The following is a 72,089-nucleotide window of genomic DNA, read 5'->3' on the forward strand; positions in this document are numbered from 1 at the left end:
TAAAAAATTCAATCTTTAAATAATTATAATAAATACAAAAATAATATAAATTTATATTCATTTTTAATATATCAATCCTATATTCAATTTTATATTATTTTTTCAAATACATTTAAATCTTTGGAAAATATTAAGTTCACACATAGACTATGTCATTCTTGCTCAAAAAAACAAAAAGCCATCTAACCATAACACTGCACAAACTTAAAAATGGGGCCATGCTACTCAAATGTCGCTGGAGCCTAAATATTTTGTATGCATAAAACCATCCCATTCCAAATGATTTAGCTAAACCCTTACTCTTACAAGCCTAGTTCATTTAAACCCTAGCAATAACAAGACCCTGACCCCTATTCTTTTGATTTTGATTCCGTTTGAGTCATTCGTAAAGAGTACAACGCGGAGAACTCTCGAGCAGGCCATGGCTTCTCTGCGCCGTCCAGTAGTGGCCTCTATCAGAAGAGTATTGTCAACAACCCAGCTGCGCCCTCGACATTGCAGTTCCGCATCCCCGCAATGGCCCGAAAATTTGGACTTCACGGTTCTCAAAACCTTCCAAAACGGTAAGAGCTTTCCTTGTTCTCCAGAAATTTTGACCCGTAAATTTTATACAACGGATGCAGCGTTGAGTGAAGACACAGAGGAAGAAGACACCTTGCCTGAATTGAGCAGCACTGACAAAATCCCAGCAAAAAATAAACGGGAGCCGGGGGATGTTGCAAGACAAATATGTCAAGTCATTGCAAAGGGCGATAAAGAAATGGAAGAAGCCCTAACCCAATTGGGTGTTCGGTTAACTCCAAGACTCGTAAATACGGTATTCGATAAAATAAGTTGCCCAAGTTTGGCTCTCAGGTTTTTCCAATGGGCGAAACTACAACCAGGGTTCAAACACGCCCCTTCAAATTATGACAGGCTTGCCAATATTCACGGCCGCTCTAAAGACTTTGAAGCCCTGAAGAGGGTTTTGTTAGAGATATCAGCTGTGTACAGCACTTATTCTGCCAAAACATTTTCTTTCGCCACTGCCTGGCATGATGATCCGGATATGCTGAATGAAGTTATGGAAATGCTTGAGAAGCTGGAGCATCGTCCCAGAAGAGACGCTTATGAAATGTTTATTGCGGTTCTCTGTCAAAAGAATCATGCCAATGCAGCCTTAGTGGTATTGGAAAAGATGGGGAGTAGAGGTTGTGTTCCGAGAATGCAGACTTATTGCCCACTTATCCAGGTGTACTGTCAGAACAACCAGATGGATAAGGTACAGGAGATTTTTGTTATGTTGAAAGACTGTCCTCCTGATCCCATTTGCTTTCATATTGTTTTGAGTGCACTTTGTAATAGGAAACAATTTGCAGAAGCAGTCGAATTTCTTACGAGAATGGTTAATATGGGCTGCAAACAAGATGCAATTACATATGATATAATGATTCGTGCTGCCTGCAATTTAGGGAAAATCGAAGGTGCGCTTAAGCTCTTTGATAGATTGAAAGAAGAAGGGCTTACGCCTTTGCATCATACTTACCTGTATATTCTTGAGGGACTCTACCAGATCAGAGGTTTTGACCGAGCACATTCGTTCCTGATTCAGCACAGTGGAAGGAATCGGACACTGGATTCGATGAACTATATACATTTAATTGGACTTTCTCGCAAATCAGGTCAAGGGCAAATAGCAGGCAATCTCATGAAGGAAATGAAAGCTAAGGGCTTTGATTGATGCAGCTTAAATGAAACAAACACGATCATAAGGATAGTGTAGAATGTGTTATATAGTGTAGAACGTTTTCATGGGCTGTACATTAATCCAGTGAAGCTAAGGAAATTTTATCTTCGGGTCCGCTTTTCATGGATGGATAAGTTATTCCACAGTGGTTAAATACAACAAAATAGTGCTGTATTATTAACTTAGTGTTTGTTGTTCATGGTATTTTTGGAACAAAACTGTGTTTTATTTTCCTATGTTCATGGCTTAAAGAAACATGATAATATTTTTGTGTTTTTCCAGTTTCATAGGTGGAGTGTGCACTCTGAATGTAAGTTTCAAAATATGATACTCAGTTGTATTCCAAACACACAATGCCTTAATTAGTAGTTTTGTGTGAACAAATCGAGTGACTGAGTATTGTCTTATTAAAAACTAAGTAGTTTTTTGTGAACAAATCCAGTGATTGAGTATAAAAAATTACCATGTATGATCACTGCTTTTGCAACAAAGCAATCTTCAATATATCCATGTGCTATTTGGTTTTGTTTCATATGACAAAATATAAAATCTGCAGGTTCCCTCTTTGCGTTTGCTGCTCTGCAGACAAAATGTAAATTAAGTTGTTAGTATAGCTTCTGCAGGGCTTTGTTTCCATTTGCTGGATTTGTATCTGGAGGTTTTTAAAGAACAGTAAGATGTATCTGGTAATCTTTTCACAAATTTTGTTGGTTATGTGTTGAGGCCTGAAATTTTCACTATTCAGGGGGATGTTCACCTTTCTTCATTCAAAATTTTCCAAATCAATATACAAATACATACTATTTTCTAAATATTAGATTTGACTTATCCATTACAATAAAAAGGCTAATCTGAAATAGCTTATATGCAAATGGCAATGTTACTAGAAAATGACTATTTACCTAAGTCAATGACACGGTGACATGAAGGACACATGAATTCGAGTGTCCAACACAGACACGTTGACCTCCCAAAATAGGACACATAGGACATGTTATATATCTATATATCTATATATATATATATATATATATATATATAAAAATTAAATATTTCTTACACAAATTCTTATTCATGATACAAATTCATTGATTCAAACATAGATCTTCATCTAAATTTAAGTTTTACAAACTAACATTATGCATACAAATACAAGTGTGACATAAATGATAAATCATAATATATATTCATCAATGATCCAATAGGAGAAAGACAAGACATTGTAGTTTTCTCATTAAGTCATCAAAATCAAAATGTCTACAATGTTACATAGGTAGTAGCAATGCCAATGGCAAATACAAAACAACTACAAGCTTGAAGGCAGTAGGTAGTTCATGAGTCATCAACTCTCATAATCAAAATCAGCATCATTGTACTCATCATCATGGTCAACACTGCTCTTCTCTACTGCATCCTCCTCCTTTGTATCCAATGTTATCTTGGCATCTGCTGGTGTGGAAGATGACCCCTCTATAGTATCACCATCATCAAAAGTGACAAGCTCTAACACTGGCTCATTAAGATTCATGTTGGCCAATGCCAATTCAACACTGTTGTCCAAACCCATATCATCAGGAAAGATAGCCCACATCTTTGTTTTTCCCTTCAACCACTCATTCCTTTGCCTATAAATGGAGTTAGTCTACCTAGGCCGAGGAATGGCCCGGTTTCCGTTTCCGCCCGGAAAAACCTCCATTTCCGGCCGCCGGCAATTCCTCCACCCAACTCCGCGAGCTCCGCGAGCTCCGCCCAACTCCACCACCCTCCGCGAGCCCTGCCCAGCTCCGCCACCCTCTGCATTTAATGACATCTGACAGGAGTTCCATCGCCGTCCTGCCGCCATTCACACCTCAATTCGAATTTGGGAATACTGTGGACTGCATTCGACCCGGCATTCCCCTGCAGCTCACGAGGTCACCAGAACAAGAGGAAATTGGACTCCCGGGCTCGACTCCTACTCCTCGGAGCTTGATCCTGATGATGCTTAGATTGGGTTTTTGGATCAGCCCCCCATTCAGTTGAGAAGATGGGCCTGTTACCAAATGTTGTTCGGTAAGGTCAGGCATAAGTTTAAACATGTTCTTTTGACAGAAGTTAAGGGGGTTTTGGTTTTAGGTGATGCTATGGCCGTAGTTAGGAAGAAGAATGGGCTTTATGTGACTATACAGGACAGGACCTGGAGTGATCTTATGCTTGAGAATGGCACATGGAGCGATCCTATGCTTGCGAATGGCATAGACATTGGATTGAACAGTAAAGGAAGTAATGGTGTAAGGATGCAGGGCATATTTGAGAGCGTTTATGGGAACCAGCTGTGGACTTCGCTGGACAAAAGGGAGAAGGAGATGAAATTGGTGAACAGTGAGGTAATATTTGGCGGGATCCAGCCCGTTAGGGGTTTGGCCAACGCTATGATGACGGAGATTGTGAGAGTTGCATTGCAGAGAAAGAGTAGGAATCCATTCCCAGACAGTGTACTGCTTACATATCTTATTCAGAAGAGCTATGTGCTTGGGAAGAAGGTAATGGAGAATGTTCACACGGTTGAGAATTCGGATTCTGTTGTGCATTCCTTGGAACAGACTAAGCAGAAAGATTTGTTTTTCAGAAAGAAAGCTTCTCGTTACATAATACTTCAAGGGTATGTAAATTTGGTTGGAAGAGCCAATATGACCGCTATGCTTTTGGATGACATTTGCTCATCACAGGCAGATGCAGTGGCTTATGAGGACTGTGTTTTGGCATATGCCAGATATCAGAAAACCAGATAAAACAATCGTTCGGTCAGCATTGATTTTATGGTGGAGCATGTTATCAGTTTCGTATTGGGATTTTTTCAAGATTAAGTTGGCTTTGCCATTGTGCAGTGTATAGTGCAAATGACAGAATCTCCATGTATGTAGAACCAATTCCATTTCCTCTATCTTGTCTTTTTTTGAACCCATGAACAAGATTGGATGATTGTATCACTAGAAAGAATAATAATACTGTTCCCCAGAGTTGTTGGGAACCTTCCGTCAGAAGATTACACTGGCAATGTAGAACGCCCAAATCTTATGTAAATTTTGCAGACTACACTGGCTGAATTTGAGCAGTGTGGAAGCTGTCAGCTATGAAATCAGATGGTTCAATTTTTAAGAAACTTTGCTTCTGAAGGTTTTCCGTGTTGCAAATGTCAGGGTATCACTTTTCTTGCTCAGAGTATGCAAACTGTTAATGGGTTTGGAGAGCTTTAACGCTCGACTTCGAAGTGAGCTGCCTCTTAATCTTAGCAGGAGTGTATTATGTTAGGAGGGACTGTTGAAGCCCAGTTATTTTAGTAGCCTGAAAACCAAATGGGTACATGCAAGAAGCTGCAGATATGAACTTTGGGATGTATGCTTTGTTTTGCAGCTGAGTAGTTTTAATTAATCATGGCTATTGGTGGTTTTTATCCATTAAAAAAAATGACGGGCACAGGCGTAAAAGAAAATGTGAAACAACTATGTAGCTTTTTTCTGAAATAGCAAAGTCTTTACCTTCTTTACCTTCTAATGTTTCTTTTGGTATAGTCTATCCTTGTGGAATTAAGGGAGCTGTTCGAGTCACACTTTAGGATATCATATAGGTCTTAATTTATAAATCATGTAGTACACTTGACTGAGGAAAAGTACATATTCAGAAAATGCCATTTGAACCAAGAATTTCAGTGTGGCAGAGTTTACGTAGGGCCTATGGAATATATGGAAATATCAACTATAATATCTTCTCGAGTTGAAACCTCGTGACTTTGCTATATATGTATCACTTTCAAACATCTATGTTGCAGCTAACATGCCTAAAGATGTAGCAAGGGTCAGAAAAATGATGACAGAGTATGTGTAAAGTTTTGTAGATGTTCTATGCTAAGAGCAATTTCACTTTTCTCACAGCAATCATACAAGTAGATAAGAAAAATGCAGATAGAACATATAAGCAGATCTTACAGAAGACAAATCAGAAACAAGAAAAATGTATGTGTTTGTTTCGGCGGTCAACAGGATGCTTCAACCATCAAAGTCTCCTTTGGTCAGCCAGCCCAACATGTGTCACAACAACCCTCCAACCAGTAGATGAGTCAACCCAAGTCAGTTCTACAAAAGTCAACGCTGTCCTGAAAAGTCAACGCAGGGGCAGCAAGCTATAAGTCAACGCAGCAGCAAAACGGTCAACCCTTTGACCTCGATTTTTGTGCCAGGTAGTATGGCCTTCAAAAATCGAACCTCCCACAAGTTTTCAGCTTGTTTGGACCAAGCGTTGACCAAAGTCAACGCTGGTCAAACTTCTGCGAAACCCTAGCAGCAGAAACCCTAGTAGCAGAAAAATCCTCTTCGTCCTTCCCACGTGTGGCTGAAATTCGTCCTCCAGGTAGCTCGTACTTTTTAGGATGAGAGAGGAAGATGTGAGTTGTTTTTTTTTTATCAAATTCTCTCCAACTTTTCCTGTATATATATATCCATCAATGAGGGTGTGTGACACATCTGTTGGGCATGTGAGCCTACATTACAAAACTGGCTGACCTTAGCACATATAATTTATTAAGAATAATAAATTCAAAATATAAGTTCTGCTCATCGGATTAAGACTATTTTTATATGGATTTTACACCTCTCAGAAAGAGGAATCCAACAAAAATATTAGCCTCTTAATCTGAGCATCAGAACATGGAGTTTGGACCTAGTTGTCCAAATTTAACACTTCTTCTCAACTAGGGAGAACTCCATCTATTAGTGCAATTAACATCGTGAGTCATCCCGCCGAAACTTGCTTTGCTGGCTTCTTTATTTCAGAACAGAAGTGGGTCAGTCACAAAGACATCATTCCCCGACTGACATAATCAGTTCAGAGGTCCCAGACCTCACAAATCTTGATCCCAGATCAAGTGGTTGGACCATGCCATCCTAGATAGAGAGTACGGCAATCTTTGATGCGTCCATCAGTCTTTGCTAATAGTCTCTAGCTTTTCCACACCTCATTGGCCAAATGAGAGGTACTTCCCATGAGCCCTGAACTCAATGGGTAGGATGCATACGGGGCACAGATTAAATGAGTGGCGAACCAGCTCAATAATCACAAGGGTGGGGCAGAAGCATTATGAGTGCTTACAGCTCCGAGAAGCTATCCCCAAAGCCCCCCAGAGCTCCCAGAGCTCATTGTCCAACAGGACCCACATCATAGGGTCTTTCCACGACACCAAGACTCTCACGGAAGGTTAGGAACTTGACCTTCCCCAGGGGCTTAGTGAGAATATCCGCGACCTGCTCATCAGTTCCTATATGATCGAGCCTTACGGCGCCTCGCTGTACCATATCCCGGATAAAGTGGTACCTGATATCAATATGCTTGGATCGGTCGTGGAACACAGGATTCTCAGTCATACGAATCCCACTCTGATTATCACAGAGTATTACAGTGGTATCTAGCACATGTTGGAACAGCTCACTAAAGAGCTTCCTCAACCAAACTGCTTCACAACAGGCCATACTAGCAGCAATGTATTCGGCCTCCGCGGTGCTCTAAGCCACCGACTTCTGCTTCCTGCTCATCCATGAGATCGAAGCAGAACCAAGATTGAAACAGCATCCAGATGTGCTCTTACGATCCACCACACTGCTAGCCCAATCGGCATCAGTATATCCCCGGAGTATCACACTCCCGGCAGTGTATCTCAGCCCATGGTTTATCGTGCCCCGAAGATATCTCAAAAGATTCTTGGCACCAACCCAGTGAAAATGATGAGGCTCAACCATCTGTTGACTCAAAGTATTCACTGCAAAACATATGTCCGGACGGGTGTTCACTAAGAACATCAAAGCTCCTATGAGTTGACGATACTCAGTAGGATTGGCCAAGATAGGCCCTGCAGCGCTGCCACTCAACTTCTTAAAGTTGAGTTCCATTGGTGTCGACACGGACTTACAGTCCACCATCCCAAATCTTTCCAGAAGCTTCACAATATACTTTCCTTGAGAAAGGAAAATCTCTCCAGGTCTCTGCCAGACCTCCAGGCCTAGGAAATAGTGCATCAGTCCTAGGTCTTTCATCTCGAACTCAGCAGCAAGCTCCCTCTTACATTGATGAATGAGAGGGTCATCACCTGTCAGGAAGAGGTCGTCCACATACAGCACTAGAATGAGAGGCTTTCCTTCCTCAACCTTAAAGTAAAGGTTTGGATCAGCATTGCTTCGAGTGAAGCCCAGCTTCATCAAGTAACTATCCATCCTCTCATACCAAGCTCTGGGTGCTTGCTTTAACCCATAGAGGGCTTTCTTCAACCTGCAGACATAAGTGTCTCGATTTTGAACTTCAAATCCCAGAGGTTGTTCTACATACACCTCTTCCTTTATTGCACCATGCAGAAAAGCAGTCTTGACATCCATCTGATGAAGACTCCATCCTTGCGTAGCAGCAAGGGCTATGATGGATCGGATGGTGGTATATCGAGCCACAGGTGCAAATATATCGTCATAGTCAATTCCTTCCTTTTGAGAGAAGCCACGGGCAACAAATCTTGCCTTAAACTTTTCAGCACTCCCATCAGATCCATGTTTAATCTTGTAGAGCCATTTAGCGGTGACAACAGATTTGTCCTTCGGTCTCGGGACCACATCCCAGACATCATTCTTCATAATAGCCTCATATTCTTCATGCATAGCATCCTTCCAGACTTGATGCTTGATGGCTTCTTCAAAAGATCCAGGTTCAGATTGTATAATAGTACTCATGGCAGCTAGATACCCTTGGTATCTACACGGCTTCTTGCTTTCTCGGAATGTACCCCTTGGGGCAGCATGACCCTCAGCATCTTCGAGGGTGTCCCTGAGCCATGATGGCCTCTTTCCTAGAGAAGGGGAAGGATCAATAGGGTCCGTTGGCTCTTCAACATCAGGCATAGTCTCATCCTGGGGTTCTTCCAGATTTCCAGGTCTTTCTTCATGGTTTTCTTCAGATCTAGGAAGATCTACTACTTTCTTCAGGGAAGCATCTTCGTCAAAAGTGACATCATGGCTTATCTCTACTTCCCTTTGACCAGGTACATAGACTCTATATGCCTTAGAAGTCTCACTGTAGCCCACAAACATTCCTTTCTTCCCAGTAGCGTCCAGCTTACTTCTCTTTTCTTTCGGCACATGAAAATAGACAGGACATCCAAAAATTCTAAAATGTGAGACATCAGGTTTCTTACCAGAGAAAACCTCTTCGGGAGTTTTGGAGTCCAAAGCGGAATGAGGGCATCGGTTTTGAATGTACACAGCAGTATTTGCAGCTTCTCCCCACAGAAACTTTGGAAGACCCTGGTCACATAGCATGGCACGGGCAGCTTCCACAATAGTCCTATTCTTGCGTTCAGCAACACCATTCTGCTCAGGAGTATATGCAGTGGTAGTCTCCCTCTTAATGCCAGCTTCTCTGCAAAAGTCTTTGAACTCATTTGACTCATATTCAGTGCCATTGTCAGTCCTCAAAATCTTGATCTTCTTTCCGGTCATATTTTCCACCAAGGCTTTGAAGGTACGGAACCACATGAAAGCCTCATCCTTCTTCTTCAAGAAGTATATCCAGGTTTTGCGAGAGAAGTCATCAGTAAACGTCATATAGTAAGAACATCCCCCCAGGGATGTTACAGGCAACATATCGGAAAGATCAGAATGGACCAGTTGCAATATCTCAGATGTCTTTGTGACACTTGAGGGGAAAGGTCCCCTTGTATGTTTTCCTTCAGCACAGCCCTTACATACACCTTTATGATTATTTCCAAAATCAGGCATCCCTGTCACCACCTTCCTTGCTTCGGGAAGAGCCTTGTAATGAAGGTGTCCAAATCTTCGGTGCCATAGTTCGGTTTGACGGATAGTATCACAAGTCATAGCTCCCAACGGACTCCCTCCAACCTGGTAGAGTGTACCAACTCTAAAACCAATTGAGATAGCTTCCTTGAAGCTCTTCTTCCACATGAGTACCTTTCCATCAGAGAAAGTTACATTGAATCCTTTGTCTTCCATGCCAGATACAGACACAAGGTTCTTCTTCAATTTGGGTACATAGAGTACATCTTGTAGATGGAGGACTTGTCCTTGAGACAAGTGGAGGGTCACAGTCCCGGTCCCTTTCACAGGATAAGTGGCATTATCCCCAAGGGTAATTTCTAGATTAGTATCCCTTTCAACCATGTCAGAAAGTGCTTCCTTGAATCCGGTGATGTGCCTTGAGGCACCACTATCGATTAGCCAGACATCCATAGTGTCGGGCGGAGATGCAGCTGAGAGAGCAGATATTAGAATATACTCATTTCTTTTATCAACAACATTAGACTCCTCATACCTGGTATTTCTGGTCCTTTTAGAAGGTGGATGGTTTCCTTCAAAGTGAGCCTTCCTCTTTCCTTTGGATTTGTCATTTCTTTGATTCCCATTCCTTCGGTTGTTGTTGTTGTCGTCACTATCGGGAGAATTATTCTGGAAGGGGCATTCTCTAGCATAGTGTCCAGTCCTATGGCAGGTGAAACATTTACCCTTCTTCTTTTGAGTCTTAGTCCTTCCTTTGTCCTTGGAACCACCAGAGTTCTTCTTTCGGGAATGAGCAACATAGGCAGCATTTCTTTCATTATCAAATTCCTTCATCCTTGTTTCTTCTTGCATACATCTAGACAGAAGCTCATCAAAGTTAGGGTTGGTATTATTGTTGAGAATGGTAGTTGTGAATACTTGCCATTCATATGGAAGTCCTCCAAGTGCGGTGAGAACCATCTCACGATCAGCTATTGTCTCCCCAATAGCTAGCAGATTGTTCCTGGTTTCGGTCAACTTCATAAAGAAAGTTTGAATAGACTCGTCTCGGCCCTTCTTCATATTCTTCAACTTGTTCTTGAGGAATAGCACTTGGTTCACATTGTTTACTCGGAACATAAGTATCAGTTTGTCATACATCTCCTTGGATGTGCCTAGTTCAGATATGTAGGCAACCAGACTCTTATTTATGGATTCCCTGATCAGCAGTTTTGCTCTGATTTCTCCCTTCTTATACTTGTGTTTAACAACAGCAGAGGCATTTGATGGAGGTTCTTGAATCTTCCCTGTCACATGATCTAGGAGATCATGATCTTCTAATTTGAGATCTAATAACATCTTCCAGGCATGGAAGTCATCACTTCCAGTCAGCTTGTCATTCTCCCTGAATTCAAGCTTAGAGGAATCCATTTCCTTCGATGATGATTGCTATAGATAGAGTTTGTCTTCACCTCAGCTCTGATACCATGTAAAGTTTTGTAGATGTTCTATGCTAAGAGCAATTTCACTTTTCTCACAGCAATCATACAAGTAGATAAGCAGAATGCAGATAGAACATATAAGCAGATCTTACAGAAGACAAATCAGAAACAAGAAAAATGTATGTGTTTGTTTCGGCGGTCAACAGGATGCTTCAACCAGCAAAGTCTCCTTTGGTCAGCCAGCCCAGCATGTGTCACAACAACCCTCCAACCAGTAGATGAGTCAACCCAAGTCAGTTCTACAAAAGTCAACGTTGTCCTGAAAAGTCAACGCAGGGGCAGCAAGCTAAAAGTCAACGCAGCAGCAAAACGGTCAACCCTTTGACCTCGATTTTTGTGCCAGGTAGTATGGCCTTCAAAAATCGAACCTCCCACAAGTTTTCAGCTTGTTTGGACCAAGCGTTGACCAAAGTCAACGCTGGTCAAACTTCTGCGAAACCCTAGCAGCAGAAACCCTAGCAGCAGAAAAATCCTCTTCGTCCTTCCCACGTGTGGCTGAAATTCGTCCTCCAGGTAGCTCGTACTTTTTAGGATGAGAGAGGAAGATGTGAGTTGTTTTTTTTTGATCAAATTCTCTCCAACTTTTCCTGTATATATATATCCATCAATGAGGGTGTGTGACACATCTGTTGGGCATGTGAGCCTACATTACAAAACTGGCTGACCTTAGCACATATAATTTATTAAGAATAATAAATTCAAAATATAAGTTCTGCTCATCGGATTAAGACTATTTTTATATGGATTTTACACCTCTCAGAAAGAGGAATCCAACAAAAATATTAGCCTCTTAATCTGAGCATCAGAACATGGAGTTTGGACCTAGTTGTCCAAATTTAACAGTATGGCTTAAAAAAGGAGCTTGGGAAAAACTGGACTGATGTAAATAACATTGTGCATGAATTGATTTTAGATAAATCACACTCCCAGGCAGAAGAAATATATAAAATGTTGGAGAGGTTGTCTAACCAAACGAGGGATGCAGGATATGTACCCAATAGAGGTTTTGTTCTACATGAAATTGAAAATGAATAGAAAGAAAACTCTCATAGCCACTACAGTGAGGTGTTGGGTATTGCTTTTGGGTTCATTAAAACAACTTCGGGAGCATGTATCTAGATCTTGAAAAAATCTTCGCATGTGTGGGGACTGCCACATTGATACTAAGTTTATCTCCAAGATTGTTAGCCATGGAATTATAGTGAAAGATGCTACCCACTTTCATCATTTCAAGAATGGACTCTACTCCTGTGGTGATTATTGGTGATATTGATTGAGGCATGAAATAGGCCATATGATGTTTAGGCAAAAAAATGGTTATGGATAATTTTTTTTGTGCAATGTGAAGTCTGCATGGAGGACGTATTATGAATAGATCAGTGCTTCAAAATATTAATGATATGCAGGAACAAATTATTTAATGCTTGACATGTCTCATTTGAAGATGAGTCCAATACAATATTTTCGAGGTATTCTATGCAACAAAAGAAATATGTTTTAAGAGCAAGTTCCAACAGTGTGGATATATATATATATATATATATATATATATATATATATATATATATATATATATATATATATCAAAAAAGGGAAATAAAATAAATGCAATAATCAGGGATCAAGGTATAGGAGTCCTTAAAACAGATTACTACATTTTTTTTATGTCTGAATGTAGTTATATCCAAAATTCAGTGTGTCAGCGGGAACCCCAAAGGAGCAAATTATTAGTCTCTCTTAATAAGTTTTCTAAAATTGAGGCTCTAATCCTGCCAGTAAACAAAATGAAGAAAAGCCTTGAGTATCTTCATCCATCTCACATATCATGAAACCTCATCAGATTGCTAGAATTCAATTTATGTGTGAGAGTATAGATGGATCAGGTTGGTAGCGTTATTGGCCAGTTGATGTACTAGAAGCTCAATTGAGCCGTTTTGGAGTTGCAATGCATAACATGGACTTCCTTTAGCTTAAGTGCTAATTTGGAGAGTTATCTATCCAAGTTTGTCCGCCCCTTTTCTTCAACATGCATATCAAGAACAATTAGCACCCATATATAATAGTGTTCCATGGGGATGCCTCCCTAATGATGCCCCTCACCCTCTCCCCTCCCATGCTCATATGATAGGGGTATGCTTGGGGAATGTTTCCCCATGACCCCTTGTTAGATATATGTTGGGAAATACAAAGGAAAAATTTCCCAGTGTGGGGGTGTGTTCCCCTAGGAAAGGGTTGACTGTTCCCCAAAGATTTGGTTGCTTCTAGGCATTCCCCAAATTTTTTCCTATGAAGGCTTAAGAACTGAAAAAAAAAAAAAGGCAAAACAAAAAACACAAACAATATGTAAAATTACCCTATCTCACTTTCGCTTTTATTTTCCTTTTATTCACTTTCATTCCTTGATGCTCATTTTATATACAATGTTCATTGTCCATTGTTGATTTTCAGTGTTAACTTTTGAGTCTTGACTCTAGACATTGATGACCTTAGACCGAATCTTTGATTTTTCACTCTTTTCTATTTTTGAGTTTGAGTAATTTCAATTTACTATTTTAGATTTCAGTATCTGCTATTTTTTAAGTACATTTACTATAATAACATCACTATTTATCTTTCATTTATTGTTTATGAATCAATGTATTTCATTGTTGAACCTTAATCTGAATCATGTTTATATCATTTACAAATTTGAATTTAGTACTATTTTACTATTTACTGTTTAGTATTTGCGTTGCACAATGATGAATTTGCATAGGATGAATTGTTATTGTTGGGATTTGGGGACCCTTATGCTAGGTCCTTGACCTCCCCCCACCCCCCTGAGTTCCCCAAAAATTTGTGGGTGCTTCCACACGTACCCCATGTGTCTCCTCGCTTTTGCACTCCCCCATCTGGAAACTTACTGGAACATTGATATATAGCATTACAAGGGAACCATTAGCACCATTCAATTTGGATATCTTTGGGTGAGCAGCTGTGACTAAGGGATGTCTATTTTGCCAAATTTTCCCAAGATTTGCATTACAAGGGAACTATTAGCACCATTCAATTTGGATATCTTTGGGTAAGCAATTGTGACCAAGGGGTGTCTATTCTGCCAAAGTTGTGCAAGATTTGCATTTGGCAACAATCATTGTCGTGGACATTGGCACACATCCAAAAGCATAATCACTAGCTTTAGCATGTCACTTAGTAGATTTGAACCTTGGTGGTGGCTATATTAGCTACCTGCTTACATTGACCAGGGAAGCCACCATTGATAGATCAATGAGTGTTTTATACTTGGTTTATTGCCTTTTTAATTTCTTGCTCTCCTTCAAAGTCTCATTCTTTAAATTTTATGTTTATTCAATTCCTAAATGTGGTACACTAGTAAGGGCACGTGAAGTTCAGGATTGGCATACAGCCCTTTTAGATGTCATGGTGAACACCTGATATTTTTTGGTTTACTTCATAGTCACCAAACATGCCAAGGCATCCATGAAGAAACTGATTTTCCTCATATGGTTCCCTAACATTGTGACAGAGTTAGGCATGTAGTTAAACAAATTTACTTATGTGTCTGTCAATCTGTAAAAATACTTTTTAGAGTAGTACTAGCCTATCAAAAGTGAAAACACTTGTGATGTTATATGATAAATGGCATTTTTGTCACACATAAGGCATATACATGAATCATGCTTTGCTTAGACAATGCTCTGTTAGTCTAGGGTTATGTTGGTTTTTGGTGCATGGACAGTCGATAAGGATAAATATTTTTAGAGTTTGCAAGCAATTCCAATAAAGTGGTGATTGCTAGATGTGTTTTTTGCAGAATAGTTGCCAGTATTGAAAGTGTTGCAGTGTAAATGAACACAAATTATCTGCTTTTTTGAATTATATATGATTGAAAAACATGTTGAGTATTAGGAAATAGATAATTGTCTACTTGTTTAACATGAATTTATTGTTATTTTATTTTTCAGGTTTTTTAAGTGTAAAAAATGGTGCAAAAATGGCGTTTATGCATTGAAGTGGCCTGCATTTCAAATCCAGGTCGAGCAGTTATTAAATTCGTCCTTTACAATATGGCAACAAATCATTTATTTCATGGAAAGAGAGAAGTGCCTAGAATTACGACAAACAATGAGGCATATTTCATTGCCCTTGTTGAAGGGCTAAAAGAGGCAAAACGACATGATGTCAATGATATTGAAGTCTTCACCAACTCGGAGTTGATATGTAATCAGATGAAAGGCATCTATCGGGTTCGAAAGGACAATTTAAAACCTCTTCATAAGGAATCAATAAATTTGAATTGTCAATTTCAACATTTTACCATCAATCGCTCTACAGATACTGAAAACATGTCGAGAATAGAAATGAGTTTAGATCCTTTGCATTATTTTATAAAATGTGGATAAATATAGGGTAGTTTTGGTATTTTGACATCGCTGTAAATTATGTTTGAGCCTAAAGAACTTAAATTTTCAAAAATTATAAGGATCTTAGAGGCATCTTCATAAGCATCACTCTGTTTGTGTGATAAAATAAGCTCTCACATCACAAACACCAAAGAGTGCACGTGATTACATTCAATGATACAACTGGTCCTTTCCAAAAAATGTCCAAGCCATGTAGTTTCGAAGATCGTAAATGTTTAAACAAGATGGCAAAAAGTTTATTAAAGAACTTCAAAAATATAATTCTGACTTTGTTATTGTCAAATTAGATTTTCCATTCAAAATAAAAAATTCAGGTATTGTTGAAAGTAATCAAATCCTTTCTACAATCTTTAGAAACCTGAAAATCAATTTGTCTAACGCTGTCCATATTGTTAACAATTTGAATATGATGTGATAGTCATCAGATCTTGTGTTTTACAATGTACCAAAAGTTTCATGCCAGGATTAAGAAAGTGCATCATATATGGCTTCTATTTATATTTCAACCATTCTTCTCATAATAAGGAATGAAAACAATTAAGAAAGAGCAAAGCAAGAAGAAACACTAATTTTGTTGTTCATTCTCAAACTATTTGTGAGAAAGTGAAACTAATGGTGAACAAAAACCATAATCATTATGGGTAACACAAATTCTTCCATCATGATCTAAGCAATATAAATATCAACACCACAAGCATTATTAATGATAAAACTGTTTCAATGATAGTCCAAGCCATAGAAAGTTAATTACTATTTCAGAGAGACATCACCAGGTACGTCATTCATGCAATGATTGCATAGCAAACACTATCTTACCAGCTTATTACACATGCAAGATTGTATTGCAATCATTAAATATTACAAACTAGTAAACCATCTTATTTCAGATGCTTAGAGATCATTCTAACCTCTTTCAAAATTCAGTTTATAGCCAAAAACTTACCTTTAAGAAATATGACAGATATGACAAACATATACATTATGATTGCAGAACATGATGACGATATTCAGCTAGAGCCCATATGGGGAATATATTATGATAGGCAGCATAAACCATCACAAAGCAGCATAAAGGAAGGCTTAGCAGACCTAAAGACCCATAAAGAGAGGTCTTAAGATATGAAATGGTACAAAATCTGAATAAACTTGTCAATAAAGGGGAGTGCTCAATACAATGCAAACTATCAATATAAGTTAATGATGTGATACTTTTATACAAATGAGATAAGGCAATAATATTTCCCCAGGTAAACACTAAGGGGTGATGTTAGAATTACTTGTACGTTCACTAAGGGGTGATGTTAGAATTACTTGTACGTACATACCTCTCTACTTGCAATTGGTAAATGGAAAATCAGGTAATTGACAACACATAAGATTGAAAATAGGTTAGGTTTTACTAATAGGGGAATAATTTTCTTTGTTACCAGTTCAACACGAAATGAACTAAAGATAGCAAAATGTTCAAAAACATCTAAAAATAGCACAGGTTCATGGCTCTGCAATTATTAACCTGCTGAATCTTCACTCTTTCTTCACAAGTACTCGATTAAACTTCCAAACTAACTACAGCTACAATTCAAGTTTAGTTAGCAGTATATTCATGGCCAGAAGTTTTCAGTATAAACAAAGGCTATATTCCAAAGCTGTAAATATACAAAACTGAATGTAACAATTTTGAAGTTCCTGGTAACAGGCATTCTAATTGCAAGGCTATTGCCGCTCAATAGCCACATCACAAGCCATGCTAGAATGAATTAAAGTGACATTTATACTCTTTGCTGGCAAAACGGGCTGTAATTTTCCCAATTCCTTGGTTATCCATTTAATGACTTCTTCTGGCACATGAAAGTGCTTACATAAGCTACTCCCGTGACTTTGAAAATAAAGTGGATGCTAAGGAAGATGATGAAGAAGAAGATGTAGGTGACTCCCCTCCATATGTTTTGACAGACTTTGGGAATTCACTTCCTGATGAGAAACATGTGAACTTGTTTCTCTGTTGTGTAGATTTCACTGGAGACCCTGCTGGCGAGCTCTCTTCCGTATGAGAGTAGGTATGCATTGTTAAATGTCCATCCAAATAATCTACAATTGGTGAATCTGGTACGTTCACTTTATATAGATCAGAAGCAGCAAGGCCAGATTCACTAGTCCACTCACTAGCACGTCCTCTGCCATTTGCTGTGCTGATATTCTCAGGTTCTGATGCCCATGAAGCACTTTGGCTACGAGGACTCCAAGGAGCATCCAGTTCATATCTTTGGTCCCTTTCAGCTCTCTGCCATAGAAAAATTGACAATTTGTCAGGCTCTCCTCAGCATGCTTTGAATCTCTAGTCTCAACTGGTTCTTATTAGCAAAACAGATCTCACCCTAGAGTGAAAGATGTACCTTTTCCTGACTATACCTTTTCTGCCTCGCATGGTAATTCCATGGAGTCCACTGGGCAAGCAAGGGCCTTCAACTGCTTACTAAGAACGAGTATGGTTCCCTGGCACTCTGCAAGCTTCCCTGCAGCCGCAGCTATGTCCTTTTCCTGAAATTACAGTTAAGGACAAGTTACTCCACTGCTATAGGACTTTAACGAACATTATTGCAAGTGTCTAGGCGGAACAGACTGACAAGGGAAGGCTGTTAAACCAACACCTCTTAATAGTTTATGTTAGGAACTGAAAACAGTGCCAGAACTATTATACATTAGTATAACCATAAACTTTCCTTCTGTAGAAAATCAGAACACTAGATGATATTGAAGATTTATGAAAAAGTAGAGAATGCTCTCTATTGCATGAAAGGGTTCCTCATTTTCAGATTAAGTTTATCATCTGCACTAAAGAAATATGGTCACCTCTCCACTGACCTATAAATGAATGAACCTCGTTAGCCTGTATAAGATCAATGAAAATTTTCATTGGCATCACTGATTTCCATTTTCCGATGTGTTAAATTTAGAATGATAATCCCTTTTAGAGATTGAACCAAGTCTCAAGGTTGTTAGGGATGTTTGTATGAGAATCAGTATCAGGTTACTGTCTAATTTTATCATTTATTTAGATAGTTTCCACTGGATGAAGGGAAGTATCATTTGCGGTTGTGCACTTAATGGTCCAAAGTTAAACTATATTGTGTTTTCAAACCTTTTCAGATATATATATATATATATATATATATAACTGAGTTGGAGAAACAAAACATCCATCCAGCAGATATTCACACAATATATTTTCCTTAAAAATTTCCTTAAAATCTCATAGGAAAGATGGAATGCTGAGTATCAATGTAACTCTGAATGAGCAGTGCTGTCAGAAGCTTTCCATGTGACTGTACTGGTATCCACTCCTCATAGCTCAATAAATTGTGAAACAAAAGGGTAAAATGTGTAATGAAAAATTTCAATGCGCATCTGAAGTAAGAAAATAAGAAAAGAAATTGCTCAGAGTGAACAATGATTTCTTCAGCACTTATAGGTGGTTAATATTAAATAGTAAATACCTGTCTCTTCCTTATATCCTCCTCCAGAATTGCATGTTTGGAATATTCAAAATCGCGTTCCTTTCTGTGTGATCATGGAGAAATACAACTAGGATTAGAACAGATACTCCAGAAGAAAAACCACCTAAGGACATACTAAACATGTGGGAAGGATCCTTATAGTGCTTCACATATCTTTCCAAATAAACATAAGCCTGCAATGAAAATGAGTTTACAGCAGTGCAGTATTTAAGAGAATAACCATAGCCAGTAATGTCTTTCCAAAACTTTCGTATCGGATACATTTCTCACACATAAATTGAATGCTAGCAATCTGATGAGGTTTCATGATATGTGAGATGGATGAAGATACTCAAGGCTTTTCTTCATTTTGTTTTCTGGCAGGATTAGAGCCTCAATTTTAGAAAACTTATTAATAATTTGCTCCTTTTGGATTCCCGCTGATACACTGAATTTTGGATATAACTACATTCAGACATTAAAAAAATGTAGTAATCTGTATTAAAGACTTAGAAAACTTATTAATAATTTGCTCCTTTTGGATTCCCGCTGATACACTGAATTTTGGATATAACTACATTCAGACATTAAAAAAAATGTAGTAATCTGTATTAAAGACTCCTATACCTTGACCCTGATTATTGCATTTATTTTATTTTATATATATATATATATATATATATATACACACACGGTTGGAACTTGCTCTTAAAACATATTTCTTTTGTTGCATAGAATACCTCGAATTGTTCTCCAATGTAATAAAATATATCGCAAAATATTGTATTGGACTCATTTTCAAATGAGACACGTCCAGAATGTTAAATAATTTGTTCCTGCATATCACTAATATTCTGAGGCAGTGATCTATTCATAATACGTCCTCCATGCAGACTTCACATTGCACAAAAAATTATCCATAACCATTTTTTTGCCTAAACATCATATGGTCTATTTCATGCCTCAATCAATATCACCAATAATCACCACAGGAGTAGAGTCCATTCTTGAAATGATGAAAGTGGGTAGCATCTTTCACTATGATTCCATGGCTAACAATCTTGGAGATAAACTTAGTATCAATGTGGCAGTCCCCACACACATGCGAAGATTTTTTCAAGATCTAGATACATGCTCCCGAAGTTGTTTTAATGAACCCAAAAGCAATACCCAATACCTCACTGTTGTGGCTAAGAGAGTTTTCTTTCTATTCATTTTCAATATCATGTAGAACAAAACCTCTATTGGGTACATATCCTGCATCCCTCGTCTGGTTAGACAACCTCTCCAACATTTTATATATTTCTTCTGCCTGGGAGTGTGAGTTATCTAAAATCAATTCATGCACAGTGTTATTTACATCAGTCCAGTTTTGCCCAAGCTCCTTTTTTAAACCATAGTCTGTCATCATTTTTCTGACCCTTGCTACATCTTCAGGCATGTTAGCTGCAACATAGATGTTTGAAAGTGATACATATATAGCAACGTCACGAGGTTTCAACTCAAGAAGTTATTATACTTGATATTTCCATATATTCCATAGGCCCCAAGTAAACTCTGCCACACTGAAATTCTTGGTTTAAATGGTATTTTCTGAATATGTACTTTTCCTCAGTCATGTGTACTGCATGATTTATAAATTAAGACCTATATGATACCCTAAAGTGTGACTCGAACAGCTCCCTTAATTCCACAAGGACAGACTATACCAAAAGAAACATTAGAAGGTAAAGAAGGTAAAGACTTTGATGTTTCAGAAAAAAGCTGCATAGTTGTTTCACATTTGCTTTTACGCCTGTGCCCATCATTTTTTTTAATGGATAAAAACCACCAAAAGCCATGATTAATTAAAACTACTCAGCTGCAAAACAAAGCATACCTCCCAAAGTTCATATCTGCAGCTTCTTGCTTGTACCCAGTTGGTTTTCAGGCTACTGAAATAACTGGGCTTCAACAGTCCCTCCTAACATAATACACTCCTGCTAAGATTAACAGGAAGCTCACTTTGAAGTCGAGCGTTAAAGCTCTCCAAACCCATTAACATATTGAAATAAGAGCAGAGAAAGAAAGAATAGCAAGAACAAAATGAGAGAAGACCAAGAAATAGAAACTGAATGTGTATCTCTTTATTCCAGAATGATTTTTCATCTACATGAACTTTCGATATATTCATGTCATTACCGTTACATAACTAAAAACTAAATTGGTTACAAAAAACTGTTTGACTTTGTTAGTTTAACCAAGTTCGTTGTCAAACCAACAAACTCCACCTTGACAACAACTTTCCCATTCATCATCTTTCCTGCAAGCCAAGAGAAGCTAAACACCACCGCAACTTCTCTACTGTAACTGGCTTTGTGAATATGTCTGCACAATTTTCTCGTGTGTGGACCTTTTTAAGAGCTACTTTTCCACCATCGATCACATGTCTCAAAAAATGATATCTCACATCAATGTGCTTGGTTCTGCTGTGATAGGCAGGGTTTGTGGCCAAGTGAATAGCACTTTGACTGTCACAAAGTACACTCACTTTCTCCTGCGTTCTTCTGATTTCATCGAGCAAACCCTTTAACCAGATTGCTTCTTTACTGGCATCTGAAGCAGCTATATATTCAGCTTCGGTAGTGGACAATGCAACCGTGTCTTGAAGCTTTGACATCCAACTAATTGCTCCACCTGCAAGAGTAAAGACATAACCTGTAGTAGATCTTCTTTTGTCCAAATCACCTGCATAGTCAGCATCTACATATCCGCAGATTGATCCTTCACTACCATTAAAGACGATGCAATGATCTCTTGTGCCTCTTAGATATCGAAGCACCCATTTCACTGCTTGCCAATGTTCTTTACCTGGATTTGCCATGAATCTGCTGACAACTCCAACTGCATGTGAAATGTCAGGTCTTGTAGATACCATCGCATACATTAAGTTGCCTACCGCATTTGCATATGGTACATGAGACATATACTGCTTTTCTTCATCAGCTCTAGGACTCAAAACCGAAGAAAGCTTAAAATGGGAAGCTAGGGGAACATTAACAGGTTTCACATTATTCATAGAAAACTTTTCAAGTACCTTCTCCACATACTTCTGCTGTGATAACCAAAGCTTACCATTTTTCCTGTCTCTGTGTATCTCCATGCCCAAGATATGTTTTGCTGCTCCAAGATCCTTCATATCAAACGCCCTAGAGAGTTGAGCCTTTAACCTGTTGATCTCTTCCATGCTTTTGCTTGCAATAAGCATATCGTCAACATACAAAGCTAAGATAATGAATATGCCATTGAAACTTTTGAAGTACACACAATGATCATACTCACTTCTTATAAAGTTCTGGCTCACCATGAAGGAATCAAACTTCTTGTACCATTGTCTGGGAGACTGCCTCAGACCATACAATGATTTCCTGAGCTTGCAAACTAATCTTCTGCTGCGACCTCGTACAAAACCTTCTGGTTGTTCCATATATATCTCCTCGTTCAAATCACCATGTAGAAAAACTGTTTTAACATCTAACTGTTCTAACTCAAGATTAAGCAACGCAGTTAGTGCCAACACAGTACGTATAGAAACAAGTTTTACAACTGGAGAAAAAATCTCATGAAAGTCTATAACTTCAACCTGAGAATACCCTTTTGCTACCATTCTCGCCTTATATCTCTCGATACTACCATCAACTTTCCGTTTCAGCTTGAAGACCCATTTACATCCAACAACACTTCTCCCTTCAGGAAGCTCTACAAGATCCCAGGTATTGTTCTTGGCTAAGGAGTCCATTTCTTCTTCCATAGCCTTTTTCCATTTCTCACTATCTGTATCATCTATCGCTTCCTGATAACAAGACGGTTCCCCATCTTCAGTAACCAAAGCAAAAGATGAAGCAGAATCTTCATACCTTTTGGGAGTTTTCCTTTCCCTTGTTGATCTTCTCAGAGTGACTGGTTGCTGAACTGGTTCAGAAACTCGCTCTAGTTCAGAAGCTTCAACGGCTTCCTTTGTGTCTTCAACACCTTTGTCTCCAGAAGTCTCTCCTTCCTTTCGACTGTCACCGAAAGATCTAGCCTCCAACTGAACTCGTTGACTCGGCGATACCTGTTCCTGTTCCATTCTTTCAACATTCGATTTTAACAAAGAGGATTCATCAAATGTTACATCTCTACTAATGACTATCTTCTGCAATGTAGGATCCCACAACCTATATCCTTTCACTGCATAGTCATACCCAACAAAGACATAACATTTCGACTTTGGATCTAATTTTGAACGCTGATTTTTCGGAATAAGAGAATAAGCATCACAGCCAAATATCCTCAAATGAGAATAGTCACAAGACTGACCTGTCCAAACTTCTTCAGGAATTTTACAATCAATCGCTACTGAAGGTGATCTGTTAACTAAATAACAAGCAGTAGATACTGCTTCTGCCCACAACTCCTTTTGCAAGTTAGCATTGCTGATCATGCTTCTGGCTCTTTCCATAAGAGTCTGATTCATACGCTCAGCAACACCATTTTGCTGAGGAGTATAAACAGCAGTTTTGTGTCTAACAATGCCCTCATCCTTACAGTATTGTTCAAACTCAACAGAAGTGAACTCACCACCATTGTCAGTTCTTAGACATTTAATAGATTTACCTGTTCTTTTCTCTACCATTACTTTAAATTGTTTAAAGACATTGAATACATCAGCTTTCCTTTTTAGCATATAGACCCAAACTCTACGAGAGTAATCATCAATGAACGTTAAAAAATACAAAGCACCTCCATATGACATAACAGGGGAAGGCCCCCACAGATCAGAATGAATGTAGTCTAAAACATCTTTACTATTATGATTGCCAACTTTAAATCTCTGTTTACACTGTTTCCCATACACACAATGTTTACAGAAATCTAAATTCAAGGATTTCAGACCGGGAAGAGATTTACGTTTCATTAGTATGTGAAGACCTTTCTCGCTCATATGACCCAAACGCTGATGCCACAGACGAGTACCTGCTTCTTCCTTTTTTGACGCAACCGCTGCTTCACCGACCTGAGTACTTCCTTTTAACCTGTAAAGATTCCCGACCTTTTCTGCCTTCATAACCACAAGAGCACCTTTGAAGACCTTCAAGATGCCATCCTGACCTGTAAACTTATAACCATCTGAATCCAACACTCCCAAAGAGATTAAATTTTTCTTCAAATCAGGCACATGTCTAACACTAGTTAATGTCCTAACTGTGTTATCATACATCTTAATCCTGATATCTCCCATCCCAACAGTCTGACATGACATATTGTTACCCATAAACACAGAACTACCGTTTACATTTTCATACGAAGTAAACCAGTTTCTATGTGGGCACATATGATGTGAAGCACCAGAGTCTAACAGCCAGCTATCAAAACTATGAGAGACATTACATTCAGGTGAAGTTTCATCTATCATACACAATTCTTCAGCAGATAAAACTTCGTCTACAATACCTGAATCAGCCTGATTCGCTTCGTTCTTCAGGTTTTCGGATTCCTTTCGTTTTCAACAGTCCTTCTTCAAGTGTCCAACTTTACCGCAGTTCCAACATTTTGCCTTACACTTTTTGCCCTTCGATTTCGACCTGGAAGACCCCCTTGGTTTGTCTCCTCTTTCCTTTGAGCGTCCTCTAGCGACCATGGCTTCTGATGCAGTTGTATCAGTGCTGGATTTCCTTCGTACTTCTTCAGACAGAAGAGCTCCCACGACTGATTCAAACTTCAAAGAATCAGCAGAGCTGAAGCTGATTGAGGTTACGAAGTGATCCCATGATTCAGGCAGAGAACACAACAAGGTTATGGCTTTATCTTCTTCCTGTATTTTGACTTCCATATCTGTTAATTGACAAATTAGTGTATTAAAAACATTCAAATGTTCTGCAACGCTTGAACCTTCTTTCATTCGAAGACTGTATAATTGTCGTTTCAGATAAATTCTGTTGGTTAATGATTTTGTCATATAAAGGTTTTCAAGTTTTTCCCACAAACCTGACACCGTAGTCTCTTCAACGATGTTGAAGAGAACTTCATCCGCTAGACATAACCGGATGGTACTGAGAGCTCGGGCATCCAAGTCCTCCCAGTCTGAAGTAGTCATGGTTGTGGGTTTCTTAGTAACCCCATCCAATGCCTTGTGCAACCCTTGTTACACAAGCAGATCCTTAACCTTCAGTTTCCAAAGAGCAAAATTGCTCTTTCCGGTGAATTTCTCCACCTCGAATCTTGCATTCGACATCTTGGCCATTTTCCCTCCTTCCTAGGATTTCAGGCTTTCAAAAAAAAAAAAAATAACTTCCCCAATTCAAACAGAAAGACAAGTTTCAAATCCTTTGATTTCTTGCAAACCCTTTTGTTTTTCTAGTTTCACAACATTCGTGCAAATCCCTTGCAAACTTGTTCTTCTAATATTTAAAAAAAAACTACAACACCCTTTTCAATCTCTGCTGCTATCTTTAAAAAAAATTCTGCAAACTTTAAAAACTGAATCTGAACAACCTTTTTTCTGCAAACTTTAAAATCTGAATCTGAACAACCTTTTTTCTGCAAACTTTAAAATCTGAATCTGAACAACCTTTTTTCTGCAAACCCGTCTTTTTAAAAAAAAAAAAAAAAAATTCTGCCAAAAAAAAAACAATACCCGGATTGCACAAGCAGCCAACTGCCGTCCTCAGGGTTCAACGTTTGGGCAATCGATCTTCCCGTCCGCAGGTTCACCACTTATCTTCAACGTTAGCAAGCAGCCAACTGCCGTCCTCAGGGATCCAGCTTTTCTGCTACCGTCCACAGGAGAATTACCGCCGTCCTCAGCTATCCAACGCGTCCTCAGGGATTCTGCCGCTCAGGGATCCAACGCTTGTGCTACCGTTCGCACTGCAGGGGTTTTGACGCAGGAGAATTACAGCCAATCCAACGATTCTGCTACCGTTTGCACTGCAGGGGTTTTGTCGCAGGAGAATTACAGCCAAATCATGCCGTCACGCTGTCCTCAGGGATCCGGATTCTTCAAGCCAAAAAACACGCCGTCCGTCCACAGGTTTATCACAGGTTCGCACTGCAGAGATTTTGTCCAGGCTCTGATACCACTTATTGAAATAAGAGCAGAGAAAGAAAGAATAGCAAGAACAAAATGAGAGAAGACCAAGAAATAGAAACTGAATGTGTATCTCTTTATTCCAGAATGATTTTTCATCTACATGAACTTTCGATATATTCATGTCATTACCGTTACATAACTAAAAACTAAATTGGTTACAAAAAACTGTTTGACTTTGTTAGTTTAACCAAGTTCGTTGTCAAACCAACATAACAGTTTGCATACTCTGAGCAAGAAAAGTGATACCCTGACATTTGCAATACGGAAAACCTTCAGAAGCGAAGTTTCTTAAAAATTGAACCATCTGATTTCATAGCTGACAGCTTACACACTGCTCAAATTCAGCCAGTGTAGTCTGCAAATTTTACATAAGATTTGGGCGTTCTACATTGCCAGTGTAATCTTCTGACAGTAATAATAAAACTTCAGTGTTTTCAAATGGGGACAAACTTTATTTTGAGGATGCATCTTTAACCTTCAGAAGCGAAGTTTCTTAAAAATTGAACCATCTGATTTCATAGCTGGTAGCTTACACACTGCTAAAATTCAGCCAATGTAGTCTGCAAAATTTACATAAGATTTGGGCGTTCTACATTGTCTGTGTAATCTTCTGACAGTAATAATAAAACTGCATTGTGTTTTCAAATGGGGATAAACTTTATTTTGAGGATGCATCTTTAAGGTAGTACCAATCATTCATTTAAAAAAATGAAACGCGTTCATCAGTCTATCCTCGACCGCACAAACAGAAAAAACAGGGAAAGAAGAGAGCCAGAACAAAATAGAAAAAAGGCAGCGAGAACAGAAGAAAGGCAGTAAGAGCAGACGAAATTGCATCTGGACAGAAGGTTCCCAACAACTCTGGGGAACAGTATTATTATTCTTTATAGTGATACAATCATCCAATCTTGTTCATGGGTTCAAAAAAAGACAAGATAGAGGAAATGGAATTGGTTCTACATACATGGAGATTCTGTCATTTTCACTATACACTACACAATGGCAAAGCCAACTTAATCTTGAAAAAATCCCAATACGAAACTGATAACATGCTCCACCATAAAATCAATGCCGACCGAACGATTGTTTTATTTGGTTTTCTAATATCTGGTATATGCCAAAACACAGTCCTCATAAGCCACTGCATCTGCCTGTGATGAGCAAATGTCATCCAAAAGCATAGCGGTCATATTGGCTCTTCCAACCAAATTTACATACCCTTGAAGTATTATGTAACGAGAAGCTTTCTTTCTGAAAAACAAATCTTTCTACTCAACAACATTTGATAACAGGCCCATCTTCTCAACTGAATGGGGGGCTGATCCAGAAACTCAATCAAAGCATCATCAAGATTAAGCTCCGAGGAGTAGGAGTCGAGCGCGGGATTCCAATTTCCGCTTGTTCTGGTGACCTTGTGAGCTGCAGGGAAATGCCGGGTCGAATGCAGCCCGCGGTATTCCCAAATTCGAATTGAGGTGTGAATGGCGACAGGACGGCGATGGAACTCCTGTCAGATGTCATTAAATGCGGAGGGTGGCGGAGCTGGGCAGGGCTTGCGGAGGGTGGCAGAGTTGGGCGGAGCTCGTGGCGCTGGTGGAGCTGAGTGGAGGAATTGCCGGCGACCGGAGCGGGAGGTTTTTGCGGGCGGCGACGGAATCCGGGCCATTCCTCCGCCTAGGTAGACTACTCTGCCTATAAATAAGACGAAGGTTAGTGTGCACATACACCATTGTCTCTGCCCTAGACTGCTCAAACCTAATTTTCTTGACACTGTACAAATTCCCACATGTGCTCCAATTCCTCTCGCAACAAGAGGATGAAGTCACTTGAGAAAGGAGCCTCATGGCTAATTGTTGTAGAGGAGGGCTTGTTGCCCCATGAATCGCCCACCAAGAATAGGGTTTCTCAGCCCCCCTATCTCTAATCACATTATATCCTGCAAATCGACCAGTGCAAGTGGAAAACTCTACAAAGGCATCTTCCACCTCATCAAGGGATGCTCTATCCTGAAAAATCCGCCTCAATGTAGCTTTCCTCCTTTGTGAAATTTCCCCATCCATGTGAGGAGGGAATCTGTGGGAAGGTCCACCATTCACCCACTCATGGATGTAGTATTTTGGGTTCAATAAATGAACCAAACAATGTAAAGGTGTGCAATTCTTGTCGTATATACTGACAAGAATATCTTGTATGGTGGTGAGTAAGGCCTATGATGATGTCTCATACTCGGGGCACTCGCCTTGTAAAATAATGCTCCTCACAAACTCAATCATGGAATCCCATCCCTCATAAACCTCTCCTATGATGGGTTGTTTTGTATCTGCAAATCAAAGCAAATAAATGATAGGGTCCATGATTTGAATAAGTAGATCTACCCTCTCCCACCAAGCATCATCTAACACTGTGTCCTTCACTCTTTTTGAAACTACTTGATCTGTCTTTCTCCAAAAAGACTAAAACTCTAAAATAACCATGGCCCCAAGAGCGGTCTTGACCTCCCTCAACCTCTTCAACATGATGAATGAAGAAACAAATCATGTATCCACAATCTTCAACAATGATAGATTGGTGTACTCCTTGTAGATAGTGAGGGCATTTGTATGATTTTGTATGAAGTTGCAGATATGTCGTGCATCCTCAATAATGCTTCCAATCCAAAGCACATAAGAAGCAATAGATTTAAGTGTTAAATTCAAAGAATGGACAGTGCAAGGTGTCCAAAATACTTGTGGATATTTAACTTCCACAATCATGCCAGTAGCCTTGCAAACAAGTGCATTATTTATAATGATTTGCGCACAAGAATCAACACCTACATCTTTTATAACTTTAATAAACAACTCACCCATATATTGTGCATCATTGTATTTTCCAAGTGCATCCACTGATTTCAAGAAAACTGGACCATTCAAGGAAGACACCATGAAGTTGATGAGTCAGTGTCGTGCTGGATTTGTCCATCTATCAGAAACAATGCTAATCCCAAGTGTTGGCCATGCTGATTTAATAGGCTCAAGCATTTTGTCCACCTCTTTCTTTGCCTTTGTCAACAATGTGGTTCTAAGCTTCTCTGACCCAAGAGGCACATACCCTGATGGAGCCTCTTGAGTTAGATCTCGGCATATCTCAATAAATAAAGGTGAGTGTTCAACATTAAAGAATATGAAGTTTTGATAGAAAAAAATGCAATGGTGAGATCAAACTCTTCCCGTTTCTCTTTCTGAAAAATCTTGTCCATTCGACCAAGCACCATTGCCTTTCTTTTTGCTACTTGTCTCCCACCAGAACTCTCAAATGGAAATTTGTTGTTGTTTTTCCTCAAGAATGGAAGGGGGTCTTCATTCTTGTTTTTTTTAGATGTTTCAGCGACCTTTGTCATACCAACGTTGGCCTCTTTTTCCATTTCCTTCCTCTTAGTTAAAGGCATTTGTGTACATGTTGCAATTCCACAACTTGGTAAAGCCAACAAATGAGCTTCCACACAGAAATATGTGCTCGTGAAATGATTTTTGCAATAGTTGCATTTCCAAGCAACATTGCCTCCTCCCTTCATCTTGTTGTCTGGCCCTTGCTTTCTTGTGACATATTTCCACAAGGGATATTTGTTATCTTGAGGTTGTTGTCTTCCTTCAACATTTGAAGTTGTTGTTGCAGCCTCACTTGCAATAGAGGGAACTATTGCAGACCTTGATGAAATTGGAAGAGCAGGGGCATCTCCAATGGGGACATTCTTCCCCTTCCTTTGCCCCTTCCCTGCTACCTTTGATTGAGTCATGAATGCTGTAAAAAAATAAAGAAAAAATGCACAAATTTGTAAAATAATGCACATGCAAACTGTTGTAATAAAGATGCAAAAAAAATGAGAGAAAATATGCTCCCACACCTTATGCTCTTAGCTCTCACACACCTACAACAAACCCACAATGACTTTGGTAAAGCTAGAATGACCAAATCGCACTTTAATAGCTGCGCGGAGGGCAAAAATTCGTGACACATGTCCTGGAATCAAGACATGATCATTTCACATCGGACACGTCCTATCGAATTGTGTTTGATTCCTCCAATTCAGGACACGTGGGGCCATGGGAGCGAATCTAGTTTCTTAGTTATTTACCAATTTCTCTTTCTTGGACAAACAGGCCAGTTATTATTTTATAGGGCTCTCTCCTTACTAGTCTGTTACCTATTGCATTTTCTCATTTCACGCTAATGTTCGTCTCCTTCTCATCTCTTTTGTTTAAAAAAAAAAGTTTAAAATATTCAATTATTATTTAGCAATTATTATTTTTATTTTATGACTAGGGGAATCAGTAATTGAGTGGGTTGGTTTCATACTCTGTATACCACTATAACTTAAGTGCCTAGGTAGCCTCTTCTGTAGACATGGTAGAGAGATTTGAAATTGTATCATTTTAAAACATTTTGATTTACAAAAGCTTGCCAATCCCGGATTACTTAGCAATTGAATTATAATTATTAGTATTTCTTATTATTTTTTACAACTATTTAATTATAATCACTTATAATAATATAATTAAATTTTAAATCAAATTATAATACAAATTTTAAATATTTTTTTTATAAAATCAAGAATCTCAATGTTAATTTCCTTTTGGTTGATTTGTATTTGACTTATTCATATAATTTTATTAACTTTCGAATTCAAATATAAAAAATGTTAATCAAATTATATGTTAATTTCCTTTTAGTTTATTTGTATTTGAATAATTCATATAATTTTATTAACTTTCAAATTCAAATATAAAAAATGTTAATCAACTTATGTATTATAGTTAAAGTTTTGTGTATTTAAAGAGAATATGAATTAATTTAAATAATGTATATTTAAATTGGAGATATCATCCGAGTATATATGTGCAATTTTTTTTTTAAACAATAATGAAATATTTTTATTGTTAAAAGTTTGCCTTGTGAACGCAGCAAATACATTTAAAACAAGACCATTTCTATCACAAATTTACATTATTGTATATTTCTAGATTGTCTAATGCACTCATTGTGCTCAATTTTTTAATTGATTCTACTATACCTAAACGCATGTATATACTATAAGTAGACAAAATTTGACAGCATTTACACAATAACATTTAACTTTCAAAAGGAAGAGTGTCTTTTCTCTGCTCTCATTAGGAGGTATGATTGTTGCATTGAGATTAGGGATTAGTTGAGCAATTGTACTTTAACTCATTGCTAGAGAAGGATGGATCATGGTGTCTGCATGTCCATAGCCAAACTAGATGTCCTCGATTTTGGTGAATGATGGGTAATTCATCCTCATTTCATTGCATTTGAGTTCTCTGCTCTTTTAATAGCTCCATGACAACAATTAAGCTAGAAACTAGTTGATTGTGTCTTAATTGGAGAGTGTTTATTTTGTCTTGGAGTTGTGCAATGGTTTTCAATAACTACTTCATTTTCATAATTGAAGGTTGCGCCATGTTGTCTATAACATAGAAGAATATACTATACACTTGACAATTAGTCCTTCTGGCAAATATCCCAAATTGTCTCTAACTAAGAATATGTCCCACTGTTTTGCTATGACCCTGTGAGACACAAACCTCCCACTTCATGGGATGGTAACAAGTAGACCTGTAAAAATTTGTCAATGCATCAAGGTGCCAAAGTATGGTGTGAGGTTTGTATTTTCCAACCCCTTCCAAGCATCATTGAGCTACATAACTCTGAGTGCTTGGAGGAATTCTCAAAGCCATAGAGTATGTCACTGAGTTCAAACTATTGGAAATTCGCTTGAAAGATTGAATTTTCTTCATGATAATTACTTGTGACATTTTATATGTGTTCTTCTATTTAACAATTACTTCATCATTAGGTTATCAAGCAATTATACAAATACAACGCACAAATGACATGAAACACTAGAAATTAGGCCAGAGGCTAGGGGAAACCCATCAATCCTTTCCTTATATATTCTTCGTCAACAAGAGAAATTCAAGTCACTTCTAACCTCACTAGAACATCCAATTGCCAAGTCAACCCTCCACCGAAACTCAACATGAAGTCTGTGCATGAAGCTTACATCATCATAGGAAAATGTGTCTCTAAAATTCACAGCATCATAGAGAATGTACCTTTGGAAACTTGCATCATCATAGAGATAATTTATTTGTGGAAACTCACATTTTCTTCAAGAATAATGGTCCTCCTGTAGCTTGTTTTGTCACAGAAACTTAGTATCTTGTTGAGCTCATATACCACATAAAAGTATACTTAGATATCCAAATATTCTTCCACATATGTGCACTGAATTGCTTTTCAAGTGAAGAAGTACATATGCCAATATATGGTTGTTTCTTCAGGTGAAGGGTTACATCCTTTGAGCAAGGTGACTTGTATGCTAGGAGGGGACGACTTGGTAGATTGGAGATACAAAATTCATTTTTTTTCTTCTTTTCATAGGGTCACGAAGAACATGCCCTTTTACTTTTTCTTTTGACAAAAATAAAGCATGAAGAACATGCTTGACAATAAGAACAACAATAATATTTTTTTTCATATAAATACACAAGTACAATGACAATTATTAATACTGAAACTAGTTACAATCTCTAACACCAATGACCCCAATGGTGATTTGAAATTTGATTCCTTGACCATTGATCACTTGCCTCCAATTGCTTGAGTCTCAATTTCCTTGGGATGTCAAGGAGCAAACTTAATCTCTGCAAGATCAAGATCTTCTCAATTGCATTGAGTTGATCAAAGATAAAGAAAACTCTATTTTTTTATTCAAACAATTTGCACATCCGATTGCTTTGTGAATCAAGTAAGTTAAACTAGTATAGAGGAACTTAATCTAAGCTTTGATTAAGAAAGACTTGCCATCAACAATACCAAGATCTTTAAATTGGTCTAAATATTTAGAATTTCTTAATTATTTCCACTAGAGACCCGGGATAGTAAATAAAGAGTGCTCTAGAAAACGAACCAATAGACATGTACTTGATTGCCTTTGGCTTGCCTCCAATTCTTGAAATGTCTACCTAGGTCTCATTTTCCTTGGGTCATCAACAAAAAACTATAATCTCCCCAAGGCTGAGATTTTTCCAATTACATCAAGTTGGGCTCAAATAAGCACAGAGCTATTATCGCTCAAATTTATACCATTGGTTGCTCTCTAATTCAAATAACCTAATCTACAACAGGGCCACTCAAGGGTCTGTAGTTTTGGTAAAGAGAAGTTGGTTTCCACACTACAAAAACCTTTAAAATTCTCTGAGAAATTAGAAATTATCAATTCCCCCCACTGAACCTGAGATGAACAATAAAGAAAACTCTACCAATCGAGCCACCAAACATTTTCCATCAAATATGTCCTCAAATGTCTCCACTAGATTTAGCCTACCACCCCTCTTTTCAGATGATAGTGAATGACAAAGCGCACTATTTACCAATTTTATAGGAGAGAAAAAGTTATCAATTAAAGGAAACACAAGCATGAACTCACCAATTGTACTCATGTCATTGCTTGGGTTCTTGAACCCCAATCCATCTTTGTCCAAGCCAGACACAACTCCTATATATATGCAAAAATTCCTACCTATATTTTCGTTCACACGAGCTATGCACATGCCTGACGCTAGGCTTACATCTCTCCCCATAGGGTTCAAGAATACAAATCTCTCAATCCCTTTCAAATTGCTATAAATCCACCTCATGTTGTACCAAACACAAAATCCAGTATACCTTTGTTGTGGAATAATCAAATATGTTTCTCCTCTTGTTTGGCAATTTTGCGACATACACATACATCACTTCTCATAGATATCTCTTTTGGCCACCTACCCCAAGCTTTAACCTATTATGCATGTTCCCTTTATGCCATTGTTGCCACTTGTCCTTGCACAACCATTATTAAATCCTCTTTCATAGTTTATGGTAGTGGGTGAAATCTTGCAGTTCCATTAATTCTTAATTTTCTTTGCTCTGGAGTTGTGCCTTCTTTTGCTAATCCCTCTGCTAGAGCATTGTTGTCTTAATACATGGTGGACTTCATAAGACATAAATCTTCTAAGCGAATCCAAATATTCTTAAGAATTGCTCTTAATAATGAATCTTTGTTGAGAGTCTCCTTGATTAAACTTTGAAAGATTAGATGTGAGTCTCCAATGATTGAAATATTTGAAATGTGCATTTTCCAAGTAAGTAATATGCCTTCAAGAAGGGAATATGCTTCAATATGATGGTTTGTTCAATGTCCCAAGCCCCATAAGTACTTTAATTATATAATTTAATTGGGGTAGAGAATAACTCCCCTTGTAATCATAGAAGTGCATGCAAATTATGTGCTCTTCCTTTTTAATGAAAGGCTAGATATATTTTAAGCTTTCACTATTTGTTTGAATTTCATTAAGCATGTAAGAAAATGGCATTACAATACAATTAAGAAAAATTCAATATGTAAACTATAAATTTTAATGAAGCGAAAGAATTTGAGATTGATCAAATAAACTTGATTGAATATCATTTATTCGAAAATTTTCTAAATTCAAAGAATCTCTTATTTGCAAACTTTATAAGTTTTGAAATGTAAAAAATTATGAATAAAAAATATTAAATGTAACTTTGTGATAAGATTAAGATTAGATCATTATATTGTTTGTCATCCATTTCGATGCTTTTAGAGTATAAAGAGTGGAAGAATAGGCTCACAAGAACATTTTTACCGGCAAGGCATAGTTTGGTAAATTGGGGTGTCAAACCTCCTGGGAGCATTTTGAGGTATCAAATGGTGTTTTTTGGGGGTAAAACATTGTCATTGTAGCACAACACTTTTTTTCCTTATTTTACACACAGATACCTTTCCAATAATGCAAAAGATGCCTCAATTAGAGTTTGTATGCAAAAGTTATGCCACTCGGAAGTCAACCTTCCTGGTTTGTCCACCAAAATTCAAGAGGATGCCACATAAGCCCTCATTACTCAAGGAAAGGGGTTAGTCATGTTATCATGATGAATAAAATTCTAGAAGAGTCCATATTTTAACTCTAGTAAAGAGTTGAAGGAGTCAAACCTAATTAATAGTAGGCTATAGGGTTGTATTATAATCGAGCCACTCAGAGGAAAAGGGGTGCCATTATTTTTTAGGGAATTTTGTTTGTAGATGAGCAGAGTAGCCCAGAGGGATAGGGAGAGAGAACACAAAGGATTTGTGCATTGTAGTAGCTCATGAGCCACAATCATTATTTCCTTGTACTTGTAGTCATTTTCTATTTAGAGAAAAGAGAGCAAAGCATCTTAACCTTTTAGTCGGGTTTTCTCTCGAAAGGGTTTCCCAGGTTATATTGTAACACCCTCCTCCCACATCTACCCAAGAAACTAGCCAACCGGGGTAAACATATGACAAGAGGCTACTATGATATGATTCAACCTCGTAGGTAACCTTAAGGAAATGGAATCGACGAAAACACAACACACAAACCTCCCTCAGGTGCTTCAGGACCCCCAGGAGCTAATCCACCACTCTAGGTGCCCAACCCCTGATTTAACCTAGCATTTAGATGAATTAAACCCAAATTCACTCCCATGAAAAGGCATGCATGCAACTATAACCCTATAGTCACTCTCACAGGCTTGCCTGCTAGTGACCAGAGACCCAATTTGTCAGTGCTATGCCAACGACTCCGGGATTTGAGCCACTTTTTCAGGCCCAGAGCCTAGGTCACTGCCCAGAATTGAACCATCTCTTCAAATCAGTAAAATAACATGGAAATGACAGTACTAGAGCAAATACTTGTTCAAGACCTTAACTGGACCCCTACTAGCCATAATAGACATTTTGTCAAACACTTAGTAAACATGCAACCTACAAGCATAAATAACAGATATGAGCATAGGGGTCTCATACTTATCTGAGATTCGCTATGAATTTTTGTCTTCTTATCACATTAGCTGCCATTTCATCCATTAGGTCATAGATACATTGATCATTCAATAACAAGTAAGAACATGATTAGAGCCACACATGGTTGTTGTCATAAACATGTAAATAACCAACATAATAGGGACAAAATTATCCATGAAATCACAACCTTATAAACCACATATAATCCATCAAAATGCTCATAGCAATACAAGGAGAAACTTACCTTTTATTAATGATGCAAAATCCAAACCCGAGATGGGACTTCCACGTTCCACCCGACCGTAAAATGGATGAGCCAAATATCTCTTCAGTGATTCACCCTCATTCCATATTCCAAGCATGAATGTGGGATCTCATAGAAAACATTAATCAAAAACCATCCAGAGCTTCGAGGGGCCATCCACCTCAACCCATCAAACAATGGTTCCACCTCGGGGTCGGACATCACCAAACCATCATCAGATTTGATTCTATCCCAGCCCTCCAGGGCTCCAGAGTGTTTGCTCCAACCCAACTTCCAGGACTAGTAACTCAACCCACGACTATTGTCGGGCTCCAGAGTGTTTGTACAACCAAGGCTCCAGGACTAATAACTCAACCCACAACTATTGTCGGGCTCCAGAGCGTTGTCCAACCAAGGCTCTAGGACTAGTAAGTCAACCCACCAAGGGCTCCAGAGTGTTTGTCCAACCAAGCCTACGAAACTAATAACTCAACCCAATTTGTTCCATAGCTCCAAAGAATTTTTCCAACCAACGCTACGGGACTAGTAACTCAACCCAAGTCGTTACAAGGATTCCAAAGTTTTTGTCCAACCAAGGCTTGAGGAACTAATAACTCAACCCAAGCTAAGGAACATGAGAACCAACCAAAACAAACAATGAAATTAAACCCACAATCACCATGGCTATCCAGGAAATGGCAAGGCTACGCAATCCACTATCAATCCAGGAAATCCTCCATGCCAATGATAGATCATAACCAAGAAACCACATGCATGTGCCATGCATGCCAAAACTAGTGAAGAAATCATACATGCAACTCGGTACCTGCAAGAAAATCTGATGCATTTGCTGATCCTGATGCCCTATTGCACTTTCATGCTCTTCCTTTGCCTTCTTTCTCCAAAAATCCAAATATGCCACACCCTCCAAGAGTTCTCCAAGACAACTCTAAGCCTCCAAGAGTATGAGAGAGAGAGAGAGAGAGAGAATAGAAGAAAGCTCCAAAATTGAACTGATCAAGTCATGCCCACTGATCCTCAGAAGCCTTTTTTATTAATGAGGCCTCTATTTTTCTTCATTTTCCATTATTTTCCTTCATTTTCCTCCTCATATGCAACTTGCGACCTTTCACCTTCCTTTTCTCCTAATTTCCATTATTTTCATAAATAAATTTCCAATAAATGCCTCATGCCTTTCCAAAGCCTTTGTCATTGCCTTTACCAATTTCCTAAGACATAATAAACATAATCAAGACCCATTAGGATGTTTCCCCCACCATTCAGCGTGGAATACGTGTCCCATCACTCCGACGTTATATTTTTTTACATGGATTTTTAACCAGAGTTGCTACATATATCTTGTGTCAATTGTGGTTTGTGAGATTTTATTATGTTGTTCTCTATTTTTAGCATAATTATAATTTGCATGTATACACGATAAACAATAATTTACAAATCCAAAACTCTAAAGATCAATAAACCTTCATAGTGTACATTTCATATTTTTTAGTATAATTTATTAGATTTATTGTGGCAAACAGTCTAGTGGAATATCAACGATAGTTGATAGATCATATTGGTAACAAAGCTATGTTTCTTTAGGTATATTGTGGATTTTTGTAGGGGATATATATTGGTTAAGCCAAAAGTCATAAAACCCCAGTCATGGTCATGAATTTGTCAATAAATCTTGTGATCCTACAGAGGAGAGGTTTTTGGGGTTGGAAGCACAAGTTTTAGATATAAAATGTAGCGTGAATCTCCTCATGGCGACCTTGAACAATAATCTTGGTCTATTTAGAGAATATCGGTGTTCTAACACAGAGGTCCAATCAAAGAGGAGATCAAGAGATCGAGAAGAAATAGAGAACAAACCAAAGAAAGGACCCAAAAAAGATCAACCTAGTTTTAGTGGTGTGAAACATTCACAATCCCTATTCAAAATGGAAGTGAAAGTTGATATCAAGTTGTATCAAGGTGGGATCGACGCTTTGAAGCTAAATCACTCACTATAATTATTTCAACGTTCATCATATAGAGGAAGAATAGAAGATTTCATTTGCATGACTGAAATTAGAGGGTCATACCTTGACCTGGTGGGAAAGCCACACAAAGACTATGAGGTTGGAGGGAGATCCTCTAGTGACCAAGTGGATGGAATTTAAAACCCTCATAAAGTCACAATTTTACCATATTTGGTATGTAGAGAACTAGTGGATCTAGTGGCAATACTTTAGGCAAAAAGAAGTGAGAGATTGTATGGGAGTACACCACATAATTTAGGAAGATGACCATAATGTTGGGTATCTCCCTAAAGAACCCAAATGTACTCCTAAAGTATATCGAGGGTTTACACAACCATTTATGGAATCAAGTGATGTTATTCATGTTGAGAAATCAATAAGGCTACAATTAGGGTGATTTCTCTTATCTTAATAATTGTTTGTGATATATTTTTACTTTTTCTTGATTATTAGCTTCTTCTCTTAATATTATTTTGTTCTTATCATCAAACAACTACCAAAAACATGAAGATCAATAGTACACAAGAACACATGATGTAGGTTGCAAGTGAGGGCCAAAAGCTCTCCTCTTATGAGGAAAACCCACAAATCTCTTATCCTCTTATAGATTCTTCAAATGATGAGTTCCAAGACCTCTAGACCAAGACCAATACATACCTTCTTGATGATGTGTTTCTTCTATCTAGGTCAAACCGAGTCTAATCTCTTCCAACTACACAATTTCGACCCCTAGCTTCAGAATTTTGGCCTCCATTGCAAGTCTTAAATTTTCGGACCCTGCAACAGTTGTTGCTTCCACACGTATGAGAGAATTTAGGGCTTCCAAGGCTTCACAAAAACTTCATTTGGGTTGCTTATTCTTCTAGGGCTAGTAAGTGACGTAAAATTCCTTTCTTCCACCAATTTTGACATTCTTTCTGCAACTTGAAAACTTCGACCTTGCAGCTACAATAACCTAGCCTTATCTTTACATGTGAGAGAGAAAGAAAGAGAGAGAGAATCAACCCAAAACTTTGTCCTTCTTCCTTCTTTTCTTCTTCACTTGCCTTCTTTGTCCTCTTCTTCACTTGGATGATAAGATAATGAATGAATGTACATAGGAGGTCACGTTCTCTTCCATATATAGGATTCCAAGGAGGATGGCATGCCCTGGTGAGGTCAACTTGGTCTTGGAGGGGTATTTTGACACTTTAGACACAAAAATAATTCATGTAACATGTTACAAGATGCCCAATGGGGTCTTCTTCATATGACAATGACTCTATTGACTTCTTGGCTCTATGAAAAACCCTAGAAGCACTCAATGGGTGCTTGACCTATAAATAAAATGACCTTGAGCATGAAAACCATGCTCCAAAAAATAACAATAACAAATTTTCTTTCTTTATACAATATGCAACAATCAACGCTATGTTTCATATTTGTGAAGACCGAACCTAGTTAGATATGTCAACATTCCCTCTTAACTAGGGACATATTCATAATGGTACATGGACATTCTCATACTCAAGAGATCTCATAAGAAGATTCAGATTAGTAGGGCATATCATAAGTTATTATTTCAGCTTATCTCTTTGCATCTCATCATACCAACCAACATTATCACATAGCAAGGCCTTGACTAACAACTCTATCTCTCCACAAGGTCAGAGCATAATGTTGGTGAAACAATGACTGATAGACACCATCATCATTGTCTCTTAAGGAACATACTCCACCTGGATGTTTACAAGGTATGTCCTTCTAGGAAAATTCCAGGAATAACACATCCTCAAGGAATTTCCTCTTCGACTACTCTTACCTATTGGATGCCCTATCTCATCCTCAAAGGGTATCAGAAACCATATGGCTACCCAATCCTCCATTCTTTCTTCAAAAAGTGAAGACAAGAACGATGTGTTTATCTCTCCCTCTCAACTAGGGAGGAGATATCAACCAATCCAAGCTTGTTTCTCAAACACATAAGCTTCTTATTAGGAAGAGATTTTGTCAAAATATTGGTTACCTGCTCATCAATGGAGATATATTGTAGCTGAAACACTTCATCTTGCACCAAATTTCTTATGTAATGATATTTTTTATTTATGATTTTTTTATTTCCATGGAATATTAGGTCTTCATACAACCTTATGCAATTGGTGTTATCAGAATATATAATTGTAGGGTCCATCGATCCTTCAAACAAGTCAAATTACAACTTCACATGCTACAATGTAATCAGCTTCATCACTACTCAAAGCAATTGACTCTTTCTTTCTATTCATCCATGATATCATAGAGGATCCCAAGCTAAAATATCCTCCAGTAGTACTTGTTCCATCTGTCTCACTACCTCCACAATCAGAATATGTATATCCAATCAATTAGACATCATTTTTTCTATCATACTTCAAGTAGTAATGTATTTTTCTTTGCAGATATCTCAATATATGCCCTGCTGATCCAATGGTCATATTTAGGATCTATCTGAAACTGGCTAACAAAATTCACTACAAAGAAAATGTCTGGTCAAGTGTTAACAAGATACATCAGAGAGCCAACCAATTTTCTATATCTTGTAGGATCCATAAGGCTTGAATCAAAACTTCTTAACCTTTTCAATTTTTGATCATGGGGGTTGTCAAAGGTTTGCAGTCCATCATGCCAAACCTTTGCAACATCTTAATCACATATTTTCCTTGAACTAGATATATTTCACCAGGTCCTTGCCAAACTTCCAACCCCAAGTACTAGTGCATTAGCCCTAGATCCTTCATATCAAATTATGCTACCAATGACTTCTTGCATTCTTGAATACAACCTTCCACATATGTTATGAGAAGATCATCCACATATAGAAGAATGGTTACAGGTTCATCCTTCACTACCTTGATATAAATATTATGATCAACAAAACTCTTTGAAAAGAACAGTCTTTGTATATATGTGTCCATCCACTCATACCAAGCCCCTGCAGTTTGCTTAAGACCATAAAGTGCCTTCTTCAACCTGCATACATGAGATTCTTTATCATGTACTTCAAATCCCAAGGGTTTTTCAATATATGCTTATTCATCAATGGTACCATTCAAGAATGTTGTTTTGGCATCCATTTGATGGATGTTCCATCCCATAGATGCTTCCAAAGAGACCAACCATCTTATAGTTGTGTATCTAGATGTAGGTGCAAATGTCTCTTCATAATCGACGCCTTCTTGTTGGGAGAAACCCCTAGCCACAAACCTTGCTTTATATTTGCCAATACTTCCATCTGTTGCATGTTTAATATTTTAGAGATATTTGGAAGTCACCACAGATTTGTCTTTCGGCCTAGGAACGATTTCCCAAACTCCATTCTTCATTATAGATTGATATTCTTCATTCATAGAATTTTCCTTTCTTAATGATTGATAACTTCTTCAAAGGAGGATGGTTCACTTCAATCAAATTTGTCATATAGGTTGCATAGCCTAAATATCTCTTAGGCTTCTTGCTTTCCCTGAATGTACCCTTGGCTGCAGCATGCCCTTCTGCATCTTGAAGAGTAGACTTCAACCATTTAGGTCTCTTTCTATTTTCAGGAATGATGACTTGTTGCACAGGTTCACTGGGACCTTCTTCTTCATGATTGGAATCTTCTTATTCCCTATAACATTCTTCAAATATAGTTATTTCTTCATCATCGGAATCAATCAAGAGATATTTAGACTTCTTTTATGCAATGCTTTCATCAAATATCACATGTCGGATTACTGCAATTCGGAGCCCCTCCTTTATGTAGATCCTATATGCCTTTGAGAATTACTATAGCCAACAAATATGCCCTTCAAAATTATAGGATCCAATTCCTCTCTCTTATCTTTTGGAATGTGAATATAAATAAGGCAACCAAATACTCGGAGATGATCTACACATGGTTTCTTTCCACTGAATGCTTCCTTGGGAGTCATGTTGTCAAGTGACCTATGAGGACTTCATTTTTGAATATAGATTGTTGTTTTGGATGCCTCACCCCACAAGAATTGAGGTAATTCTTGATCATGTAACATAGTCTAATGCTTTCTTCAATTGTATTATTCTTTCGTTCTGCTACGCCATTTTTATCTGGATTATATGGAACTATCATCTCCTTCTTAATTCTAGCCTCCTTACAAAAAGCTATGAACTCATTTGATGTGTATTCTCGTCCATTGTAAGATCTAACTAATTTTATCCTTCTCTCTGTAAGATTTTCTACTTCTGCTTTGAATTCTTGAAATTTTTGAATACTTCATCCTTGGAATTTAGCAAATAGATCCAAATTTTCCTTGAGTGGTCATAAACCAAAATCACATAGTATAGATGACCTCCAAGATATTTTGTATACATAGGTCCACAAACATCAGAGTGAATGAGATCCATAATTTCTTTTGATCTTGAGGCACTGCTTCCAAATGGTTTCTTAACGTTTTTACCTAATGCACATCCCTTGAAAACTCCTTCATGATCCTCCTTTAGTTCAAGGATACAATTCATCATTGTGTTTAGAATTGGTAAGATTTTGTAATGAAGGTGTCCAAGCCTTCTATGCCAAAGCTCACATGGATTGACTTCAATGTGAACCAAGGCTTGAGAGAGAGGTGTAATTAACCTGTAGAGTTTTTTTTCATGAATCCCGATTATTTTTGCATTGTTGATGCTAGAGCCTTTATCCCATACCGTAAATTTTCCATCTATAAAAGAAATTCTATCTCCCTTATCTTCTAGACATGAAATAGAAAGTAAATTCTTTTGCAAACTTGGTATGAATAGAATGTTGTTGATATGTATGTTTCCTCCATTTTCCATCTCTAGCGAAGTTGATCTAATTCCTCTTACATGATATCTTTGTTTGTCTCCAAGCTAAACAAAGTAGGAAGACTTTCCTCTTGATAGGGTCTTTAGTTGTTTGTTCTCACCTATCATATGTTTGCATGTTCCACTGTCAATTACCCATATATTGTCATCTTCAAATGTGCTTGTAAGTGCTAAGAATAACCCTTTGTTCTATGTGGTATAAGTATTGGTCATATGATTCTTGATAGATAATAGGAGATTGGAAAATTATTTGATGCCTTGCTTGATATGAATTTCCATCATATAAAACTTCTTCAATGACTTGTTCAGATATTTAGTGATCTTCAGCATGCCCTTTGTCAACCTTAGCTTTGATACCATGTTGAGAAATCAACAGGGCTACAATTACAGTGATTTCTCTTATCCTGATAACTGCTTGTGATGTATTTTTACTTTTTCTTGATTATTAGCTTCTTCTCTTATCCTGATAACTGCTTGTGATGTATTTTTACTTTTTCTTGATTATTAGCTTCTTCTCTTATTATGTTGTTGTTCTTATCATCAAACAACTACCAAAAACATGAATATCAAAAGTACCCAAGAACACAGGATGTAGACTACAAGTCAAGGCCAAAACCTCTCCTCATGAAAGGAAAACCCACAAATCTCTTCTCTTCTTATAGATTCTTCAAATGATGAATTCCAAGGCATCTAGACTAAGACCAATACCATTCCAAGACCAAACCATAACTTCTTGATGATGTGCTTCTTCTATCCAAGTCAAACCCAATCAAATCTCTTCCATCTCCACTATTTTGACCCCCATCTACAGAATTTTGGCCTCCACTGTAGGTTTGAAATTTTCATCCCCTGCAATAGTTGTTGCTTCCATGCATGTGAGAGAATTTAGGGCTTCCAAGGCTTCTTAACAGCTGCGCTTGGGTTGCTTCTTCTTCTAGGGCTAGTAGGTGACCTAAAAGTCCTTTCTTCCACCAATGTCGACCTTATTTTTGCAACTTGAAAACTTCGATCTTGTAGCTGCAAAATCCTAGCCCTATCTTCGCATGAGAGATAGAGAGATAATCAACCAAAAAATTCATCCTTCTTCCTTATTTTCTCCTTAGATTTCCTTTTTCTGCCTCTTCTTCACTTGGATGAGAAGAAAATGAATTAATGTGCATAGGAGGTCGAGTTCTCTCCTATATATAGGCTTCCAAGGAGAACGACATGCCCTAAGGAGGCCAACTTATTAGTTGCCATGATGACTTGGTCTTGGAGAGGTATTTTGACACTTTAGACACAAAAATAATTATTTTGACTTGTTACAAGATGCCTAATGGGGTCTTCTTCATATGACAATGACTCTATTGACTTATTAACTCTATTACAAACCCTAGAAGCACTCAATGGATGCTTTACCTTGAGCATGAGACCCATGCTCCAAAAAATAACAATAATATTTTTTCTTTCTTTTTATAATATACAAGAATCAAGAGTACATTTCATATTTATGAACACTAAACCTAGTTACATATCTCAAAAATTCAAGCTCAAATATGTGGAAGAAGTTTGTGTACAGGAACAATAATTGGAGAACATAGGAGTGAAGAAAGTGCAATCAAGTGGATCGAAGCAAAAGGAGAAAGGTGATGCTTGATGAGCCCCCAAATTGGGTAACCTATTGGGCTCATTTTGCCTAATTATCCTTGTTCAATCCTCCATTTTTCATAGATTATGCATGTTTTCCTAGTATGTTTATGTTATTTGAACGAATAAGGGTGGTCACTCTACCTGGGAGGCTAATACGTGGTTATTTCAGGATTTTTGGACAAATTTTGGAGCAAAACCAAGCAATCATGGGTTAGCTGACAGCCAAGCTTGAGGTGAGGATTCGTAGGGAGGTTGTCTCTTGCATTAAATGGCCTTCCTCGAAATCTCCACCCTCAACACCGAGCTCCACAGGCCACCAAAACGAGTTTTAAAGGCAGCCAAGCAGATTTTGGAGGAGTGACTATTCACTAGCAGTTGGGACAGCCGAGTCCCTTGAATCTAGGAGGGCTGCTAGCCCCCTCGTATTGTACAAATAGGAAGGCCTCAGCCTTCATAGTTTACTTTTGGAACTATTGTTATTTTTGCACTATAGTGCTGTCATTTTGCTCAGCCTGTTTTATTGTAGCTACTGCTGTACAACTTTCTCATGATGGTTATTTTTGAATAATGATAAGCAGCTTTACTTGGTATCAGATCTGAGTCCTTTATAGGAGCCTACAGCTCTTGGGGTTGGGCCCAACCCGAGTGCTAAGGCCTCCTCTATGTATTGTTAGTTGTTCTTTATGCATTTGCAAAGACATTTATGTTAAGTAGGTTAAAGTTTGTTGATTAACTAGGTCACTGTAAATGGTTAGATAGACTTTTGAATGCTCATATTTTGTTGATAGGTTGTTAATAGGAAAAGGTTTCAAGAAAAGGGCCATCAAACATCTCTGGTTTCACCTCTCCTTCAGTAGGATCTAGAGCTGGGATCAGGATAACTTTGCTGCCCACAAAAACACTGATTTTTGCTTTGCCACGCAATCGCTAGTGTTTGGTTTCCATGTGTAGAAGTTGGTTACAAGTTCAGACTTTCGTTTGCTTAGTTGCATGAGCTAAAATACATGGTTTCATTGCAGGTCACACTTCTGATTCATTCTCTTTGCTGGCAGCTAGCAGATTAGGTCATCGTAATTAGGTTTTTGAAATTCCAAGTCTTCGTTTGATCGGTTGGAAGAAACGCCTTGCAGAGCACCTGTACCACTCCTTCATCTGTTCATTCTCCATCAGCACCATCCACTCCACCCTCTGCTTAGAATCCTTGCCTCCTGTTCGCCATTTGCTCCCATAACCCTAGTTTTGTGTGTAACATCGCTTTAGTCTTCTTTGAACCAAATACAACCATCCACACCTGTCCACAACTCTGGTATGCATATGTTGTTATTGTAGTTGGACTGTTTCGGTTGCCTTGATGATATATGTTGTTTAACTTACGTATTTGTGTATGAATTGATTCATATGAAATTATATGAATCTTGTTGCGAATGTGTTGCTGGTTTAACCATCACTTTTTATTGTCGACTACTATGCTTTCTAGCTTGTGATGCATCTTCACTCGTGTGTTCCCTTCCTAGCTGAGTACTGATACATGTTGTCAAGGGGTGCACTCATCCCAACCCACTTGTGTTAGAACCTTTCATTCACCTTCCTTGACTCACTGCAGTAGTCACACTCTCGCTACTGACAGAGTTATCTTAGTCGCCTCTATGTGACATTGCGGTCAAGGAATTGCCTTACGACCCACTGTTGGGACTCCTACACCAAACGGTTTGAGGTCTAATTGGGACTTCTTACCGGGGAGATCCCCTTGACATGTTGGCGGGTCTAGCACCGTCAAGAGCACCCTGAAACATTGATCCAGTAACTGTTCACTGAGAGGACATGTAGTGCGATATTGTAGCGTTGGACATTGGATGCATCTTTGACTATGACAGTGGATTCTAGACTTCCTGGGAAGGAACTGAATCATGGTATTACTTGTAGGGTGGCAGTGTGAGCCTCTGGACTCCCTTGTTGATTGATATGGGCATTGTATCCTTTTATTTGTTGGTTTAAAAAATGTGCATATGTGTATATGTGGTTATTACAAATATCGTAATGATTTGTGTTATAAATCTCCAATATGCAGTATGGTTGTTATTTGGTCATGTTGTCATGATGTTTTTCTTTTGATCAGGTCATTCAGTATAAATACTGCAATGATCTAAGTTATAAATCTCCACTAGGGTAGTATGTTTTCTTTTGAGCAGTCTTTCTGAGGTCGTGGTGTGGTTTAACACCGAGGACGGTGTTCCCCAAGGGGGAGGGTTATGTAACAGGCTTGGTAAAAATTTCGTGTAATAAAAATTAGTAAAGGCAAAATAATACCACGGTAAGGGACACTTATGCCAAGAAGAATGCTGGCAAATATATCTTAGTGGGCATCACTGGATGTGTGTTTTGGCTAAGGAAATTGACAAAGACTAAGGCTAAGGCATTAAAAGGAAAAAAGGAAATTTTGACACATTTATTTATGAAAATAAAGGGAATTAGGAGAAAAGGAAGGTAAAAAGTCACAGGTTGCATGTGACAAGGAAAATGAAGGAAAATAATGGAAAATGAAGAAATTAGATGCCTCGTTAATAAAAAGGCTTATGAGGATCAATTAGCAAGCCCTTGGTCAGGGAATGTTTGGATCTCTCTCATTATTTTCTCTCTCCCACTCTTGGTCACTTAGAGTTTTCTTGAGGCATTCTAGCTTTGGATCAAGGAAGGAAAGGAAAGGAAAGAAAAGGAAAGAAAAGGAAAGAAAATCAAGGGTCAAAGAAGAAGAGAAGGATCAGGCAGCTTCAACAGGAATAATTGCAATTAACATATTGCATGTATGATTCCCTAGCTAGTTTGGACATGCATGGATCTGCATGTTGGTGCATGGTTCTCTTGCTATCAACGACATGGTTTTGTCGGGTTATGACAGTAGTTTTCAGCCTAGCCTTGCCTTTTTCCAGATGCCATGGTGTTGGGATTTTTATTTCGGTTTTTGAGCTTTGGTTTGCCAGATGGATTTCGGAATATGAGGAGGAGGTGGTCTCAAGGTTCATTCCCAAAGGTCTAGGAATCCCTTGACTATTTTTGGAGGGATACAAGGTAAATCCTAAGGGAGAAGTCTCGGGTTAGAGCCTAGTGATCCAGGTTTGGATTATGGTAAAGATTGAGAGATTGGTCTCATTTTAGGGCCTAGTGATCTGAGATTGGATTGCGGTAAATCTTTAGAGACAAGGAAAGGGAAAATTCCTCAAGGATAGCGATGGACTTCATATGTCATTCCAAGTTCAGTAAAGTTGTGATCGGAGCACCAGTTTTGGTGTGATCACGATTTGATGAGGGTGGAGGTGGTTTAACCTCTGGATTCCCTTGGTTGTTCTATGAGATCCCACATTCATGCTTGGAATATGGCACGGGGTGATTGGCTGAAAGAAAGATTTGGTTCAGCCATGTATCTGGTCGGGTGTTATGTGGAAGTCTCGAACTTGGTCGGATTTTCCAATGAGTAATAAAAGCTAAGTTGTCTTACTTTTTCACTGATTTATATGTGGATTCAATGGTTGTCTTATCTTTGATATTTACATGATTTTATGTTGGTTATAATCATGGATGAATGATTGGTGTATGTCATGGTTATTTCAAGATTGGCCGAAATCTGCTTGCGATCAACAATTTTCACCTTGAACCAGGGAACGTATTATGAGCAGACATCTGGAGTGGCAATGGAATCCCCCTTTTCACCAATCGTGGCCAACTTATACATGGAATATTTTGAAAAGAAGACCCTGGAATCTTACCCTCTGAAACCAGCATGGTGGAAGAGATTCGTCGATGATACTAATATAAAATGGACACATGGTAAAGCAGAGCTTGACAAGTTTTTTATTCACCTAAATTCCATCTCTTCAGAAGTAAAATTCACCATGGAGCTTGAAGAAAACATGAGCATCCCTTTTTTAGACATCCTCATCATGAGAAAGGAGGATGGCTCCATAGGGCACAAAGTCTTCAGGAAGTCAACCCATACAGAAAACTACCTTCACGTTGATTCCCACCATCATCCAGCCCAGAAACTTGGTGTTCTAAACACTCTTGCTATCAGGGCCCTTCGAATTTCTGACGCTGATCATCTGGATGAAGAAAAGAAGCATTTAGTCTCAACCTTTAAAGGCATAGGCTACAAAGAAAATGAGATTAAAAGAGCAATTCAGAAAGCCGAGAAAAAGATGCTATCTCATGAACCTAAGGCCCGAGATCAACCTGAGGGTGGTAGGGTTTTTCTACCTTTCATTCATGGAGTTACAGATAAGATTGCGAAAATCCTAAGAAGGAAAAACATAAGCACGCAATTCTCAGCCCCTGGAACGATTAGGCAAGGTATGAGATCTGTCAAGGATAATATTGATAGACATCAACTTAAAGGGGTCTATAAAATTGATTGCTCATGTGGAAAAAGCTACATTGGTGAAACAGGTCGCTCCCTGCAGACAAGACTCAAGGAACATGGAGCTGATATTAAGAATGAAAGGTCTCGTACTTCCGCCCTGGCAGAACACTCGTTAAAAACTAAGCACCATGTCTGCTTGGAAAGCGCCTCTATTATCGCTAAGGAAGAGCAACACCATAAGCGAAAGATCAGAGAAGCTCTTGAAATTATCAAACACCCACATAATCTCAACAGAGACAGTGGTTTGGAGATTAGTGGAAGCTGGCTTCCCCTAATCAGAAAAATTAACCCCCTTCCGGTATAATAATAATAATAATTAATTCACTATTAAGCATTTACAAGATTAATTATCATTTATTAATTAATCTATTTATTAATTACCCATATTAATTAGTTCACTATTAAACATTTACAATATTAATTATCATTAATTAATTAATCTATTTATTAATTACCCTTATTAATTACCTCGTTTCTTAAATATTAAAATATCTATTTTAACATAACAATAATTATTATTATTATTCCTTTGAAATAATATTTTTAACCTATTTTAATATTATTCCCAAATTATCAAAAGTATTTTGATAATTATTCTAATTAAAAATATAAATATCAGTACTAACATATTTATTATATATAATTAAACAAACAATAAATATTAAATTCTAAATGCAATTTGCTAGGATTAATATTTTCAATTTTATTCTAAATACAATATTATTGAATTAATTTAATCAATTATAATTATGTTCATTTTTAATATTATTAATTCTAATTTTTATTATTAACTATTAGATTAATAAATAATAATTATTAATAACAATAATATTTTCAATTAGTAATTATTTATTAATTTCCTTACTAAGCTAAAACCTATTCTAAAAATTAATAAATAAATAAATAAAAATTGTACCAACATATATTATAATAAATATAAAAATTAATACAATATTCCTAGATTAAAAAAAAAAAAAATTATGATGATTATAATTATTACTACTAATTATTATATTAATTTATGATAAATAATAATAATTATTTCAATTAATATCAATATTAATAAATATTATTGATCAAATATTAAATATTAATTCAATTTTCTAAGATTAATTCTTTTTAACATTAACTTTGATCAATTTAATATCATTAATTCTAATTATCTTTAATTATTATAATACTAATTATTGTTATTAAAAAATAAATAAATAAATACATAATTAATTAATTAATTAATTAAATTAATCAGAGACAGCCGACTTCTCATCAAAAATTGAGAGCCGACATTCATCTTTTCTCTCCTCATTACTATTTAACCCTCAAATAAGCTCTTCTTCTATCAAGCATTCAAGTTGTCCTGATGATGGATCCCGGTTGGGATTTGAAACGTTGGCAGAAAATGGTTCTTACTGTGGATTCTCCGGTGACTAAGTCGAAAATTACTTGTAATTTTTAAATAGATGGATGGAAGACCTAATTGATGATGTTGTAGATAAATGGAGAAGGAGGTGATCCTTCTAGTTATGTTTCATAAGTGGTTTCAGTGTTTTATGCTCTGTCTTATATCCTAGACTTGTAGATTGCATATTTACTCAGTGTTTGACAAAATGTTTGTCATGGTTAGGCTTGGTTAGGTCAAGACCTTGATCATGTTTCGTGTTAGAGGATTTTCCTTGGTGTCATTTAATGTCTTGGAGAGTCTCATCAAGTTCTAGGCATTGGTTTGGAGGATAGCCCTGAAAAAGTGGCTTAAATCTCGTAGTCTCTGGCACAGAACTAGCTGAGAGAGACTGCAGTCTCTCCCTTGCAGGCACTATGGGAGTTACTATAGGTTTACAGTCACATGCATGCCTTCTCATGGGAGCAAATATGGGTCTAATTCATTTAAATTCTAGGTTGACTCAGGGGTTGGGCACCTCGAGTGGTGGATTAGCTCATGGGGGTCTTGAAGCACTTGAGGGAGGTTTGTAAGGCCTTATTTATTCAATTCCACTTCCTTAAGGTCACATAGGAGGTTGAATCTAATCATAGTAGCATCTCTCCTCATGTTTACCCCAGTTGGAATGGTTACTTCAGGTAGACCTAGGAAGGGGTGTTACATGCCACCTATCATTGTCAAAAGTCCCAAAAACAAACTTTGGTTGATCCAACTACTCAATTAGTTGTCATTTTTCCTTCAAGGTATCAACATTGGAGCTTCTCCAAAACTCTCCCTCCACTGGAAGTCCAAATTTCCTTCTTTGTACTGAACTTAGTGCCTCCTTGGGCACCTACTTGCTTCCCTCAAACAACCTTAAGATACCCAACAACAATCTATCCTATAATAGGATTGTCCACTTAGCAACCATTCAACCTTAAACACATTAGCATACCTTTTGATCTAGTGTACTTATTTTGTAGGGTTTTTGGCCTAGTTAGGTCTAATATCAATTTACGTTAGTCCTATTTTCTCCTCCCAACACCCTCTCCTTATTTGCGACCTTCCTCGCTTAGAAATATGCTCCCTTTCATTTCCTTCAAGTACATATCTACTCCTAGTTTTAGGGCTTTTAGCCCCTGCAAATAGCCACTACAAGATTCGACCCCTTTTGCAATTGTCACGGGGATCTATGGCCTGCATGAAAAGATAAATTCACCTCAAAAACTCACACAAACAACCCATATCTATCCTCCAAATACTTGGCCTTCTGTGTCCTCCTTGATTCTACCCAATGGTCATGAGAATTAGCCCTAGACATTTCCTTCTATTCTTCGTTGAAGCACCAAGTTCTGTTGCCTATTTCAAAAGTGTGCTTCTTATGAATGTGTTATCACAATTTACTTTTAGGGGTAGTGGCTAAGAGAAGTTGTTTGAATTTTTTCACAAAAACTTTAAGAGCGCTGATAGATATTTTGTCAGCAATGGTTCAAATATTAAAAAGGAAATTCACTGACAAATTAAATTTGAGTGAATGGTATAATTTTTTAATAAGCAGGCACTGCCAAATTAAAATTCAGCAGATTGTGCTTCTGATTAAAATGGTGGCGCTCCCAAATCAAATTGCAATAGGGAATGGTTATGCCAGGTGTCATTCACCCAAAGTATGAAGGAAAATTAACAGTGATCAAAAAATCACATGATGAAGACCCATCAAGTTTTTCTGGGAAAATTATAAAGTGTTCACTTGTCCATGGTGTTAGTACTCAAATTTTGTAGCTCAAATGGTTTCAACTAGTTTCGTAGCACTTCCAATTTCATAAGTTTTAGTAGTGCCATGTGCTTCAAAGGTTTTAATGATCTTTCCATTTCTCAATCTACAATAGATGAAGTTCTTCCTATAAATGATCATGTGATCTTTTTCCACTCATAAGCCTAATAACTCTCACCATTCTATATAGTATTGATTTTATAAAAAAAAAAAAAAAAATTATATTTTAATAATAAATCAAATATATTTATTCATCCTCCCCATTCATTCTCATAATTATCTTTTCTCTCTACTACCATTTATTTTTCCATCTTACACTTCCACTCCATGCAGAATTCCATACTTATACTCCCACTCACCCACTTCACCTACCATTTCGTTCACATCTCATTTACCTTCCATTTATTCCACGTTGAATTCTATTCACCATATTCATCTCCATTAATACTCTCATTCTCTCATCTCATCTACCATTTCACTTAAATTCCATTTAGCTAATACCATTATGTTTATAATACTTCATTTATGAAACATATCAAAACTTATTTAAACATCATTGCTAACGATGTGTGGAGAATATTTGTATTGACATTACATAAATCACAAAAAAGAAACAGAATGGAATCAATGTATATCAGGAAGGATGCGATTGTATAAATCTTAGCGCTAGTTTCTATTTTATTTTGGGCCAGCATTGACAGATTATTTGGCAACGCTCTATTTTACATTGTTTTTTCTTGTAAAAGGCAGTAACTTTGGGCACGGTTTCCAAATAGATGGAAACAAGTTTTAGAAAACCTCTTTCATTTTTTACACAACTATCACAATTTTTTATATTCTAATGCCTCTTTGAAGCCTACTTTTCATGAATTTTCCATAGACAATTGTTGATGAGCCACTTCATCAATTCAACTTGGGAATTCAAATCTTTGAAGCCTACTTTTCATTAATTTTCCAAAAAAGACTCATGGATAGTTGTTGATGAACCACCTCATCAATTCAACTTGGGCATTCAAATCATAGTTGAACATTTGCAAGATAAAATCAGTATTCAAAGGCATACAGAAGAGATAAGTGGCAACTCAACTCCATGTTTTAAGGATCGAAATCAGCATTTTAGATATTTGGCAACAAGCAGAGCACATAATTATCAAGTCAAATCCACATTGATAGGTAGAGAAACAATTGTCTAATAATCATTTCCAGATAAAGTATTTAAATCCACTATTTCCATATTCGCAGGGATTAGCAAGATATGACATTCAATTTTCAGGCAGCATGAATAGGACACCTAGCAGCAATAATCTTCCAGCCAACAAATCCACCAACATCCTCAATTATTCGAGACCTTTTTTTGTAACTATTTCTATCTTTAATTGTATTTTATTCATTATTCGATTTTGTTATCAGGTGGAATTTTTTTATTTTTTTTTCCAAAAGACATTTTATTCTAAATAGGCATTGTAATTTGCCTATTTAATCAGCAGTTTGTAATAATTTAGGGGTTGGGAATTTTTTGAAAAAGACAGACCTTGTGTATAATTTTTTAGATCAATATATTTTGCTATAAGTAGTGTTACATGTGCAATTTCCAGAGATTCATGTGTGAAAGGTTTCCTGTTCATATCTCTATTTTGCTTATTTTCTCCTTAGTCAAGACTTTGATCATTAAATCTTTAGTATTTGAATAAAGCTTTATGAATTGGAATTCATATTGAATGCTCAAGTTCATGTTATTCAAAATACTTATGTGTTTTTCAGCTTAGATATCATTTGCAGAAATCATACTGATTCGTTTTGTATGTTTATTTTCTACAATCGTGTGCCATACCTTTATGATGATTTGTCTAAGAAACCATAATCTATCTTGCCTTTGTTAGAGTTGTTCATATAACCTGTGACTAGCAGATATCTTTTTCTGTCAAAGACTCCATGCCCAATGGTCCCTTTTCTTTCCTTTCCAAACCAAATTCATTTATTACAAGTAAAATCTAGCCAATGAGCGTATTACAACCTATTACTACAATGACCTTAAGTAGTAGAGTTAAGGAGAAATCCCTCTCTATATTGAAGGGATAGCTTTCAATCCCAAAGGAGTTTGAAGGTTTCCTTAGTGAGTTTCCTTCCACATCCAAGAAAAACTTTTGAGTGATAACATCTTGGTGTCATTTCCAGGAAGTGAAGGTAAAATCATCCCTAGGGAGACAATAGAAGACTAGTTTTTATCATTGATGGTGAACAAGGATCAAACACAATAGTTTGTGAATCATTCACTTGGAAACTCCATGGTCAAACAGTCTAGATTTCAAAAGCACAAAAGGCGACTCCAGTGTCTGAAGAATTTAAATCTTGAAGAATGTATTGGTGACTCCACTCGATGAAGAACTCAGATGTTACTACTATTTTTTCAAGGTATGCATGTTTGGACTTTACAAACCTTCCTGGTTTTCCAAATCCTCTTCCTACAAATGAATATTTTTGAGGAATGGTCCTAAATTTAATGGAGAAGATCTAAGCTTGGCCTTGAAACATATTTCAAAATTCTGTGACTTTACTGATCTCCTTAAATCAAGAATGAAGATGTATTTCTTATAATATTTTATGATTCATTCCAAGGAAAGTTTACCTGTCATATCCATAAGGTCTACAACACGCTTTTGTGGCAGACCATATTTCCATCCAAGGTTTTAGAGAATGGAATGATATGTTTATGGAATATAAAGTGGATAACATTTTTTCTTCATTTTTGTCTTCTTATTTAAAGTCTTTCAAATGTAGCTCAAAAGCTAAGATTCATTTTTTGGATGAATTTTCTACGAACATTGAGAAAGAGCTTGAGGCTTTCAAAGATCAGGAAATACCCCAAACTTTTCCATTTCAGAGTCTTTCTTTTGAAGTTTCATTTCAGCAGAGCCAAAAAGAATTTTTTTTTCCTTTTAATATTGAGAATGGGTATGAGTTTGACAACTCATAATTGAAACAATGGTTTGACATAGAGAGAACATGTGAACTCTCCAACCTAATAGTCATATTGTAGAGTGCCTTGAAGATCAGTACACAAACTATGGTATTCATGTCTTTTATTATCTCGTAGCTACCTATATGGAGGTTTTTTTTAGCTTGTGTTTCTAGCCATGTTTCCACTGTGAGAATAAGATCCATAACAAGTCGTCTTTGCCATTATATTTCCCTTTTTTTACTATGTTAAAGCACAATCAAGAAGACATACTATCTGAGTAGCTACTTGACTGGTTGTTTTGGAATTTTAGTGTCATTTGATTCATAAATTTTCCAGCATCTCAGGGTAGGTTGGTGTGCTAATAAGCTTATCAGTCTGGGCATGTTTTACTGCATTTTCTAGTTGTCAATTTACAATGCAGTGTACAATTTCAGTCTGGGTGGCAGTTTTGTTTTAGTTGGAGAAGGTCGCACGTTTCAAATTTGGAAAATGAATTGGGTTTCAAGTTGGGAGCAGTTAAATGGACTAGGCGTCTGGTCTACGGGGGTTCTTATTGTCTCTCAAGGTGACAACATCCCTGTTGGAGCCAGTTGTTATCACAGTTTAATTTTAGGGGTAATGGATGAGAGTAGTTGTTTGAAAGTTTTCACAAAAAATTTAGGAGTGTTGATAGATATTTTGTCGATGCTGGTTAAAATATTAAAAAGGAAAATCTCTGACAAATTAAATTTGATCTAATGATTTTTGAACAAGTAGGTGTTGTCGAATTAAAACCTAGTGAATTGTGCCTTCGATTAAAATGGTGGCGCTCCCAAATAAAATTGCAACAGGTAATGGTTATGTTAGGTGTCATTCACCTAAAGTATGAAGGTAAATTAATGGTGATTAGGAAATTACATGATGAAGACCCATCAAGTTTTTCTAGGAAAATTATAAAGTGTTCACTTGTTCATGGTGTTAGTACTCTGATTTTCCAGCGCTGACAGTTTCAATTGGTTTCATAGCGCTTGCAGTTTCATAAGTTTTCGTAGTGCCATGTGATTCAAAGGTTTTACTGATCCTTCCATTGCTCAATTTACAGTAGATGAATTTATTCTTGTATATGCTCATGTGATATTTTTCCACTCATAAGCCTAATTCCCCTCACTATTCTATATATGATTGATTTTATAAATAAATAAATTGTATATTTTAATAATAAATAAAATATATTTATTCACCCTCCCTACTGATTCTCATACTTATCTTTTCTTTCCACTCACGTTTATTTTTCCATCTTACACTTCCACTCCACATGGAATTCCATACTTCTATTCCCACTCACCCACTTCACTTACCATTTCGTTCACATCTCATTTAGCTTCCATTTATTCCACGTTGAATTCTATTCACCACATTCATCTCCACTAATGATCTAGGTGGATGTTGATGGCCACCCACCTATCCCACTTGGACCCCCACAACTGTCTCTTTCAATTTTTCAGTTTCCATAATTGTAGCACAATTTACTATTTTTAGTAGTTTTTCGGGTCCTGAACTTCTGGAGCCGTTTTGAGGCCCTAAATGACTTTTTTGGGAAATCTAGGAGCAACATGGATCCATTGAACAAAATTTTTCTCTTCCCAAAGTTGTAGTGCTCTGATATATCTTTCTAATGAGCTATTGTACGCGTCAAACGGAGATCGGGTGCCAAAGTTACGACCCCAGGAAGTTGATGTACCAACTTACCCAAAACAGGGCCCACAATTTGGCGTTTCATCTTCTAGGGTTAGGTTTTGGGATGTTAAGGGTTCTCCATTGTTTCTCAACAATAAATAGGCCTTCGAGCCTCATTGTAATATAGTTCAGAGGCATGTAGCCACCACATCTCTTCTCAGAGATAAGCTATCGCCGCCCTAGCTGGTTTATTTCCATTTCTATTTCTAAGCAGATTTCAATATTTTACATTAATGAAATGAAGTATTATTTCTGCTGCATCTCTGTGTTTATGGTTATCTCTGTAATTTGTTGCGTTCCTGTTTAAATCTAGATCAACCAATACTCTTTTTCACTCATCTCACCTACCATTTCACTTAAATTCCATTTAGCCAATACCAATATGTTTATAATACTCTGTTTATGAAACACATCAAAACTTATTTAAACATCACCATTAACAATGCATGAGGAAGGTTTGTATTGATGTTCACATAAATAACATACCAACAATGGAATGGAATTAATGTATATCAATAAAGATGAGATCTTATAAATGTCGCTAATTTCTATTTTATTTTGGGCAAGTGATGACAGATTATTTGGTAGCACTCTATTTTAAATTATTTTTTCCTGTAAAAGACAATAACTTCAAGCATGGTTTATGAATACATGGAAATGAGTTTTTGAAAACCAAAGATTTTTTTGTCGGGAACAAACCCATTAACAAAAACCTCTTTCAGTTTTTACAGAACTGTCACGTTTTTGGAGATTATAATGGCTCTTTGAAACCTATTTTTCAGGAATTCGCTAGGAAAAGTTCATGGACAGTTTTTGATGAGCCACCTCATCAATTTGACTTTGGAATTCAAATCATAGTTGAACATTGCAGGAGAAAAATCAGTATTTAAAGGCATCCAGAAGATATAAGTGGCAACTCAACTCTAGTTTTTAAGGATTAAGAGAAGCATTTTAGATATTTTTTGGCAACTGGTGGCAGAGAACATAATTATCAAGTCAAATATCAACCCTAGATTGCTAAACAAAGAAACAATTGCCTAATAATCATTTCCAGATAAAGTATTTAAATCCATTAGTTCTAGATTCGAAGGGATTAGCAAGAGATGACATTCAATTTTCAAGCAGCAGGATTAGGACACCTAGCAGCAAAGATCTTCCAACCAACAAATCCACCAACAACCTCAACTATTCGAGACCTTTTTTGCAACTATTTCCATCTTTAATTTTATTTTATTCATTATTCAATTTTGTTAACAGGTGGAATGTTTATTTTTTATTTTTTGCAAAAGACATTTTCTTCAAAATAGGCCTTGTAATTTTCCTATTTAATGAGCAGTTTGTGATAATTTAGGGGTTGGGAATTTTTTGAAAATACAGACCTTGTGTATACTTTTTGAGATTAATATATTTTTCTTTAAGTTGTGTTACATGTGCAATTTTCAAAGATTCATTTGTGAATGGTTTCCTATCCATTTTTCTACTGTGCTTATTTTCTCCTTAGTCAAGACTTTGATCATTAAGTCTTCAGTATTTGAATAAAGCTTTATGAATTGAAATTCACATTGAATGCTCAAGTTCATGTTATTCAAAATAATTGTGTGTTTTTCAACTTAGTTATCATTTGCAATAATCATATTGCTCTATTGTTTATGTTTATTTTCTACAGCCTTCTACCATACCTAGATAATGATTTGTCTAAGAAACCATAATCTATCTTGTCTTTGTTAGAGTTGTTCATATAACCTCTGACTAACAAATATTTTATTTTGTCAAAGACTTCATGCCCAATGGTCCATGTTCTTTCCTTTCTAAACCAGATTCATTTATTACAAGTAAAACATGACTAATGAGCATATTAGTAACATGCCACTATAGTGACCTTGAGTAGTAGAGTTAAGGAAAAATCCTCCAGATTGAAGGGTCAACTTTCAATCCCAAAACAGTTTGAAGGTTTCCTCAATGAGTTTCTTTCCACAGCCAAGGAGACTTCTGAGTGATAACTGTAGAAATTCCTTGTAGATTCAAATTGCTAATTGTAATATACTAAAACAATAGACTTGAATCTACTCTACTCATCAGCGGAAACAATTAAAAAACCATGAAATCATGAAGCATACAAGAAAAAGAATTCAATCAACACATTACACAATGATTTCCTGGGGAAAGTTGCAGCTAAAAACCCCTTCTATCTATATATTGCATTAGTCAGAAATATGAGAAGATTACAATGCTTTGCTCAAGCCCGAAAAACCTTGGCACTATCTTTATATGTCTCGTAGCTTCCTAGACAAGCCCAGGCCAATAGTTAACCAAATTTTGGCTTGCCCGAGTCCCTATTTCCTTGTGTTGTTTCATTGGGAATTAGTCCCTTATTAATTGGGTAAATTCCTCAAAAGAATTGTGCGATCTTCATAGGCCTTCATCTAACTGCATGCACCACTTGTACAATTCGGATGATTATACAACGGATAGTACATTGTCCCTGAACTCCAATCTCAACTACGTAACTCTCAAATCTGACATGCATGAGTTATTTCTAAGTGAATCATCAGTTAACTAGTTGATCACTGCAAGCAGTGCCACACTTCTAGACCTCCCACTAGTTCCTCCAACTTTTGGAACTAGTTTAACTAACTTTAACTCAGTTAAGTTGAATTAATTAATTACAACTCAAAATAAACTCAACCAGGTCTCCTATAATGTAGGAGACACTCTACATGAATCTAGTTACACTCTCAACTTGAATTAACTGAGACAACTAAATACAAGTTGTCATGAGATGTGGAATTACAATTTTATTCCTAATTTAATTCAAGGACAAAATTAAATTAGGATTTTCTTGTTACATTTTCAACAATAACAAAATGGATGCACTTGGATGATGCAAATGAGCTTTCCACTCTCCTTTATTTATATGCCTCCTAGGGTTAACGACCAACCCATGCATGGTGTCTCCTCAAGTTAAGGCCGAACTGATTTCTTAGCCAATTAGTCCACATGAGACCAACATAAATTAATATCTCAAATTGTAGACCTCCTCCCTTGGTGCTTGAAGTTGCCTCTTGCTTATTTAAGGGTGTTCACTAATCTCCAATGGTAGAATCAACAAAATTCATCTTGGTTTTGGCCCAACTCCTTTGGGTGTGAAACCCCCAACCTTGGATTCTTAGCTCACAAGAGACTTTGTGGTGGCAATTCATTCAGAGGGCTTGAACCCTAGGGTTTGGAGTACCTCCCAAGCTACAAATTTCAACAAGAAGAACCAAATCCCCCAAGGATTAGGAAGTTGAGATGGGGATGCCAGAATTTGAAAAATGAAATAGTATTCAAAGAGTCATGGGAATGATTGATTGGGATCAGAGGTCACATAGGGTGTGTCTTAAGCAGCAATGAGTTGATATTGTTTGGTGAAGAAGAATTGAACGCGTTGGACAAAAATGATATACATTGAAAGCGGATAGCACTCCGGAAATAAAATCATGAATGTTGGATGAGGTGAAGTAAGAGAATTGTGACTTGGAAATATCAATTTGGGTATATGATTGACTTAATGGCATGTCATACCCATTGTGTTTCTGGGTAAGCCACTGAGAATGTAAAAGTATTTGTAAATAAGTTGTATTTATAAAGCTCACTGTTAAAATTGTGTTCAGGAACATAACACCGAGGATGGTGTTCCTCCAAGGGGATGGGGTTTGTGATAGCCCTTTTTGGCTAATCTCCTCTTATAAATATTTATAAATATTGTTTTAATTATTTTTTGGGAAATGTAAACACAAATTGATTGGATGAGAAATGGAACATGGGCTCGGATCTTTGGGGAGGAGATAGCTTGGCAAAATTGGAGAAAGTTGGTTATTTAATGTCATCCATGGGTTAACTAGTGTGATTTAAATGGAGCTGACTGCATATTTATGAAAGGAGAGGAAGTGTGTGAGCTTCCCCAAAAAGAGATGGTGATCCCATAATCCTCTTGGGACAAGTCCAAAAGAAAAAAGGACCAATCATTAAAAGAGGAAATAACGTTGGCAAAGAGAGTTTTCTTGAGCAAGCAAAAATAATAGCACAAGAGAAGAAGACAATAAATATTAGAGGGAAGGGCAGGAAGGGGGGAATATTCGAGAGGAAAGATCACAAGGAACCCTAGAGAACAACATGAGAGAAGAAAATTTTTGTTCGCAAGTGGTTAGGCGCAACACGTTTTTTGTGTGTGAGCATTGAAAGAATAGAGTGGACTTCTCTAAGGTAAAATAGTAGAGGCTCTTTGGACTCTTGTTTTGGGTTGAGACCCTATTCCCTTGGACTTATGGTTATAGAGTGTCATTGGTTATTTCTTTGCTTGGTTGTAGGCATAACAATTATCCTCGTGAGATCTAGATTTCCGGTCTAGGGTGAAGTCACCAAAGGAATTGTTACTTGGATAAATGGGTGTAGATGGTGATATCTTTGGATTCCTTGTGTTAGTAATCTCATTGTTTTATTTCCTTGGATAACTCTTTCTTAAGCTCTAAAACTAGCTCGGGGGTGATTAACTGCAAGAAAGCTTGTAGTGCAATCAATCTAAGGTTGGATGGAGAGTTGAAGTTTCAATCTCATTTGTCAAATATTTCTTCACAAGAGTCTACTTGTGTTCATGTGTAAATGGATGTAGTGTGAATGCTTATTGTTGTTGTTATAATTTATATGCCAATGATGATGAATGTATATTTTCCTATGTAATTGATGGGAATGTATGCTCTTGTGTTTAATGATGGGTGTGTTACTGGTTTAATTTCTAGGACACAAGAGATGTGTGATATCTCTGTTTAATTGGCTAGTAATTCTTGCATGGAACTAATTGTCTTAGAAAATACCTGTGTTGTTAAATCATTTAAAGGGATTGTGATTTTATGAGTGACTGTAATAACAGGGATACTTAATTTCCATTCAAGCTGAGGAGGGACAATTTAAGTGTGTGTGTGTGTAGTGTTTAGTTAAGCTCAGGGGGGTCATATGTCTGTGTGTGTGTGTGTTGATGAGGGAGTCCCAAAGGCTAAGTATCGACTGCATTCCCTACTGATATATGTAGAAATAACTCGAAATTTGTAGTTGCTAATGAATTCATACTAAAATCAATGTATGCAAATTTATTCTACTCAATCTGCAAAAGGGAAAACATATAATAGAAACACATGCAATCATTCAATCACAAGGAACACAGTAAATTTTACTGGGGAACCCAACTAGGAAAAACTCCTCCTTTGTTTGTATTGTATCAGATAAGAATATAGATCTATTACAATGAAAACTTCAATGCTTGAAGGTCAATCTGCACTACAATATTGATCTCCTCCTCCTGAGTTTGCTCTGGAAAATACTTAGCCAAAATAATCCTCCTACTTCCTCTTATTTCCCTGTGAAATTGCTACTCTTAAAGAATGGGAAGAGCTCCTATTTGCTTGTGCAATCCCAAGAGAATTCCTCACCTGCTACATGAAAACTTTGTACACTCAACAATATACAATAATGATTGCATTGATGCCTTTTTCCTCCATTCAACTAGGCAATTCGAATTGCATGCATGACTAGGGCTATTTTTCGTAAATTGACTAGTTAACTGAGAGATCTGTGAGTTAACAATAGTTACAACTACTCAACTGAACTCCTACTGACTTTATTCATGACTAGAGCTCAGTTAACTAAGTTTCACTAACTATAACTCCACTAGATTGTTAGATCTTAGCAATCAACTCATGCACAACTCTACTCTTTGCCAAAAAAATTGAATTGATTGACTTAACTAAGTGATTTGGCCATGTCACTCTTACTAACTGCAACTCAAGTCATCTTGTTGAAGTGGAAATTTGAATTTCTCCATTTGACCAAGGCACAAGTCAAATGAAGTCTTTTCGTGCTACAATTTAACTATATATATGTGTGTGTGTGTGTGTGTTGGCTTGATGGGCCCTGACCCAGGTTCAGCTTTAATTAGCCAAGCAAATCCCTACACTACTAGTCCTTTCGGCATCAATCTGCAAAGCACAGACTGAAGTCTGACCCGAAGCAATATGGGGGGATGCAGGAACCACGTTTCCACACCCTGAGATGATAGTGATGTCGTTTTATACCATGACCCTTCCTTCACGCAAATCGATAAAATTTTTAGGGCTTATCGATATACTTCTCTTATTAAGCTTCGAGACCTTCACGAAGGTTTGTGATCGTCCTTCGCGTACCCTAAATAGGCGATTCAGATACTTGCGCACCTATGTGATTACTCTTTGTTAAATTATGGTATGTTCTATGCTTAGAGCAGTTTACTTGTTTTCTTTAATATTATCCAATCACATGTGCATAAAGTAAAGTGCAGATAGAACATTAAATGATCAACAGAAAACAAGCCAAGACAAGGGACACAAGATGTGGCAGCTAGCCAAAGACAAACCCAAATATGGGGAAACCCTTTGATCAAATCTTCTCTTATCTTCAATAGTTTAGCAGAGAGAAATAGTACAAAATCTTATTTCTAAAATTTTATATCAACAACAACAAACCCTAGATCAGCAAAGTCAAACTTAGTCAAATGAGTGGAAATTGACCTCCAATATGCTTGGTCAATTTCCAGTCAACTTTCCCTTGAACAGCCTGAAGAAGAAACCTTAGAACAGCCCCAAAAGTTCAGTCAAAGTGCATATTTCTGAAGTTGACTGCAGCCCTAAACTAGGGCAGTCAATACCGGTCAAATCTGAGGTTAGATCACCTCGATTTTTGTGCCAAAAATTGCAGCCTGCCTAGGAGAGGCAACCACACCTAATCCACACTCCTTGGAGGGTCAACGTTGGTCAAATATGCTTATTGTCCTGTTTCTGCGTCCTTTCTGCCCTAGAATGACTTCCTTTTCATCCACACGTGTGAGAGAGAGAGAGACTCTTTCTGCACAGGAGAGAGAGAGAGAGATGTGTGTAAGAGTGAAGTGTCCAAATGAGGAAACGATCTCCTTGTATTTATATGCAAAACGTTGAGGTTGAATAGACATGATTGTTGGGCTTCTAAGCCTACATAAGTTGCTGGCCGACTTTGACAATTTTTCCATAATCAAAATAAATTCATATCTCCATAAACACTTATCGAAATCGGATGATCTTTAGATCAATCCTACACCTCTCGATGAGAGGAATCTATGAAAAATATCAGTAGTCACAAATAAGGTGATCCACATGGAGTTTGGCCCTAGTTTCCAATTTTAACACTCCCTCTCAACTAGGGAGAACTCCATCATCAATCCATTTGATTGTCGCTACTAGTCATCCATTAAATGCACTGCCTTGTATAGTTTGTCCCTTGCTCTGCTATGTTCTACTTTGCTCTGCTCTGCTTTGCTTTGCTCATCTCTTGCTTGAACTACGAAGAAGAAGAAATGACCAAGGATGTATCATACCATCCTCCACTGACCCAAAGTTAGTCTCAGAGTGTGTACCACTGTCACTGATCCCAGATCAATGGAGGTCATCCTAGCATAGGGAGTATAGTAGATACAACGATGCATCCATCCATAGTACTACTATGGTCCCTATCCTCATTTCCCTGCACATTGATTAGATGAGAGGTACTTCCCATGAGTCCCAGACTGCATGGGTAGGATGCCTCAACAGGAGAACGAATCATCCTGTCCACAGGAGAACGAATCATCCTGTCAGTGTATGCCATGGAGAACGAATCATCTTGGCCCACAGGAGAACGAATCATCCTGTTCCATAGTCGCCACGGAGAATGAATCGTCTTGGCCCACAGGAGAATGAATCATCCTATTCCATAGTCGCCATGTAGAACAAATCATCATGTTCCACAGTTGCCACGGGGTGTCGCAGGGGAAGGTTGAACCTTTACCCTGTACATAGTGCACCACTAAGGGATGGAGAGCCACTCTGTGGTCACATGTTGCTCCAAGAAGTACCTAGCGTCCCCCCGGAGCTCCCAGAGCTCAATACATCATACTCGACCCTCATCATAGGGTCTCAGAATGACACCAAGTCATTCTCGGAAAGTCAGGAATTTGACCTTTCCTAGGGGCTTTGTCAAAATGTCGACGACCTGTTCATCTGTAACGATATGTTGGAGCCTTATTGCTCCTCGCTACACCATATCTTGAATATAGTGATACCTGATATCGATATGCTTGGAGAAATCATGGAATACGTGATTCTCTGATAAACGAATCCCGCTCTGGTTGTCACACAAGATCACAGTGGTATCCAATGTAAATCGAAACAGCTCACTGAAGAGCTTTCGTAACCAGACTGCTTCGCAGGAGGCCATACTGGCAGCAATGTACTCTGACCTGGCGGTTCTCAAAGCTACAGACTTCTTCTTCCTACTCATCCAGGATATCTAGGCAGATCCCAAAGAGAAACAGCACCCAGAGGTGCTTTTACAATCCACCACACTGCTTGCCCAATCAGCATCAGTATATCCAAGTAGTCTCACATTTCTGGCAATGTATCTTAACCCATGAGTAATTGTGCCATGTAGATATCTCAAAAGATTCTTGGCACCAATCCAATGTATGTGGTGAGGTTCAACCATATGTTGACTAATGTGTTGACTACAAAGCATATATCCGGATGGGAGTTCACCAAGAACATCAATGCTTTGATGAGTTGACGATACTCAGTAGCATTTCGTAACATAGGTCCAACTGCACTACCGCTTAACTTATTGAAGTCAAGTTCCATCGAGGTAGTTATGGGCTTGCAATCCACCTTACCAAATCTTTTGAATATCTTCACCACATATTTTCCTTGAGATAGGAAAATCTCCCCTAGCTTCTGCCAGACTTCCAGTCCTAGGAAGTAGTGCATAAGTCCTAGGTCTTTCATCTCGAACTCAGAAGCCAGCTCCCTCTTACATTTGTGAATGAGAGGGTCTGCACCTGTTAGAAAGAGGTCATCAACATAAAGCACCAGTATGAGAGGCTTGTCATCTTCAACCTTAAAGTAAAGGTTAGGGTCGGCTTCACTCCTAGTGAATCCCAGCTTCATCAAGTAGAAATCGATCCTCTCATACCACGCTCGGGGTGCTTGCTTCAACCCATAAAGGGCCTTCTTCAACCTTCACACATAAGATTCTCAATCATGAATCTCAAATCCTTCGGGTTGCTCCACATAGACTTCCTCTTTGATCAAACCATGTAAGAATGCAGCCTTGAACATCCATTTGATGTAGATTCCATCCCTGCGAAGCAGCAAGGGCTATGATGCAGCGGATGGTGGTATATCGAGCAATAGGTTCAAATATTTCATCATAGTCTATACCCTCCTTCTCAGAGAATCCACGAGTGACAAAACGAGCCTTATATTTTTCTGCACTTCCATCAACTGCATGCTTTATCTTGTAAAGCCATTTTGAGGTGACAATAGTGTTGTCCAAAGGTCGGGGGACCACATCCCAAACATCGTTTTTCATGATGGACTCATATTCTTTAGTCGTAGCATCCTTCCATACTTGAGGCTTGACGACATCAGTGAATTATGAAGGCTCATTTTGGATGATCGTGCTCATGATGGCCAGGTATCCCTGATACCTGTTTGGCTTCTTACTTTCACGGAAGGTTCCTCGGGGTACAATGTGTACTTCAGCATCATCAAGTGTCCCCCTAAGCCATGAAGGCCTCTTCCTAGAAGAGGAAGGCTCAGGCGGAGGGGGATCAATAGGATCCATAGGTTATTCCACATCAGGCATCATCTCATCTTCCTTTTCCTTTGGTTCCCTGGTGCCAGCTTCTTTAGATCCCCTTAGAGTGGGAAGATTGTCAACTTTGCTAAGAGCCATATCTTCGTCAAAGGTGACATCATGGATAATCTCGACTTCCCTTTGACCAGCCACATACATTCCATAGCCCTTAGTATTTTCTCTATAGCCCACGAAGATTCCTTTCTTTCCAGATGCACCCAATTTATTCCTTTTCTCCTTCGTTACATGAAAATATACAGGACTTCCAAAAATTCTAAAATGAGATATGTCAGGTTTCTTACTAATGAACATTTATTCGAGAGTCTTGGAACCTAATGCTTGATGAGGGCATCAGTTTTGTACATACATGACGGTGTTTGAAGCTTCTTCCCATAGAAACTTCGGAAGTCTTTGATCATGGAGCATAGCACGAACAACTTCCACAATTGTGCGATTCTTCCTTTCCGCTACACCATTTTTCTCAGGAGTATATGGTGTAGTAGTATCCCTCTTAATGCCAGCATCTTTACAAAAGTCATGAAACTCCTTGGCTTCATATTTAGTCCCATTATCAGTTCTTAAGACCTTGATCTTCTTCTCAGTTTGATTTTCGATCAAGGCTTTAAAGTGTCGAAACCAGGAGAACACTTCATCCTTCTTTTTCAAAAAGTATATCCAAGACTTGCGAGAATAATCATCTGTAAAAGTGAGATAATATGAATATCCTCCCAAGGAGTTCACAGGCATCATACCTGATATGTCTGAGCGAACCAACTGCAATATATTGAAGGTCTTTCTTTGGCTTGAGGGGAATGGTCCCCTTTTGAGCTTTCCTTGGGCACATCCCGGACATACACCTTCTTTTTATACTCAGAATTCAGGCATTCCTGTCACCATCTTTCTTACATCGGGTAGAGCTTTATAATGAAGGTGAGAAAACCTCTGGTGTCATAGTTCAGACTAAAGAGTTGTGTCACAAGACATGACACCTAGCGTGTTGGCATTATGATTCTGGTTTGGCTCTATGGTACAGGTGTTGTACTTGATGGCAACTCACTCAAGTGGCAAAATTCTGTTCATGCTCTCAAAATGATGGAAAATAAGAGGTTCGCAGGTGCATCGTTCAAAAGGTGCGGACCCGCAGGTTCGCCGTCCAGGAAGTGCGGACATACACGCAGGTTATCCGTTCATAAGGTGTGGTCCCCGAGTTCACTCACTCCAATGCAGAGAAGCGCGCTCACGTGGGGTTTCTTATGTTTGGCCCTTGGTATTTAGCCCGTCGTTCATGATCCTATGGTTTTGGCCCGTGGTATAGGATCTAAATTATTTGAACCCCTGTTTGGATACCTTGTATTAGTTTTCGATGGTTTTGTCCCATGGTTTGAATAAGGGCTTTCCTATAAAAAGGAAAAGAGATCACTTGGCTAGACACTTGTGAAATTTGAATATCTTAAGATCTGAAAGTTTGGGTGATTGGTTTTAAAGGCTAGATCTAAATCAAGGAGAAAATTTAAGGCGAATCTATTGATAAGTCGTGATGTCTCGGGCGCATGATCAGATCTGTGGATCTAACTGACTGTGGCACATTGGAGGATTGTTAATTTGGCCCTAATCAGAGGTTTACAGGTGATCAACGGCATGAGTGCGGGGGTACGCAGCGCAGGAGAAGGCGCAATGCGGGGGTACGCAACGTAGCAGAAGGCGCAGTGCGAGGTACGCAGCGCAGGAGAAGGCGCAGTGCGGAGGTACGTAGGGAAACAGAAGAACAAGTCGCGGAGGTACGCTGTCAGGCGGGCAGTGCAGGTGCGGATCTGAGCAGAGGTACACAGGGCAGCAGAACGAGTGGTGCGGAGATACGCAGAGCAGTAGACCGACCAGGTGCGGATCTGTGCAGTTTAGACACAGAAGAGCTGTGGGTATTCATAGGCCACTATTGGTGAAGTCGCAGACCTATCTTGAAACATTTGTTGGCTGTCTTTTATCTATTGCTGCAGAGTTCTGGGTTTAGGTTTTTGGTATTACTTTTCTGTTTACAGCATTCTGAGAAGTTGGGTGATTCATTGGTTGATTGTATAAAGAGATTGGGTGTTTTGCATGTACTTGATGATTATTTGATCTTCTTGGATCCAGTCTGAAAATTTATGAAACGTGGTCCCTAAAGAAGTAAAAGAGAAAAGGGGGTTGTAGTTTCCTTCCAAGAGAGACTGGAAAACGAGAGAGAGTTGTAGCTCTCTGCAGGTTGCAGCCTGCGTACTGGTAAAGGACTGCACCAGTACAAAATCCTTGTAAAAGAAGTTTCTAATTGAAAGAAGATAGAGACATATTGCAGCAGGTGGTTTTCACCCACATTGGGTTTCCACCTTATATCTGGTGTTCTTTGGTGTGCTTATCTATTTGTCTTGTTCTTTTTCATTATTATATGGCACTGAGATACAAATTAATGATTAATATCTGAAGAATAAATTGAAGTATAAATCTGGAAGGCATATTGAAAAGAATTTGATAATACTGATTCACCCCCCCCCTCTCAGTATTATTTCCAACAATTGGTATCAGAGCAGGTTCTTTAGAAGAAGCTTGATCGCTTGAAGAAAGATCTTTCATCATGAGCAACTACGAGAGGGAAGCATCAATCAGGCCACCGATTTTTTATGGGACAAACTTCGTTTATTGGAAGGTAAGAGTTACTGCCTATCTTCAATCTCTTGGTACAGAAGCTTGGGATATCATAGATACAGGGTATACTTTTCCATCAGCAACTCCTACAGATCCGGCTGAGAAGAAGAAATATGAAACAAATGCAAAGGTGGTTAATACTCTATTAGGATGCCTATCTCAATCAGAATTTGTTAAGGTAATGCAGTTTAAATCCAAAAAATAGATATGGGACAAGATTGTTCTGAGCTATGAAGGAGATGATCAGGTAAAACGAGCAAAACTTCAAACCCTCAGAATTCAGTATGAAAATCTCAGGATGTATAATGATGAAAGTGTGGCTAACTATTTTCTTTGTTTAGATGAGATTGTTAATTGTATGAAAAATTAGGGTGAAGAAATAAAAGAAGCTGTTGTGGTTGAAAAATTTCTATGATCTTTGTCCCCTAGGTTTGAATCTAAAGTTTCTGCAATAGAAGAAAAAGAGAATCTACAAAGCCTTAAAATGTCACAGCTACACGGAATTCTAACTGCTTATGAAATGAGGAAAGGAGGTCCATCAGACAGGAGAGAAGCTGCCTTCAAGGCTTCATGCAAAGGAGAGTACTATGAGTCAGGACATGTTTCAGAAGAAGAAGAAGAAACAAATTTTGTCAGAAATCTTCAACGGGGTACTGGCCGTTTCCGAGGTAAGCTACCTTTCAAATGCTTTGCTTGTGGAAGAGTCGGTCACTATGCTGCCAAATGTCCTCACAAGGATAAGATTGACAAAGGGAAGGAACTTGTTAGATGGAACAAGAAACAGAATGCAACTAAGAAAAGTTACTACACTCATGAAGACAGTGATGGCCTATCAAATAGTGACGAAGATGAACGAGGTAATGATTATAAACTTTTAATGGCCTTTGAAGATGATGATTACATGGACGCTATAGATGTAGATGGTTTTTATGAAGAGATTTCTCGACTCAAAATATGTTTAGAAGAAAAAGATATGATCATTGATACTCTGCAATTCCAACTTGATGAAAAAGAAAAATCTATTGAGAAGTTAGAATGTGAAATTGTTGGCCTTAGAAAAGAAATTGAGAAAACAAAGGCTCTTAATCTTAAATTTGTTAAAGGATCTGAAACTCTGGATGAGATTATCAATGTACAACGTTCTCCACTAATCAAGACAGGTCTGGGTTATAATGGAGAAACATCTCAAGCATCCACCTCAAAGAGTTATCTTGATGCAGCAAGGAGGAATGAGAAAAATCCCAATGGAGATCACCAGGTAAGGCAGGGACGAATTACATCAAGAACAAACAAAGACTACCAGGTAAACCAGGGGCAATCCATCTTAAGGGTGAACAAAAGCTACAACCAGCCACAGGTAAAAACTTCTCAATTTGCTTCAAGAATGGATGACAATAGAAATTACAATCATTTGGCTGGTAGATTTGATAATCGCAGAAGTTTCTTCAATGGCCAATGTTTCTCTTGCCATAACTTCGGTCACAAAGCAGCTCAATGTGTTGCTTATAAGACAATCATGACTAGAGAAGCTCAAAAACAAAGAAGTATGACTGGGATTACGAAAAGGACCTATAACAACTTTTCTGCCCTTGAAAATGAAATTGAATGTTCTATTTGTAATAACTTCGGTCATGAAGATTCTGAATGCAGGAGCAGGTTTCGGCAAACAAAGGAACAAGCCTCAAGCACTAGAACATGGAGAATAAAGGAACCACAAACAGAAAGATGTGGGATAGCATTTTATGTAGAAGGACAAGAAAATCTATGGTACATCGACAGCGGATGTTCGAAGCATATGACAGGTGATAAAGAAAAACTTGAATCATATACTGCTTTAGAAAAGGGAAAGAAAGTTTCTTTTGGAAATGATACCCCTGCAGCCATAAAAGGAAAAGGCACTGCTCAGTTGAAAGAAAAGGTCAAAGCTGGAAATGTTTTGTATGTTGATGGCTTGAAGCATAATCTACTAAGTTTCAGTTAGATGTGCGATCAAGGAACAGAGGTAATATTTCGATCAAATGGATGTAGTGTTCGTGATCTTGATACAGGAAAAACAGTGATCAAAGGCAGAAGAACTCCAAATAATCTATACATATTTGAAGAAGGACAACAACAATGCTATTTGAGCAAAGATGATGAACATTGGTTATGGCACCGGATGTTGGGGCATCTAAGCTTTTCACAAATAAGGAAAGCATGCAAATACCAGGCATTTCGTGGTCTTCCAGATATCAAAATTCTAGACAACACCATATGCAAATCATGTCAGTTTGGTAAGCAAACCAGAACTAACTTCCCTGAGAAGGAAGGATCAGCCAGCAGGCCTCTTGAACTAGTCCATACATATGTATGTGGTCCATTTTGGACAAGGTCACCTCGAGGAGAAGAATACTTTATAGTATTCATTGACGACTTCTCCAGGATGGTTTGGTTGGGACTTATGAAACACAAGGACGAAGCATTCGAAAAATTCAAATCTTTCAAAGCCTTGGCTGAAAGCGAATCAGATCACAAAATTAAGTGCCTCAGGTCCGACAGAGGTGGGGAGTTTACCTCAAATTAATTTTTCGATTTCCATGAAGAACATGGAATAAGAAGGGAATTCTCTACAGCTAGGACTCCTCAACAAAATGGAGTGGTGGAAAGGATGAACAGAACGGTCCAACAAATGGCTCGTGCTATGCTTGATGAGTCTGGGAATCCCGCAACCTTCTTGGGTGAAGCTGCTTTTGTTGCGGTTGTTATTCTCAACAAAACAAATGTCCGAGTGAACAGCACTCAAACTCCTCATG

The 72,089-nt window shown here is 37.8% G+C and overlaps 2 protein-coding genes across 2 annotated transcripts; one reads left to right on the forward strand and one right to left on the reverse strand.

Annotated features, from left to right (window-relative positions):
* Positions 1–270: 270 nt before the first annotated feature.
* On the forward strand, positions 271–2,088 carry LOC149160700 (pentatricopeptide repeat-containing protein At3g56030, mitochondrial-like). Its single transcript, XM_089436767.1, has one exon. It carries the CDS (start codon positions 422–424, stop codon positions 1,718–1,720), a length of 1,299 nt encoding a protein of 432 aa, XP_089292893.1. The 5' UTR covers positions 271–421; the 3' UTR covers positions 1,721–2,088.
* Positions 2,089–17,300: 15,212 nt separating this feature from the next.
* Positions 17,301–20,371, reverse strand: LOC149160701 (uncharacterized). The gene is made up of 3 exons (XM_089434688.1): positions 20,291–20,371; positions 17,846–17,974; positions 17,301–17,717 (listed from the first exon to the last, which is right to left on the reverse strand). The coding sequence occupies exons 1-3, from the start codon at positions 20,369–20,371 to the stop codon at positions 17,301–17,303; spliced, it is 627 nt and encodes a 208-aa protein (XP_089290814.1).
* Positions 20,372–72,089: the final 51,718 nt, after the last annotated feature.

The sequence above is a fragment of the Pinus tabuliformis genome, chromosome 5_2, assembly GCF_031772625.1.
Source record: "Pinus tabuliformis cultivar Carrire ecotype Pingquan chromosome 5_2, CPIR1, whole genome shotgun sequence".
Classification (NCBI taxonomy): Eukaryota; Viridiplantae; Streptophyta; class Pinopsida; order Pinales; family Pinaceae; genus Pinus; species Pinus tabuliformis.

Coding starts and splice junctions, on each gene's coding strand:
- LOC149160700 (XM_089436767.1), top strand. CDS start 422: ATGGCTTCTCTGCGCCGTCCAGTAGTGGCCTCTATCAGAAGAGTATTG.
- LOC149160701 (XM_089434688.1), bottom strand. CDS start 20,371: ATGCCTGAAGATGTAGCAAGGGTCAGAAAAATGATGACAGACTATGGT. Junction 17,975..20,290: donor TTGGGCAAAACTGGACTGAT/GTAAATAACACT, acceptor CTGTAATTTCAG/GAAAAGGACATAGCTGCGGC. Junction 17,718..17,845: donor TACCATGCGAGGCAGAAAAG/GTATAGTCAGGA, acceptor TTTCTATGGCAG/AGAGCTGAAAGGGACCAAAG.